The sequence below is a fragment of the Oryctolagus cuniculus genome, chromosome 7, assembly GCF_964237555.1.
Source record: "Oryctolagus cuniculus chromosome 7, mOryCun1.1, whole genome shotgun sequence".
Taxonomy (NCBI): domain Eukaryota; kingdom Metazoa; phylum Chordata; class Mammalia; order Lagomorpha; family Leporidae; genus Oryctolagus; species Oryctolagus cuniculus.
The window spans coordinates 38,471,681-38,541,608 of record NC_091438.1 but is presented as its reverse complement, the minus strand read 5'-3'; the positions used below and the strand labels follow the sequence as shown (position 1 = coordinate 38,541,608).

The window sequence follows — 69,928 nt, the reverse complement described above, 5'->3', positions numbered from 1 at the left end:
CCATCTTCTACTGCTTTTCCAGGCAATAGCAGAGAGCTGGATCAGAAGTGGAGCAGCCTGGTTTTGAACCGGTGCCCATATGGAACGCCAGCACTGCAGGCAGCGGCTTTACCCACTACACCAAAGTGCCAGCCCCAGTAAGTATATATTTAAAAAAAAAAGATCAGGGACATGCATATTATGAAAAAACTGTGTATGTATTTTACATTTTTTGCACCAAAATAAACTTATCTTTTAATTCCACTTTCCCACAAACTTCCTGAAGTACTCTCATACTTATTAGATGTTCATATTTCATCCGTGAATTGCTGTTTGTATCCTTGGCCTTTTCCATAGGCCATTGCTCAGTTTTTTTAAGAAAGATATATTTATTTATTTGGAAGGCAGAGCAACAGAGAGAAGAGAGCGAGAGCAAGAGAGAGAGAGAGAGAGACACCAGGGAGAAAGAGAAAGGGAGTGCTTCCATCTGCTGATTCACTCCCCAAATGGCCACAACAGCAAGGTCTGGGCCTGGCCAAAGCCAGGAGTCTGAAACTCCAATTTGGTCTCCCATGTGCCAGGCAGAGGCATCCGCTGCTTTCCCAGACATTTGCAGGAAGTTGGCTTGGAAGTGGAGCAGCTGAGACTGAAACTTCCATACAGGATGCTGGCATTGCAAGATTGCAAGGAGCAGTTTAACCCTCTGCATCACAATGTCCCCACTTAACTGTATGCAATTTTCTTGTTTTAAAAATATGATTTATTTATTTTTAAAATAATTTTTATTTATATAAGCTGAATAAATTTCATGTATTTCAGGTTTAGGAGCACAGTGATACTTCTTACCCCACCCTCCCTCCTCTTTCCTTTCTTATAATTTTTACAATGACATTCTTTCAATTTATTTTATAATAATAAGCTTAACCTTCCACTAAGTAAACAATTCAACAAACAGTAAGAAAGGAAAAAAAACCACTGTTCCTCAACAGTAGAGAGAAGAGCTGTAAACAATAATCAAATCTCAAAATGTCAATTTAGTTCAGATATATTTATTTTTTGAATTTATATTTATTTTCACTTTATTTGGAAGGCGGAGACCCACATACACATAGAAAGAGACAAAGAGGGCCGGCGCCGTGGCTCAGTAGGCTAATCCTCCACCTAGCGGCACCGGCACACCGGGTTCTAGTCCTGGTCGGGGCGCCGGATTCTGTCCCGGTTGCCCCTCTTCCAGGCCAGCTCTCTGCTGTGGCCCGGGAGTGCAGTGGAGGATGGCCCAAGTGCTTGGGCCCTGCACCCCATGGGAGACCAGGAAAAGCACCTGGCTCCTGCCTTCGGATCAGCGCGGTGCACCAGCCGCAGCGGCCATTGGAGGGTGAACCAACAGCAAAAGGAAGACCCTTCTCTCTGTCTCTCTCTCTCACTGTCCACTCTGCCTGTCAAAAAAAAAAAAAAAAAAAAAAGAGACAAAGAGAGATTTTTTTTTATTTGCTGGTTCACTCCCCAAATTTCCACAATAGCTGGGGTTGGGCTACGTTGAAGCCAGGAGGTTGGAAGAAAATCTCAGTCTTTTTTTTTTTTTTTCGACAGGCAGAGTGGACAGTGAGAGAGAGAGACAGAGAGAAAGGTCTTCCTTTTGCCATTGGTTCACCTTCCAATGGCCGCCGCGGCCTGCACGCTGCGGCCGGCGCACCGCGCTGATCTGATGGCAGGAGCCAGGTGCTTTTCCTGGTCTCCCATGGGGTGCAGGGCCCAAGCACCTGGGCCATCCTCCACTGCACTCCCTGGCCACAGCAGAGGGCTGGACTGGAAGAGGGGCAACCGGGACAGAATCCGGCGCCCCGACCGGGACTAGAACCCGGTGTGCTGGCGCCGCTAGGCAGAGGATTAGCCTAGTGAGCCGCGGTGCCGGCCGAAAATCTCAGTCTTTGACATGGGTGGCAAGGACCTCCCAGGTGCACATTAACAGGAAGCTTAATCAGAAGTGGAGATGTACTGCAATAGTAGATACAGGCATCCCAAGTGGCAAGTTAACCCCTGTGTCAAATGCTCACCCACAATTTATTTGAATTAAATTTAAAATATTTTTTGCCTTCACAAAGTTGAGCTGCTATATAATTGATTGCCTTAGTTTGTGGCAAACTAAATAATTGGCCGATTCCTTCCTTTCTATTTATTTATTTATTTTTTTGCCATCACCAATTTATTCTCCTTGCCAAAAGCATCTACTCATTCAATTGTGTGTCTTTTAAAAAATGTTTATTTACTTACTTTCAGGTACTTGAAAAGCAGAGAGAGAGAGAGAGGGAGAGAGAGAGATCTTTCATCTACTGACTCCCCCCCTCCCCCCCTGAATGGCTGCAACAGCAAGGGCTGAACCAGACGAAGCTCACAGCCTGGAACTCCATCTGGGTCTCCCACTGGGTGGCAGGGGCCCAGGCTCCTGAGCCATCGTCTGCTGCCTTCCAGGATGCATTAGCAGGAAGCTGGGCTGAAAGCCGAGGAACCAGAACTTGAACCAGCCTCTGATATGGGATGCAGTTGTCCCAAAGAGCGTCTTAACCCTTGCTGCAAAACACCTGTCCCTGTTTTGTGTGTCTTTGAATCTAACATTCCCACTTCTTTCTTAGCATATGTGTATCTGTGATCAATAAATTATATTATTTTTGCAAACATTATATTTCAGAACAATATTGTGTACAACTTTTCTTATTAAATGTTGTTATTTAAAATTCTATGTTTTAAAAGATTTTATTTTGGGGTCGGCGCTGTGGCACAGTGAGTTAACACCCTGGCCTTTGAAGCGCCGGCATCCCATATGGGTGCCGGTTCAAGACCTGGCTGCTCCACTTCTGATCCAGCTCTCTGCTATGGCCTGGGAAGGCAGTAGAAGATGGCCCAAGTCCTTGGGCCCCTGCACCTGTGTGGGAGACCTGGAAGAAGCTCCTGAATCCTGGCTGTGGATCGGCACAGCTCTGGTCGTTGCAGCCAATTAGGGAGTGAACCATCGGATGGAAGACCTCTCTCTCTCTCTCTCTCTCTGCTTCTCCTCTCTGTGTAACTCTGACTTTCAAATAAATAAATAAATCTTAAAAATAAAAGATTTTATTTTATTTATTTGAAAGAGTTACAGAGAGAGAGAGAGAGAGAGAAGTAGAGAGAGAGAGAGAGAGAGGTCTTCCATCCCCTGGTTCACTCCCCAAATGGCCACAACGGCTGAAGCTGGGCCAGACTGAAGCCAGGAGGCAGGAGCTTCTTCTAGTTCTCCTACATGGGTTCAGGGGCCCAAGCACTTGGGCTATCCTCTGTTGCTTTCACAGGCCTGTTAGCAGGGAGCTGGATCAGAAAGTGGAGTCGTGGGGATGCAAACCAGCACCTGCATGGGATGCTGGCACTGCAGGCCAGGGCTTTAACCTGCTGTACCACAGTGCCGGCCCTTTATTGGATTACTGGGGTTCTAGTGCTGGCTCCATTTTGATTGCAGCTTCCTGCCAATGTGCAGGCAGCAGGTGATGGCTCAGACACTTGAGTTCCTGCTACCCACCTGGGAGACCTGGACTGAGTGCAGGCTCCTGGCTTTGGTTTGACCAATATCAGACATTGTGGGCATTTGGGAACAGAAACAGCAGATGGAATATCTCTGTCTGCTTCTGTCTCTTTTTCAAATAAATAAGTAAACAATACATAAAAATTCTGTTCTGCTTTGATAAATGAGAGGGAATTTAATAATATTTGGTGATCTAGTTTATTCTCTTTAATTATATATACTGTATGCACATCCACAAATATTCATCATATAGAATTTTTATCATTTTTTCTGCAATGAATATCTTTGAGTATGTCATTTTATCTATCTTTTGCAGGATTATTTTTGTAATATATTCCTAAGAATGGCGCTGGATCATAGATTGTCCATGTAGTCAATTATACTAGGCATTTCTTTTTTTTATGATTTATTTATTTGTTTATTTAATTGATTTTTTTTGACAGGTAGAGTTAGACAGTGAGAGAGAGAAACAGAGAGAAAGGTCTTCCTTTTGCCGTTGGTTCACCCCCACAAGTGGCTGCTAAGGCCGGTGCGTTGCGGCTGGCATGCTGCGCCGATCCTAAGCCAGGAGCCAGGTGCTTCCTCCTGGTCTCCCATGCGGGTGCAGGGCCCAAGGACCTGAGCCATCCTCCACTGCACTCCCAGGCCACAGCAGAGAGCTGGCCTGGAAGAGGGGCAACCGGGACAGAATCCGGCGCCCCGACCGGGACTAGAACCCGATGTGCTGGTGCTGCAGGTGGAGGATTAGCCTAGTGAGCCACAGATTTATTTATTTATTTTAAAATCAGAGTTATGGAGGGAGGGAGTGGGAAGGATGAGAGAGAGAGAGAGAAAGAGAGAGAGAGAGATCTTTTATCTGTTGGTTCACTCCCCAAATGGAAACAACTGCCTCAGACTGAAGCCAGGAGCCAGGAGCTTCCTCCAGATCCCTGACGTGGGTGCAGGGGCCCAAGCACTTGAACCATCTTACACTGCTTTCCCAGGTGCATTAGCAGCATATTCAAAAGGTTTGTGGAAAATGGGATTAAAAGATAAGTTGAATTTGGTGCAAAAATTTTTGAAATCCAGGCACAGTTTTTTTATAATACACATTTTCTATGAATTTTTAAAGAATCCTTTTATTGGATAATTCACCTTTTCCCTTATTAAAAGAATAGCTTTCTCTCTTTTCAATATTTTAACACTCTCTCCTTTCCTTGAGTTATTTATATAATCTGTACACAAAAAAATTTTAAAAATATGTATTTATCTACTTGAAAAGCAGAATTGCAGAGAGAGAAGGAGAGACACAGAGAGTTATCTTCTACCCACTGGTTTACTCCTCAAATGGCTGCATTGGATGGGGCTGGGCCAATCTGAAGCCAGGAGCCCAGAGCTTCAGCCAGGTCTCCCATGTGGGTGCAGGACCCCAAGAACTTGGGTCATCTCCCACTGATGGGAAGTGCAGCATCTGGGATTCAAATTGGTGCCTATATGGGATGTTGGCACTGTAGTCAGCGGTTTAACCCACTGCTACAAATCCTTTATCAAAATGTGATTGTAGGGGACAGTGTTATGGTGGAGTAGGTAAAGCCACCGCTGCAATACCAGCAGCCCATAGAGGTGCTGGTTTGTGTTCTGGCTGTTCCACTTTCAATCCAGCTCCCTGCTGGTGGCCCAGAAAAGCAATGAAGATGGCCCAAGTGTCCGAGGCCCTGACACCCATCTGGGAGATCTGGATAAAGTTGCTGGCTCCTGGGTTAGTCCTGGGGAGTGAACCAGTGCATAGAAGATCTCTCTCTATCTCTCTTCTCTTCCTCTGTAACTCTGACTTTCAAATAAATCAATCTTCTTAAAAAAAAAACAACTGTGATTGCACATAATGTAATTTCCCTCAGTCTAACTTTTCTTTTCACCACAGTGTCATTTATTGAGAGAGAGCGAGAGAGAGAGCGCCAGTGCTCTCATCTGGTTGTTGGTTCACGCCCCAAAGGCCCACTGTCTGGGACCAGGCCAAAGCCAGGAGCTGGAAACACAAAGGTGGAAGGGACCCAGTTATTCGAGCTGTCATCTGTTGCATCTCAGGGTCTGTGCTGGTTCAAAACTGGAGTTAGGAGCCAGAGCCGGAAATAGAACTCCTCCTGGTGTCTTAACTGTGACACTAAATGTTCACTCTCATAAAAGTGTCTTTTGAAGGCATAAGTTTTTTATTTTGATAAAGTTCAATTTCAATTTATCATTTCACTTCTCATATGGACTGTGCTTTTGGTATATCTCAATAAATATTTGCCTAGACCAAGTTCCCAAAAATTTATCCTGGAAGATTTATAGTTTTAGGTTTTATATTGCATTTTATGAATAGTTCTAAGCTAATTTTTGTGTTTGATGCAAGGTATGTATTAAGCTCTTTGTTCTGTTTTGCACATGGAGAGCCAATTGTTCTTTATTGCATAGACCAGCTTCCTTCAGCTGCATTGATCTTTTTCCTTGGTGACAACTTGATCATCACATGTACGTGAGTCTGTTTATGAGTTCCTTAATCTACTCCATGGATCTATTTGTCTTTCTTTACACCTGTAGTATTCTCTCTCTCTCTCTCTCTTTTAAAGATTTATTTCATTTATTTGAAAGACAGTGGCCGGCGCCGCGGCTCACTAGGCTAATCCTCCACCTAGCGGCGCCGGCACACCGGGTTCTAGTCCCGGTCGGGGTGCCGGATTCTGTCGCGGTTGCCCCTCTTCCAGGCCAGCTCTCTGATGTGGCCTGGGAGTGCAGTGGAGGATGGCCCAAGTGCTTGGGCCCTGCACCCCATGGGAGACCAGGATAAGTACCTGGCTCCTGCCATCGGATCAGCGCGGTGCGCCGGCTGCGGCGGCCATTGGAGGGTGAACCAACAGCAAAGGAAGACCTTTCTCTCTGTCTCTCTCTCTCACTGTCTACTCTGCCTGTCAAAACAAACAAACAAACAAACAAACAAAAACAAAACAAAAAAACAGTTAAAGAGAGGTCTTCCATCTGCTGGTTCACTCCCCAGATGGCCACAACAGCCAGAGCTGAGCTGATCCGAAGCCAGGAACAGGAACTTCCTCCAGGTTTCCCATATGGGTACAGGGGCCCAAGGACTTGGGCCATCTTCTGCTGCTCCCCCAGGCCATAGCAGAGAGCTGGATGGGAAATGGAGCAGCCAGGACTTGAACCAGCGCCCATACGGGATGCTGATGCTGCAGGCTAGGGCTTTAACTTGCTAAGCCACAGTGCTGGCCCCAGTATACTCTCTTGATTACTTTACAATAAATCTTTTCAATTTATTTATTTGAAGGACAGAGTTATGCACAGGGAGAGAAAGATAGAGACATAGATCTTCCATCCACTGGTTCGCTCCCTAAATCGTTACAACAGCCAAAGCCAGATGCTGAAAACTCAGTCTGAGTCTTACATGTGGGTGGCAGGGACCCAAGTACTTGAGCGATCACCTGCTGCCTCCCAGGAACCATGTTAGCAGAAAGCTGGAATTGGAAGTGGAGGCAGGACACACTCAGCTGTGGGGTGCGGGCATCCCACGCAGTGTCAGCTGCTGTGCCAAATACTCCTCTCTAAAGTCAATTGTTAGTTTATGTAATAAAAGTCTTTCAATGTCATTCTTCATTTTCAAAGCTGCTTTGGCTGTTTAGGGTCTTTGCATTTCCATGTGACATTTAGAATCAGATTGCCAATTTTTAAAAAAATTTTAAAAACAGTTTTTTAAAAATTTATTTGAAAAGCAGAGTTACAGAGAGAGAGAGAGAGAGAGAGAGAGGTCTTCCATCTGCTGGTTTACTCCCTAAATGGCTGCAATGGCCAGGGCAGGGCCAGGCCCAAGCTGGGAGCCAGGAGTTTCATTTGGGTCTCCCATGTGGGAGCAGGGGCCCAAGCACTTGGGCCATCCTCTGCTGCTTCCTTAAGTGCATTAGCAGGGATCTGGATTAGAAGTGGGGCAGCCAGGACTTGAACCAGTGCCCATATGGGATGTCAATGCTGCAGGCCACGGCTTAAGCCATTGTGCCACAACTCTGACCCCTAGTTTTTTTTTTTTTTTTAAGATTTATTCATTTATTTGAAAGTCAGAGAGAGAGAGAGAGAGAGAGAGAGAGAGAGAATCTATCTTTTGATTCATTCCCCAGATGGCTACAAGGTCCAGGGATGGGCCAGGTCAAAGCCAGGAGCCAGAGCTTCATCTGGGTCACTCATGTGGGTGCAGGAGCCTAAGGATTTGGGCCATCTTCCACTGCTTTTCCCAGGCCATTAGCAAGGAGCTGGATTGGAAGTGGAATAGCTCGGAGTTGAACCAGTGCCCGTATTGGAAGTCAGCATCAGTGTGTTGGCTTTACCAAATATGCCACAAGACCGGTCCCAAATTGTCAATTTCTATGAAAAATGACTGCTGTTGGCGGGGGGTGGGGTGGGGGGGTGAGGCTATGGTGCAGTGATTAATCCTCCACCTGTGGCACCGGCATCTAAATTTATTTTTTTTAAAAGACTTATTTTATTTATTTGAAAGAGAGAGTTACACAGAGAGGTAGAGACAGACAGAGAGAGAGACAGAGACAGAGAGACAGAGAGACAAAGAGAGGTCTTCCATCTGCTGGTTCACTCCCCAGATAGCCGTAATGGCTGGAGCTGTGCCAGTCCGAAGCCAGGAGCCAGGATCCAGGAGCTTCTTCTGGATCTCCCACATGGGTGCAGGAGCCCAAGGATTTGGGCCATCTTCTACTGCTTTTCCCAGGCCATAGTAGAGAGCTGGATTGGAAGAGGAGCAGCCAGGACTAGAATCAGTGCCCATATGGGATGTCTACACTGCAGGTGGCAGCTTTACCTGCTACACCACAGAGCCAGCCCATCCAACTTTATTTTGATTAATGCTGTTTTGGCATAACTTTCCCATCCATTTATCTTTAACCTTTTATCTTTCTACTCAAAGGGGTTTCTTGTATGCAGTCTATAATTTGATTTAACTTTTGTAAGTAAACAACTATGACATCCTGCTTTTTAACTGGGGTATTTAGATAATTTACATGTGACATGATTATTAACTATTAACATACTTGGATTTAAATTTTCCACCTTATTATTTATTTGTACCATCTTCCTTTGTTCTTTTCCTTTTTTTCCAGCCTTTTTCTTGAAAATATAAATATCTGAAATTCAAAATAGAAAGTGTGGCAAGAGAAGTTCAGAGAAGAATTTAGGTTTTTAGAGAAGAGATTATATCAAACTGGTGCAGTCAGTAATGGTTTAATGGAGAAACTGTCATTTGGACTGCACTTTGAGACATTTTGGATGCACTTGATGGTGCAAGAAAGGCGCCCCACATAGAAGGAATAGGAGTGGGGTGGCGCAGTGGGTTAATCCTCTTCCTACGGCACTGGCATCCCATATGGGTGCCAGTTCTAGCCCCAGCTACTCCTCTCCTGATCCAGCTCCCTGCTATGGTCTGGGAGGGCAGTGGAGGACGGACCAGGTGCCTGGGCCCCTGCACCCATGTGGGAGACCTGGAGGAGGTTCCTGGCTCTTGGCTTTGGATCAGTGCAGCTCGGGCCATTGCAGCCATTTGGGGAGTGAACCAGTGGAAGAAAGACCTTTCTGTCTGTCTCTCCTTCTCACTGTCTATAACTCCATCTCTCAAATAAATAAAAATAAAATCTTTACACTTGATCTTAGCCAAAAGGCCGAGAAGCGATTAAAAATAAAATCTTAAAAAAAAAAAAAAAGAAGGAATAGGAGGGACAGAGGTTGGAGGCAGGGAAGCGTGTGCTCGGTTCAGGGACCAATAGAAGGTGCGGAGATCTGCAGGAAAGGGGCAGGATGGAGAAGGTGCTTATTTCCAGCTTCCTGTGGCTGTCCCCACCTTGATGGCTGCAGACACCCGAGACATCTGTCAAACTCAACATGTTATCTACCCTTCAAACCTCTTCTCTCCCAGTAGCCTCTAATTTGATGTGTGGCATCATCGTCTTTCTTAACATCCCTGCCCGAGGCCTCTGAGTCACCTTGTCATCTTAAATGCCTCCTTGTCTATCTCACCTTTTCTTTTCTTTTTCTTTTTTTAAAAGATTTATTTATTTGAAAGGCAGAGTTAGAGAGAGCCAGACAGACAGGGAGAGCCAGAGAGAAGGGAGAAGAGAGAGGGAAGAGAGAGAGAGAGAGAGAGAGAGAGAGAGAGAACCTTCCATCTGCTGGTTCACTCCCCAAATACCTGCAACACCCAGGGCTGAGCCAGGCTGGAGCCAGGGAGTCAGGAGCTTCTTCCAGGTCTCCCATGTGGGTGCAGGGATTCAAGGACTTGGGCAACCCACCACTGCTTTCCCAGGTTCATTAGCAGAGAGCTGGACTGGAAGTGGAGCAGCTGGGACTTGAACTGGTGACCATATGGGATGCCGGCGCCACAGTGCCGACCCCACGCTTTCTTTTCTCTCTCCATCTGTCCCCATGGTCATGAAGCCAGTGCTCGTGCTCTCTCTCTTTCTCCCTTTATCTGAACTACTGCATTAGCCTTCTTGTTGGAGTCTCCATTTCTATATTCTTCTTTCTTTGAACCACACCTCACACAGCCATTAGCTTCTTGTATTCTCTGAGAATCGATATAAAATTATGTGTGTGTGTTTGTGTGTATGCATAAGACACAAAGAGTCTTTAAAATGTTCATGAAAATGTGTATTATGAAAAAACTAAGCATGAATTTAGATATTTTGAACCAAATAAAGTTATAACAATAAATTTGTATTTTAACTACATTTTGAATGCACTTTTTAAAAAAGAGATTTATTTATTTGAAATGCAGAGATACAGAGAAAGGTAGAGACACACAGAAAGAGGTCTTCCATCCACTGGTTTATTCCCCAAACGGCCACAATGGTCAGCCTCTGCTGCCTTCCCAGGAGCATTAGCAGGAAGCTAGATCAGAAGTGAAGGAGCCGGGACTTGAACTGGTGCCCATATGAGATGGCAGTGCTGCAGGATGGGACTTTAACTCGCAGCGCCACAGTGCCAGTCTGTTCCTTGAACTTTTGAAAGTACCCTCATATATATTCTTCTGGGGAGAGTTTGTAGCTTTCATCAAAATTTCAAAGAGAGTGACAGTCCACAAAAGGCTAAGAGCTACTGCCCTATGTCTTTATTTCAAATTAAACAGTGCTCAGTTAATGTGGTGTAGTTGACAGACTACTGACCAAGAAGCTGGGAGACTTGTACTTCTAGTTCTAGTGCTGCCATTAATGAGCACACTGGAAGCTTTCAATTACCTGCGGTACACCTGTTTCCGCATCTGTAAAACAGAAAGATCTTTCCCAAACTCAAAATACCATCATTTTTACTATTTATAAGCAAATTTCTTTAACATCAGATACTCTACAGTTCAACTCTTTGTCTTGTCTCTTCTGCTGTGTTCCATTTCATTAGGCACATGTTTATTACTGTATGCCCTTCTGAGCTAATTTCTGTGGAAAGATAAATAAGGAGTGCCTCTTCAGAAGCTCACAGACCAGCTGGGCAGAAAGATATGTAAATGAGAAATTACCATACAGTGTCATAAACGCTCTGACAGAGGAGTGCAGAACTTGGGAGAGAGCAAAGAAGCCTCTGTGGGTGAAGGAGCATCTAATTTGGCTTGGGTGGGTGAGGAGGAGTCCCAGAGGAGGCCAGAGTTGAGCCTTGAAGCATGAACAGAACTTTCCAGGCAGAGAATGAGGGTGAAGGCATTTCAGGCACAGGAAACCCTGTGTGAAGGCAGGACGAATGGAGCCCCAGTTGGCAGAATGAGTAGATGGGTACAACTGCAATATACCTGTGTTGAATGTTTGGACTTGGAGCAACAGGAAATAAGCCTGGAGGGGGAGACTGAGTCAGGCCCTTAAATCAGTACCGCGGAATTTTGACTTCACATGTAGACAGTGTGCAGTCATTGGTTAGCTTTAGGCGAAGAAGGGACAGGCTGATTTCTCCTTCAGAAAAATCACATTGGCAACAGAGAGGAAGGGAATGAAATGAGTTTGGAGGTGATCAAATCTGAATAATCCAAGAGACTGAAGGTGGAGGGAAAATAATTTGTTCCTTATAAACCTATTGCATTCAAGGTATGCAAGGGATATCCAAATTAAAATGTGGGGTAGGAAGTTGGAAATAGATGTCTGATGCCCATAAGAGACCTGGATACAGGAGTGTTACCACGTGAGTACTGTCTGAAGCCACATAGGAGAGTTTCATGTTTTGGGAGAGAATGGAGACAGAGGGCTAGAGGGGCTAAGGACTGAATTCTGCGAAGTATAAATACTTGAAATCAGGAGGGGTGGATACATGGAGAGGATGGCAAGGTCACTGGGAGCTGAGGAGTGAAGGGAAGAATGATGATGATGAGTCTACTTTTTAAAGAAGGTTCAGTGGGGCCAGCATTGTGGCTTAACAGGTTAAGCCTGTGATGCCAGCATCCCCTGTGGGCACTGGTTTGAGTCCTGGATGCCCCACTTCTGATCCAGTTCCCTGCTAATGTGCCTGGGAAAGCAACAGAAGATGTTTCAAGTCTTTGGGCCCCTGCACCTACATGGGAGACCCAGATGAAGCTCCTGGCTCCTGGCTTCAGCTGGGGTTAGGTCAAGCCTTTGTAGCCATTTGGGGAGTGAACCAGCAGAGGGAAGATCTCTCTGTCTCTCCCTCTCTCTCTGTAACTCTGCCTTTCAAATAAATAAAGTAAATCTTGAAAAGAAAGTTTGGATGAGAAGGAAAAGAAAGGGAAGTGAAACAAGAGTAGGCTCAGAGGGGCTGGATTTGGTTTTCTTATGTCTGGCAGGTGGAGATGAGTGCAGGCCACAGATAGGTCCTGGAGATACTGGGGATGGGGGATGGAAGTGGAAAGGCTGCACACTTGCTTTCTTTTTTAAAGATTTATTTATTTATTTGAAAGTCAGAGTTACACACAGAGAGAAGGAGAGGCAGAGAGAGAGAGAGAGAGAGAGAGAGAGAGAGAGTGAGTCTTTCATCTCCTGGTTCACTCCTGAGTTGGCTGCAATTGGCCAGAGCTGCACTGATCTAAAGCTAGGAGCCAGGAGCTTCCTTTGGGTCTCCCACGTAGGTGCAGGGGCCCACGTATTTGGGCCATCCTCTACTGCTTTCCCAGGCCATAGCAGAGAGTTGATCAGAAGTGGAGCAGCCGGCACTTGGGCCAGTGTCCATATGGGATGCAGCGCTGGCCCCAAAGCTACCCACTTGGAGACTAGTTCTAATCAAGGAAGGGGGGGAGCGCTTATTCTTCCAAGAAAGGAGGATGGAATCAGAAAGACTTTAATTCAGTGGTTCTCACCTTAGAAGCGATGAGATAATTTTAGACAAATGCCGATAGAAGTATCTGGTTTAATTAGTCTGGTATGGTCCTGAGCAGGGGTATGTTTTCAAAGCCTCCCAGGTGATTAAAATCTGCACTCAAGGTTGAGAACCACTGGCTTAATTGTAGGTATCTTTTTAGATTGGTGATAATGGCATTGATTTAAGGAAACTTACACTTAAAGGTTGAATGAATTTGGAGTCATAAAAGTTTGGGAGGGGTGGGGTGGAGAAAGAAAAGGAAGTTAGAAGGAAGGGAACTAACACTAATTTAGTGACTTTATGCAAAAGAGAAATAGAAATGAATGAAGTTTAGTCCTTTTTGAAGAGATCAGGATCTTATGTGACAAGAAGGCACCTCACGAAAACCCCACAACATGGCAGAGGTCAGTTAAAGATTTTTTTTTTTACATCTTTCTTCACTATAAGAAAAAAATGTCCTAGCTATTTCACAATATAGACTGGAAATACTCTTTATTTTTAAAGATTTATTTATTTATTTGAAAGTCAGAGTTACACAGAGAGAGGAGAGGCAGAGAGAGAAAGGAAGAGAGAGGTCTTCCATCTGCTGGTTCACTCCCTAATTGTCCACAACGGCCGGAGCTTCGTGGATCTGAAGCTAGGAGCCAGGAGCTTCTTCAAAGTCTCCCACGCAGGTGCAGGGGCCCAAGAACTTAGGCCATATTCTACTGCTTTCCCAGGCCACAGTAGAGAGCCAGATCAGAAGTGGAGCAGCCGAGACTTGAACTAGTGTCCATATGGGATGCCAGCACTGCAGGCAGCGGCCTAACCCACTACACACAGCACTGGCCCTGCCATCTGTTTCACATCTGGTTCACTCCCCCAAATAACGGCAATGGCCAGACTGAAGCCAGGAACCAGGAGCTTTTTCTAGGTCTCCCATGTAAGTGTCTGGGATCCAAACACTTGGGCCATTTTCCGCTGCATTTCCAGGCACATTAGCAGGGAGCTGGATCAGAAGTGGAGCAGCTGGGACTTGAATCTGACATCTCAGTTGGTGAGTGGCTTTACCTGCTATACCACAGTGCTGGCCCCTGGAAATACTTTTTAAAAACAGCTGCGATTTATTTTTTATTTTTATCATTTTAAAAATATTTATTTATTTGAAGGCCGGCGCCGTGGCTCAATAGGCTAATCCTCCACCTTGCGGCGCCGGCACACCGGGTTCTAGTCCCGGTCGGGGCGCCGGATTCTGTCCCGGTTGCCCCTCTTCCAGGCCAGCTCTCTGCTATGGCCAGGGAGTGCAGTGGAGGATGGCCCAGGTGCTTGGGCCCTGCACCCCATGGGAGACCAGGAAAAGCACCTGGCTCCTGGCTCCTGCCATCGGATCAGCGCGGTGCGCCGGCTGCAGCGGCGGCCATTGGAGGGTGAACCAACGGCAAAGGAAGACCTTTCTCTCTCTGTCTCTCTCTCTCACTGTCCACTCTGCCTGTTAAAAATAAAAAAAAAAAATTTATTTATTTGAAAGACAGAACTTGAGAGGGACAGAGAATGAGTGAGCGAGTGATACAGGGCTCTTCCATACACTGCTTTACTCCCCAAATGGTTTTGTTAATTATTTATTTTAAAAGATTTATTTATTTATTTGAAATGCAGAGTTACAGAGAGGCAGAGGGAGGGAGGGAGGGAGGGGGGAGAGAGAGAGAAAGAGAGAGAGAGAGAGAGAGAGAGAGACTTCCATCTGCTGGTTCATAAAGGCTGGAGCTGCAACAGTCTGAAGCCAGGAGCCAGGAGCTTCCACCAGGTCTCCCACACAGGTGCAGAGACTCAAGGCCTTGAGACATCTTTCACTGCTTTCCCAGGCCACAGCAGATAGATTGATCAGAAGTGGAGCAGCCAGAACTCAAACCGGCACCCATAAGGGATGCCGGCACTGCAGATGATGGCTTTATCTGCTATGCCACAGCTCTGGCCAACCCCATTTATTTATTTTTTTTATTTGAAGGACAGAGTTACAGAGGGGTAGAGACAGAGAGAGCGGTCTTCCATCTGCTGGTTCACCTCCCAGATGGCAGCAATGGCCAGAGCTACACCGATCCGAAGCCAGGAGCCAGGAGCTTCTTCCAGGTCTCCCATGTGGGTGCAGGGGCCCAAGAACTTGGGCCATCTTCTACTGTTATCCCAGGTCATAGCAGAGAGCTGGATCAGAAGAGGAGCAGCCGGGACAAGAACCGGTGCCCATTTGGGATGCTGGCGCTTTGGGCCAGGGTTTTAACCCGCTGTGCCACAGCACCAGCCCCGTTTTTTTTTTTTTTTTTTTTTTTTTTTTTTAAGATTTTATTTGGCCGGCGCCGCGGCTCAATAGGCTAATCCTCCACCTAGCGGCGCCAGCACATGGGGTTCTAGTCCCGGTCTGGGCGCTGGATTCTGTCCCGGTTGCCGGTTGCCCCTCTTCCAGGCCAGCTCTCTGCTGTGGCCAGGGAAGGCAGTGGAGGATGGCCCAAGTGCTTGGGCCCTGCACCCCATGGGAGACTAGGAGAAGCACCTGGCTCCTGCCATCGGATCAGCGCGGTGCGCCGGCCGCAGCGTGCCAGCCGTGGTGGCCGTTGGAGGGTGAACCAACGGCAAATGGAAGACCTTTCTCTCTGTCTCTCTCTCTCACTATCCACTCTGCCTGTTAAAAAATAAAATAAAATAAAAGATTTTATTTATTATTTATTTGAGATGTAGATTGCAGACAGTGAGAGGGAGACAGAGAGAAAGGTCTTCCTTCTGCTGGTTCACTCCCCAAATGGCTGTAATGGCCAGAGCTGCACCGATCCGAAGCCAGGAGCCAGGAGCTTCTTCTGGGTCTCCCACGAGGGTGCAGGGGCCCAAGCACTTGGGCCATCCTCTGCTATTTTCCCAGGCCATAGCAAAGAGCTGAATTGGAAGTAGAACAGCCAGGACTAGAGAACTGGCACCCATGTGGGATGCTGGCACTGCAGGCTGAGGATTAACCTACTGCGCCACAGCGCTGGCCCCAGCCCCCAGATGGTTTTAACAAGAAGGTCTGAGCCAGACTGAAGCCAGGATCCCAGAACTCCATCTGGGTCTTCCCACATGGGTGGCAGGGGCCCAAGTACTTGAGACATCCTGTGTTGCCTTCCCAGACAAATTAGCAGGAAGTTGGATCAGAAGTGGAGCAGCCAGGACTTGAACTAGCGTTCCAATATGAGATACTGGCATCACTAGTGGTGAATTAACCCTCAAGGGGAGAGAGAGAGAGAGAGAGGAGAGAGAGAGTGCAAGAGAGCGAGAGAGAGCGAGTGCTCTTCAGCTCTTCTGGTCATTGGTTCACTCCCCAAATGTCTGCAACAGCCAGGGCTGGGCCAGGATGAAGCCGGGAGTCCAAAACTCAAAGTCTCCAACGTGGGTGGCACAGCCCTTGAGCCTATACCATCACCTGCTGCATCCCAGGATGCATTGTAGGCAGAAGCAGAGCCAGGGCTTGACTGCAGGCACTCAGCTACAGGTTGTGGGCATCCACAGCAACAAAGCACCTCTACTGCTCTACCAAAGGCTCACCTCCGGAAGTACTTTTGTAAGCACTGGGAGTAGCCTTTCTAGGAAGGTGGGTGTTGGAGGAAGAGCTCTAATTATTCTGGGAGATCAAACTGTCCGCAGGCTCAGCAGCAGGACTGGAAGAAGATAGTGAGTGGCTGTGGCCTGGCATGTGACTACAGTACTGTGGCCACCCACACCTGGGGGGTGGCTGACGTTGCTAATCACTCACTCATGTTGAAACACTGATGGCCATCCTGCTAGGGTGTGAACTTTCTTGTTTTTAAAGTTTTATCTATTTATTTTTATATATTTGAAAAAGGTTGGGGAAAGAGAAAGAGTTATGTCTACTAGCCAGATCATTTGCCAAATGTCCACAACCATCAGGGGTGGCCAGGCTGAAGCCAGGAGCCTAGAACCCAGTCTGGGTCTCTCATGTGGGTGGAAGGCACGCAAGTACTTGAACCTCACCTGCTGCCTCCCAGGGTGTAAATTAGCAGGAAGCTGGATTGGAAGAAAAAGACCTGGGATTTGAACCAGACACTCGATGGGATGGGAGTGCCCTAAATGGCATCTTAACTGCTGTGCTACAACACCTACCGCTAGGATGGGATGCTTCTGTTTAATTAGAGGTGCTAAGGATTCCCCTTTCTGACAGCAGTGCTGTAAAAAGCCCTACTTTTGAGGCCAGCACTGTGCCGTAGTAGGTAAAACCGCTGCCTGCAGCGCTGGCATCCCCTATGGGTGCTGATTCGAGCCCCGGCTGCTCCACTTCTGATCCAGCTCCTTGCTAATGCACCTGGGAAAGCAGCAGAAGCTGGTCCAAGTGCTTGGGCCCTTGCACCCACGTGGAGACCCGAAAGAAGCTCATAGCTTTGGTGTAGCCCAACCCTAGCCATTGCGGCCATTTGGGGAGAAAACCAATGGATTCTTTTTTATTTTTTGTATTTAAATTTTATTTAAGCTATACAAGTTTCATGTATTTCATATATACAGATTTAGGAACACAGTGATACTTCCCACTTTCCCTTCCCTCCAATACTTTTTCTTTCTCTGTCTCCCATTCTCACTCTTAATTTTTATAAAGATTTACTTTTTAATTAATTAATTATTTATTTTTTAACCTTTTATTTAAGGTATACAGACTTCATGCATTTCATAAACACAAATTTAGAAGCAGAGCTATTCTTCCAACCCCACCCTCTCTCTCCTATTCCCATTCTTATTTTTAACTAAGAAAATATCTACTTTTGGCTTCCTTAAGGATCATAAAGTTTTAACATAAAATAAATACATCTTCAAAAAAAAAAAGCCCTACTTTTCACCAGAGCGGAAGACCCAACCTTTGCCATGGGGGTCTGGGCCTGATCTCCGGGTCTGTGCACAAGGGAACGGGTGCTTCTATGTAGCCCAGGCATTCCCTTGCAGAGGAGGCAATGCAACCCTTTAAGCAGCCCCCTGCTTTTTTTTTTGCTTATCACAGTGAATTTTAATGTCTCCCCCTTGGGAGACTTTGGGAGAGGTTGCCTTTGAGGACACCCCAAAGATGCTGTGGCTCTTTGGAAAGGATTGGGTCCAATCTTATGCTGGCTTCATTATCGAAAGGCACATAAACTTGGGGTTCAATCTTCTCTGGGCAAAAGGGGAAGAGGTATGGGTGTGGGTCTGAGCTCCTGTTGACTGAGATGGTTGGTCCTGGGTGGCCTGGCCAGGGACAGCCTTGGGCCCTCAGGCTGGATGGATGCTGCTGTGGTGGTCACCGTCTACCCAGCTCACCAGCTCTGGGCCCCCTCTACGGAGTCACTGGCATGGATGACGTTCCTGCTGATGTGGACACTGAAGTAGCCCTGGATGGTCCCAGGGGCAGCCTCACAGGAGTCACTGTTTCCTATCAGAGCCCTAGAGGCACAGACCACGTTCTGGCCTTCCCAGACCTGGGTGGGGGTGCACCAGGGTTCATGAGCCGCATAAGAGCCGCAGGAGCACAGCACACCTGAAGAGGGCACCCATGGCACCCATCTGCGCCTGGTCGCCCCCCACCCCCGCCCTTAAAGTTTCATTTATTTATTTGAAAGAGTTACAGAGAGAGGTAGAGACAGAGAGAGAGAGAGAGGTATTCCATCCACTGGTTCACTCCCTAGATGGCTGCAATGGCCAGAGCTGCGCTGATCCGAAGCCAGGAGCTTCTTCTGGGTCTCCCACATGGGTGCAGGGGCCCAAGGACTTGGGTCATCTTCTAGTGCTTTCCCAGACCACAGCAGAGAGCTGGATCAGAAGTGAAGCAGCCAGGACTAGAACCGGCGCCCATTTGGGATGCCAGTGCTTCAGATCAGGGCTTTAACCCGCTGCGCCACAGTGCCAGCCCCCTGAAAAGTTTTCTATCCACTAATTCACTTTCCAAATGGCTGCAAAGGCTGGGGCTGGGCCAGGTGGAAGTCAGAGACCTATAACTTCATCTGGGTCTCCCACATGGGTGTAGGGACCCAAGCACGTGGGCCATCTTCCACTGCTTGCCCAGGCACATTAGCAGGCAGCTGGATTGGAAGTGGAATAGGCAGGACTCGAACTGGCGTCCATATGGTATGGCCAGTGCCCATATGGGATGCTAGCATTGGAAACAATGGCTTTACCCGCTAAACCTTAGCATCAGCCCCTCTTGGGGAAAATCTTGGTGGCATGTCACCACAGTGCTGTCCTTCCTAAAGAATTTGGCTAGGTGCTTAGGACCCTAGGGCTCATGAGCCTTCTCCTTGGGTCTGTTTCCTCACTCTGAACTGAGGCTGGGTGAAATCCGTCCAAGGGAGAAGATGGAGCTAGGTCAGAGCATTGCTGGATGGGGCACACCACACCAATTAGATTTAATGTGAGACTGCTCTACCGCCCAGTGCTTGCAGTGCAGAGATGCAACCAGAAGCCTCCAATCTCACACTACACGGAGAGGCCGATGCCTGCTATCTGGTAGTCCCAGAAGCCTCATCTGTTGCCATTCTTAGGTTTCAGGCTTCAGGTGGAGGTAGTCTACAGAATCATCCGCTAAACCTTTTCACAGTTCTTTGGGCCCTTCTGAGGTCTGTGAGACAGGCTAGCAGCAAATCTGCCGGAGTCAGACGGCGCCGTGGCAGCCCGACACCAGCAAATTACACATTTGCTGGCAGTGTGCTCCGGGCAGGGCCAGGAACGTACCTCCCACCTTTCCCCAGCTCTCCTGCCACTTGTCTTTCATACCTCTGGTTGTAGTCACTGCCAGGACCACCTGTACAGCCCAGGGCCCGGCCCACGATTGGCACAAGGTGAATGAGTGCATGCAGGCACTTGGGTACCTGAAATGATGACTCTGCATCTTTCGTGCAGTGCTGGTGCTGAGTCATTCACTGACCCACTATATGGGAAGAAGGGAAGAGGAGAGGCAAGGGTTTGGGTGAAGGACCAACACAGGGCAGACAAAGGCGTCCCTGTCCTCACCTTCCCTCAGATTAGCCCGGACAGCCAAAAGGGATGAGGTTAGGTCCCAGGCAAAAGTGTTCATCAGCGCTGAGCAAACTCTACAACAGGATAGGACAGAGGCTGACGTGGAGTCTCCTTCGCTGGGGTTTCTTAATCACAGGGTTGGAGGGCAGGTATGGGAAGTGGAGGCTGAGAGATGTTGACAGGGCCTTTCCCTGCTGGGGGAGAAGTGTGTGAAGACGCTTTTGAAGTGATACTCTTCCTGCTAAGTGGCGGGTAGCACAGCAATAATACTAATATAATATCATATAATACTACTCCTACTTTCACTCACTCACTCACTCACTCACTTCCTCCCTCCAAGGACGTCCCACAGCCCAGGCCTCTGTGGAGGGGGTGTCACTCTCGGCGGGTTCAAGAACCCACTTCAGAACCCTGCCTGGTTTCCTGGCCTGCCCTGCCCTGTGCCCCCTATTTTGTGACAGTTTGTAATCCTCGCGAAGCGCCTTCAACTCGAAAGTATCCGAAACTCCTGGGGCAGACAGCCCTGCCAGCCTCGGCTTAGGGACCTGACTGCCCCTGGCATTTTGACTCCGTAGGTCTCGAGGGGAAGCCCCCTCCCCTCCAAACTCCCTGCGCCCTGCTTCTTTCCAATTCCCCGGTCCCCGCGGGGCAGGGTTCCCTTTGTAATTAATCCCGACACTCAAACCAGGGGGAGGGAGCGTCTCAGACCGGCTGGGCGGGCGCTGTTCGCAGCGAGCACATCCAGTAATTGAATTTTTGGGGGGGTGGGGTGGGAGGGGGGTACGGTGGTGATTGTGTCAGGGAAATCCCCACACGCACCGAAGAGGATAGCGTCTCTCGCCACTAATTAAAATCAGGGATGAACCTCCCTTCTGCAGCCCTAGGGGGCAAAAAAAAAAAAAAAATCAATCTTCCCACGTCTCAGATTCCACCGGATTTCGTGTAGCCGAGTCTGTGGCCCCCAAGACGAGAACACGGCTACCCCCAAGGGGTCTGGGGGCTCTGTTTCCGACAAGGAGGTCGAGGAAGACAGCCCCAGAGGTGGCAGCAGGCTGGGCCAAGGCCCAGAATCGGAGTTCCCCCTGCTCACCGTCCCGGGCTGGGGTCGCAGCACGGCCGCCGATTCCCAGGACCGGGGAGGGCCGCTGGGCGCCTGGACGCACAGAGCTGGGGGAGCGCAGACTCCGGGAAGAGCGCGGCCGCAGACAATGGACGCGGCGGCGGGAGGGGCGGGGGCTGCGGGAACAGCCGGGAGGCGGCACCCGGGAGCGCGCGCTCCCCCGCCCCCTGCACCCCCCACTCTCGTCCCCTCCCCCTCTGCCCCTTCCCCCTCCGCCGCCGGCTCCCGATCTGATTCCTGATCCCTGATTCCTTGATCCTTGGTCCCGCCATGGGAGCCTGAGCGCCCCCGGTTCCCCCGGCCCCCTGCTCCTGGGGCCTTGAGGGGGAGAACGCAGTGGTCTGGGACGGAGCAAGGGGTGACCAGACTCAGGAGCCCCCCTCGACACCCCCTATCGCCCGCGCAGCCCGTCCGGGAGCGCGGAGTTCGGAGCGACCCGGGGCGCTGCGGATACAAAGGCGCCGGGCCGAGCGGGGCGCCCGCCGAGCCCACCGGCAGTTCGCAGCGGCGGGTGAGTGCCGGGCCGTGGGGGCGCGGGCAAAGTTTGAAAAAAAAAAAAAAGAAAGAAAGAAAGAGAAAAAAAAAAAAAGAAACAGAGAAGGAGGACAATCACGCAAGGGGCCAGGGGGTGATCGGCCCCAGAGCGAGCACGGGGTGGCTTATGGGGGAAGGGGGGCTCGGGGCAACCCCCCTTCCGGTCCGCTCTCCCACCGCACAGCGGAGTACCCCACCCCCCAACTTTGGGGAGGGGAAGGGGCGCGTGGGGAGGGGGCGGAGCCCGGGCCTGGCGAGCCGGGGACTTTCCTGGGCCCGGGGCCCGGGCGGGGGCCTTAATGATCCCCAGGGAGCCGGTTGCAGCCAAGGCTGGGAGCGTGTGTTGGAGGTGCGGACTGGAGTCTGGAGGTACTGGAAGCCGAGGGTGCCCGGGGGTGCGTCCACACCTCGGCAGTGTGGGAAGGGACGTGGGCAGGTATGCGTTGGGGTGTATAGTGGGGTCTGGGGAGCGGGCAGGGGAGCGGAGAGCGGGTGTGTGTGCAGCAGCAGGCGGATGGGGCTGGCGGTAGGAGACCCAGGCACTGTCCGTGGGGGCCCAGGGGACAGGCGCCGGCATCCCTCTCCTCTCTCCTCTCTCCTATTTCCTCATCGTAGGGGCTGTGGCCTCAGCATTAGTGAGTTTTAAAAGGTTGGTGGAGACCGGTGTGCATGATTCTTTGTGTTTTTTTTTTTTTTTTTCTTTATTTCTGTGTGCGTTTGCACGCCGTGATGTGCTGCATATTCCTGCAGGTGGGCCCCTGGGTTTGGATGGGTAGGTGTTTTTCCGTGCTTGAGTGTGTGTGCATCGGGGGAGTGGCTGACCATGCGTCTGCTGTGTGTTTGGGTCAGTGTTTATGTGTGTGCTTAGGAGAAGAGGTGTGTGTGTGTGTACATGTGTGGTCTGGGAGAGGGGCTTATGGGAAAGAGGTGTGTAGGTACTGAGGAAGGTGGGGGTGTGAGCAGAGAGGGGTACGGAGGTAGGTTGTGTGCACCTGTGTGCTGAGAAGGGTGTAAGTGGATCTGTGTTCTCTTGCGTAGCCTGTGTTGATAGGTAAGGAAGGGTGTGTGTGTGTGTGTGTGTGTGCACACGCGCGCGCGTGTTTCTGAGGTGCCTCTTGTCTCTGTGGGCAGGTTTTCCTGGCAGTATGTCCAAAGGGAAGGCAGTATGGAGGGTTCCGAGGCTTCTTGGATGGTGTCTCCCGGCTTCCTCGGTAGCACCTTAAATTTCTGAGGCCTGTGGGTGGGAGAGGGTGAGCTGTCTTCTGAGAGCCCTGCTCTGAGAGGGCTTTTGTTGAAGAGGTGTGTGTAGTGGGGAAGGGGGCAGAGGTTCTGGTTGTAGCCCTAGAGAAATTTGGGGGATTCTGCCAGTCCAAGAGAAGAGTGAGAGGAAGTTCCTCCCCCTGCATCAAAGATTGGGTTCCAGTGCTTGGTGAGGCCCCATTCTTGGAGACCCAGCCTTGTTCCAGCCCCCTCGGGCCACCGTTGTTTGGGAGGATCTTGGAGGTTGCAGCTTCCGTGCCCTGTGTGTCTGCCCTGCTGCATCGGATCCTGAGGTTCCTAAGGAACCTTGAGATTTTGGTGTGGGATGCATGCCTGCAGGGATGCGACCTGATAGGGAACAGTTGGGGTTCTCCGGCTTAGGGTTGAGAATGGCCTGGAGGTGCTTCCTGCGGAGTTTCTGCAGGTGTGTCACTGCATCTCCCTTTTCCCTGGTGAAAAGCATGGTTGGGATGGGTGGGGGGCCAGGACTGAGCCTGCAAGAAGGGAATCTCTGTGTGTTGGGAAGGGGTATGTATATACCTCATGGCAGCCCACGCTAAGGGCACCATCATGGTGGTGTGCCGAGCAGTCCGCCGCTGTCCCGCAAGTGGACGTCTCTGTCCCCAGAGGAGTGGCGGCTACCAGCTTTCCTCCCCTCTGTGCTGTCCTTTGTCTTTTGGGATCAAGGGAAGGGGCTGGCCATCTCCTATAGTCCTGTGCCTCCATCACAGGCTCTGAGCCCTTTTCTTCTTGCTGTCAGAGGTGAGGACCAAATACCCAGAGTTAAGAGCTGTGGCTGGGATTGTAGGAGCCCACTAGTCGAGTAGTTGGAAGTAGAGTGTTGGAGTCTCCAATGGACATGTGCAATTGGAAGGTTCCCTCTTTCAACCTCAGGTCTCCCTACCAAGGCCCAGGGATAAGAGTAGTTAGGGTAGAAAATGTTGGGAGTAGTGATGGGGCCCGAATAGGAAAAGACTGGATTCCCCCCGCCCCCGTTTTCTTAATGCACAATTCCCCCAAACCCAACACCTGTGAGATGGTTGGGATTCTCAGGGCTGGCAAGGCACTTGCATCTAAGACGCTCTGTCTACACTCACAAGATGCATGATCTATTTTACTAGTGGGGCTCTCTTCCAAGGAGGAGAGATTGGTCTGACAATAGGAAGCACCATTTCTGCAGGTACTTCCAGGTTGGGAACCAGTAGCCACCTCGGCCCCTCCTCCTGCGTTGTCTTGCTCCTGCCTTCTCTTCCTTCCATTCTTCTGGGGCAGCTTCTCTAGTGCATCTCCCCCTCCTGGGGCCTAGAGCAGGACAGACTGTGACTTATATATCTGATTTCCAATGGGAGGGAACACAGGCTTTGGGGGAGCAGGGAAGAGGTGTGGGACTCCCTTCATTCCCTCTGAATTTTAGGGACTCCAGTCTTCTGCTTTGCGTGTTCTCTCCATAGCTCCCCGCACTTTGAAGCCAAAGGGAGGAGTCAGTCAGAGTCGGTTGGTATTAATCCTTGGTAGTGGTGTGACCTTGGGCAAGTTATTAAACCCCATTCCTTGGCTTCTTAGATGTCCTAGGTGCCAGACTGCAAGGCCACCCTGACCCTTCCACAGGGAATCTCAGGTCTCCCTCGTGACCTTCTCCCTGGTTTCAGTTTGTTCTTAAATCCTGCCTCTGCCACTTCCTAATTGTGACCTCAGACAAACAGGTAACTTTGGAAGTCTCCCCTGTAAAATGGAGTTAATGATAAGCCCTGCCTCTTAACTGTATGAGGAGTAAATGAAATAATCCCAAGCGTGTGTTGTGCATGGCGCATAGGCAGCACTCACCCAATGTTGGCGGGCGTGGTTGGGATTCTGACCGAGGACAGGGGCAGGAGATGGAGGCTTTGCTCCTGAGCCTTTTCGGGCAGACCACATTAGAAGCTAGCCATCATCTGCCAGGCTCTGTGCGCAGCACCGGCGCTGGAGGGGCGGCCAGGACCGGCCTTTGTGGCGGAGACTGCGTTACCATGTGGATTCACGGTGTTTCACCTGCTGAGTGCGATATGGAGGTGTGTTCAGTAGGGGGCTTGAACCTGGGATGGGGCATCAGGGAAGGTTGCTGGAGGAAATGTGACCTTAGCTGGATTTTTAAAAATATTAAGATGAAGTTCACCTAATGTAAAGTTAAACATCTCTACGTGAATGTGGCATTCACGATGTTTCAGTAACTACCACATCTCTAGTTTCAAATCCTTTGCACCATCCCAAAAAGGATATGGGTGCCCATTAAGCCATTGATCTGAATCCGGTCCCTATCAGCCACCAATCTCCGTTGTCTCCGTGGATTTACCTATTCTGGATATTTCATATCCATACAATGTGTGACTTCCTTCACTTAGCATCATGTTTTCAAGATTCATCCACACTGTAGCATGTGGGATGTGTCGGTCCCTCATTCCTTTTTTTAAAAAAAATTCTCTTTTGCTTTATTATTATTGCTTTTTGGGAAAGATTCAGTTATTTATTTGAAAGGCACAGTTACAGAGAAGAAGCAGCAGAGAGATAGAGAGAGAGGTCTTCCATCTGCTGACTCACTCCTCATTGGCCACAATAGCTGGAGCTGGGCTGATCTGAAGCCAGGAGCCAGGAGCTTCTTCCAGGTCTCCCGTGCAGGTGCAGGGGCCCAAGGACTTGGGCCATCTTCTACTGCTTTCCCAGGCCATAGCAGGGAACTGGATCGGAAGTGGAGCAGTCGGCAATGCAGGTGGTGGCTTTGCCTGCTACGCCACAGCGCCGGCCCCAATTATTATTGTTTAAAGATTTATTTATTTATTTGAAAGTCAGAGTTACACAGAGAGAGGAAGAGACAGTGAGAGCCAGAGGGATCCTGGTTCACTTCCCAAATGGCTGTAATGGCCAGGGCTGGGCCAGGCAGAAGCCAGGAGCCAGGAGCTTCTTCCAAGTCTCCCATATGGGTGGCGGGGGCCCAGGCAGTTGGACCATCTTCTGTTGCTTTCCCAGGTGCTTTAGCAGGGATCTGGATCAGAAGTGGAGCAGCTGGGACTCGAATCAGCACCCATATGGGAGGCCGGTACTGCTACGCCTCAATGCCAGCACCCTTCATTCCTTTTTTTTTTTTTTTAAAGGTTTATTTATTTGAAAGCCAGAGTTACAGTGAGGCAGAGAGAGAGAGAGAGAGAGAGAGAGAGAGAGATGACTTCATCTGCTGTTCCACTCCCCAAATGGCCGGAATGGCCAGAGCTGAGCTGATCTGAAGCCAGGAGCCAGGAGCTTCTTCCAGGTCTTCCACATGGGTGCAGGGGCCCAAGGACTTGGGCCATATTCCATTGCTTTCCCAGGCCATAGCAGAGAGCTGATCGGAAGTGGAGCAGCCAGGACTCGAACCAGTGCCCACAGGGGATGCCGGCACTGTAGGCTGCGTCTCCACCTGATATGCCACAGTGCCGGCCCCAACCCTTCATTCCTTTTTGTGGCTGAGTCAGATTCCCTTGTGTGGCTGTTCCTTAGGTGGATTTTAAAGGAGGGGACTGAGGCAGGCACTACTGGCAGAAGCTGAGCGTGAGTGTTAGGCATCCCTGCATTTGAAATCTGAACTGGGCATTTGGCCTCAGTTTCCCTGCCTATAAAACAGAGTTAATCATCCCTTTTCTTCCTTGTCCTGTGGGAAGGAAGGGTGGGGGTGAGGTGTGAGGGGAGAGCAAGGGCTGGGATGTTACTGCTTTTTCTCAGGGTCTGGGTTGGGGATGGGACTTTTAAAAATTTGCTCTTTTCTCCTCTTTCCTGAGCGGCTCCCTCCTGCATGCATCTTCCCTTTTCCCTGCTTTACTTGGCATAAACTTCTTCCCCTCCTTCTGAGTTGATCTGAAATTTCAGATCAATTCAATCAAAAATCTGAAATGTACCCTCCACAGGTGGGTAACCCTGTGAGACGGTGAGAGAGAGGCCGCGGAGTGCAGGAAGGGCCTGGGAGAAAATCCTGCTAGCACTCTGTCCACTGCGGCCCTGTTCTTGTTCTGATTTATTTATTTATTTGAAAGGCAGAGAGAGAGAGAGAGAGAGAATATTTTCTATATGCTGGTTCATTCTCCAAATGCCCACAACAGCCAGGTCTGGGCTAGGCCAAAGACAGGAGCCTGAAACTCTACCCAGGCCTTCCATAAGGGTGGCAGGGGCCCGCATAGTTGGGCCGTCTTCCACTGCCTTCCAGGGTGCACTAGCAGGGAGCTGGATCCGAAGCAGAGCTACTGGGACTCGAACCGGTACTCTGAGATGGGATGCTGGCATCACAAGCAGTGGCTTAACCCACTGTGCCACAGCACCGGCCCCAGCACTGTCCTTGTTGGTGACCTGTCACCTTCTCTCTTGTGATCTGTGTGGAACGGCAGTGGGCAGAGAGACTATTTGCCTCCCTTTCCTTCACTCTGCTTGTGCTCAGGCCCTCTGTGGTGGGGCCCTTTGGAAATGAGGTGTTGCTGAGTTTGTCTGATGCCCCTGGCAAGGTTGGTAATTACAGACATGACAGCTGGGAACGGGTTTGGGAGAAGCAGGCTTGGAATCAGCAGAGCTGAGGCTATCCTGGTAATCAGGGTGGGGCACTGAGAGGGGAGAGTGGGCAGAAGCTGGGGGCTGGGGTGGGGCAGGAGGCTCGGGGCCCCCTTTTCTTACCATTGCACACACAGCTGGGCTTAGAGCCCAGAGGAGAGTGGGAGGCGGTTGGAGCCCGGGCCCGGCCTCACTGTAGGTGAGGAAGGAGGGAGGAGAGCTGAGAGGCTGAGGGTTCAGGAGGCCCTGGAGGAAGAAGCGGGTGCTGGAAAGAGGGCTTCGACTGCTCTCTTGGTACCTGCGTGTGAGCTAAGTCAGGGAGGGGCCGACACGGCACCCAGAGGTGATTCCAGCTGGTTCTGGGTGGAGTTTCACTTCTCACAATGGGCCTGTGGGAACAGGAAGTGGAGAGGATTGGCTGTGTACCCCCTAAAGGAGAAAGAGGTGGGAAACTAACATTTTATTGAGCGTCTCTTGTGTGCTGGACTCTGTGATCTTCTGTATGCGTTATTTCACTGAAAACTCCTTAGCCTTTTGCAATAGGTAGTACTGTCCCCATTTTACAGACAAGGAAACTGAGGTTTAGAGGAGGTGGATGACTCATTTGAGATGTAGTTCATGAACATTTGGTCTGGGTCTGTCTGACTTCCTTGCCTTTCCTTTCCCCTGAATGCTTCTTCCCCCTTTCCCTCCGTTCATTCCAGTTAAATCTGGTTGCTCTTTATCGCCTCCAGTCTTGAACTTGACCAGCTCCTCTGTCCATCTGAGAAGCAGAAGTGAATCCTACGTCAGCCCGAGGAGCAGAGAAGTCTCCCCCTGAGGTGGAAGTCAGGTGGGGTCTCAGGGAGGACCCTGCACTTCTCCAGGACGAGGTGCTTCTCAGATGTGGGCAGGGCGGCCGGAGCCCACGGGGACTCGTGACTGAGAGGGGCCTGGCCCTCATTGTCTGTGGTGTTTTCTCACAGCCCCCGGCTTTCCTTGGATTGTTCCCGGCCTCCCCAGCCTGGCTGTGTTTGTGGGATGGTCGGGGTGGGGTCAGGGAGCCGGCATTTAGGGTACGTGGAGGGGTAGACAGAAACAGGTGCTGAGCCTGAGGTGCAAATGTGGTGACTTAAAAAACAACTGAGTGTGAACAACAGAAGCACATATTTTGTCACCTGCTTTACTCCTGGAGTGGAGGTGGCAGATACAAGGGCTGGGGAGGAGCGGAGTGAGACACTCAGGGGGTGGTCAGGATGGGTGGGTGGGGGGAAGCTGGTGGGTACTTGGGCCCGTTTGTCAGAGCTGAGCAGGAGGAGGTTTTCAGGACGGGAAGCCCAGGTCTGCCACTCTCACCCTGAGCCACACTGCGACTCACACCCTGAGGCCCGCTCCGTTGCTTTTCCCATCCCATATGTTCCTCCCCCTCACTCCTTCCCACATCTCAGCTTTCCCCATCAGCATGTCAGCCTAAGGTGGCTACCAAGTGACTGGCACCTGGGGCAGGGGCTGGCTGAGCAGGCTTTGAAGGACTCTCAGGGCTGGGGACAGTTTTGGTGTCTACCCAGGAGAGCAGGCTGTGAGGAGAAGGAGGCGATTTTGTGGGGAGTGCATGGGGAGCTGACCCCTGGGTTAGCACAGCTTCGCCACCTCCCCCTGTCCACCTTGTCTCTGCCCCGAGGACACCTCCAGATGCCTGTTTGCCTTCTTGGTTCTTCTGCCTGCTCCCCAGTGGGCAGGTAGGGGCCAGTCCTCTGCCCTAGCTGGGGAGGAGGCAGCTCAAAGCCTGGGGGTGGGGACTGTGAGGCCTACTCCTTGGTGAGAATTCAGTGGAACATCCAGGCATCTAGAAGCCCTGGTTACCTGCCCACCGGCTGGATGTCCTGCCTCCCCTCTGGCCTCCACCTGGGACAGATGCCAAAGGAATTACTCACCCTGTCTCCTTGGGCAGCTCCCACTCCTCTCCCACCTCTCCACCCAGCGTTCCCTTCCAGGCTGACTGGGAATGGGCTGGGGAGGCTAGGGAATGGGATGCAGTTGAGTGTGTGCCTGTGTGTGCTGGGCTGGGGGGGCAGGGACTTTGTGAGAGCTGGGATGGGGGTGGGGGTGCCTGAGAGACGGCAGAGCAGGTCTCTACAGAACCTGCCTAGCCAGGGTAGGTGGAGCTGGGTGGGGCAGGCGGGAGCCATTCCAGCTTTCCGAGGGGGGAATACGAGTGTGGGTGTATGTGTGTGCAGTGTGCCTGGACTTGGAGGGCGCCAGCCTCACCCCTGCTACATACAAGGGCAATGAAGGAAGCAGGTGGAGAGGGGCCTGGCCCTGGCTTCCCCAGCTCCTTTTCAGTAGCAGGTGGGCTCAGGTATCCTGGCCAGGAGCCCAGGGGGTGGGCCCTCCTCCGGGAGCCCCCTACACTGGGGTCTGGTGGCCAGGCGCTGTTCTGGAAGTCTACATGCCTGGTGACCCAAGCACTGCCCCTCCCCTGCTGCTCGGCCCAGGGCAGAGAAGGATCCTGCCCCGGCCCTGGGGCTGCGGGGTGGTGAGCTCATGGCTGAGGCTGTCCTGGGAGAGTGCCTGGGTAACAGGGCGCGGGCGGGGCTCCCTGGTCCAGCTCCTTCCCACCCTTCAGCCTGCTGAGATCTCTGCCCAGTGAGAGTCGGTGCAGGTGCCCACGGGCACTGGGGCTTTCTCAGGGTGTGGGAACGAGCGTAGTGGCAAAATCTCCATCTGGTTTTAGGTCTTTGGCTTAGGGCTGGTCCTTTCCTGTTCTTTTTGTGATGGAGGAATTCTGGGATGGGTGTCTTGGGCTGGGTGGGGCTGGATGAAGGGACATCAGGGTTCTTAGGAGCAGTGGGTGTGTGGCGCAGAAGCCACCTCGTGTGAGGTAGGGGCTCTTTGGTCTCTGCTGCCTTGGCTTGCGCCTGTCTAGTCTCTGTTCCTTTGTCGCTGGTGAGAAGAGGGCATAGGGCAGGAGTGAGCAAATTCTCTTCCATCCTGGCCTTCTAAGGATTATGGCTCTTCAGAGGACCGGAGTGCAGGTGGAGACTCCCGGAGGAGCCTGGTCTCACTCCAAGGGGCGCATGCCCCAAGTCACAGGTCAGGGTGGTTTCTCCTGTAAGGGGAGGCAGAAAATGGACTGCCGCAAAAGTAGTGACGTGGGCTAGCTCCCGTCTTTCTCTGTTTGTAAAACTTGGGGTTGTACCTTTAAGGCCCAAGTTATGTTCCAAGTTGATCCACTGTTTCCTCCTGGAGGGGGTGAGGGGAATGATGTGGGCACAGCTGTGGTTCAGGAACCTCCTTCTCTGTGGAAACCACATTAGGTGTCTGCATTTGCAGTCCCCGGCCAATTTCTGGCTGGGCAGCCTGGACTGAGCACATCTGTGAGACTTGGGGTGGGGGTGGGGGAAATCCAAGCAAGGGCTACGAACTGCTGCTGTGCCTCATGCTGGCCACGTAGTTGCTGGGGATGTAGCCGGTCTGTCCCGTGCTGAGCGAGTGGGCCAGCCACCAGTCTCCTTCCGTGTTGTTGACGATCTGCAGCCGCTCCCCCTTCTTGAAGGACAGGTCAGTCTCCGTCCGGGACTCATAGTCGTAGAGGGCCACGAAGGTGGTCACCCCACCAGCCTGCGGCCTGGCCCTCTGCGGGGAGGTGACAGTGTCCGAAGAGTTGAAGCCCCCGAAGAGTTTGGGCTCAGCGGCGGCAGGGGCGAAGGCTGTCCTGGGGCTGCGGTGGCCGTCGGCGGAGGCCGGCTCGTTGGGGGTCTGCGTGCTGGGGAAGGCGCCGCCGGCCCTTCCGTGGGTGCTCTCGGCTGGCTCCAGGCTGCAGCGCCGTTGGCTCGCGTCCCTGGGCTTGCTCTTGCTGCAGCCCATGGTCCTGTCCCAGAGGCTCTGGGGTCTTGGCCTTGACCTGGCCGGGCGCTCTGTTCCCGGCACACATCTAGCTTTTGGAGGGCTAGGCTAGAAGGTTGGACCCCTGGCTTGGTTTTTCCTCCCCTTCCTTGCCCCCAGGAAGGTGAGCATCCAGCACTTTTGAGCGGAACTCACATTGATATCTTTGGACATTGGGGTTGGCCTTGGTGAAGATTGGGGAGCCACAGGGCTGGGGGTGCCCACATGTTCACACTGCCCATGGGCTGTAGTGGGGAAGGGAGTGCAAGGCCTGTGCACTAAGACCGGGTCTCTGGTGTAGGAGACCCTTAGTAGGCGAGGGTCCCCAGTGGGAGTCTGAGGAAGTCATGATGCCTGTGTCCCTGTGTCCAGGCTGGGCCACCCTCCCCTAGTCCCTGGTTGAGGAGAGAGAGAGAGGCCCTACCCGAGGCCTTCTCCTGTCGGAGGAGAACATCTGGCTTCTGGGCCTCTTTCTCCAAAGTCCTCTCTACAGTCATGCAGGTGCTTCCTGCTGCGCTTGGTGCCTCCAGCCCTGTCCTGGGTGCAGGTGAGGAACTACGGGGCCCCTTTAGGGGTGTGTGTGTGTGTGTGTGTCCTGTGCCCTCCCCACCTTTTCTTTGGCTCCCGCAGGGCTTTCTCCCCACCTGTCCTCGTCTCCACTCTGCCTTGTTCCCCTACCACAGCCCTGACCTAGCTGGGACCGGGCTGCAGCGAGGGCCAGGACTAGCATGGCAGCAGGAGGCGGTGACTACAGCCGCCTGCGTCTGGTCATCGGTCCCCAGCACGCGCCGCACATGGGGTCCCCGCGCTTGCTCAACGTCTTATCCACTTGAGCTGCCTCCTGGTCCACTCTGGCCTGTATTTTGGCCACCCCCCAACCTCACACACATACCCCAGGGCCTTGCTCCCTCAGCTTGTTGCCAGGTTCTGAGTGTATTTTTTCCAGAGGCCTCCAATTGTTTCCTGAAGAAACCCGATCCTGAAGCTCAGACAAAAGCTGGGGCCGCCAGAGGAGAAACCCCATTCTCTCCCCCTCTGCCCCTATCCCTCCACCTCCATAACCTCCTCGCTTTGGATGCTGGGTATGGGTTCCAGGACCCGGCTGCCATCACCTAGGCAACAGGGGGCTTTGGTTGCCATGGTGATCAATGTGGGAGAAGCTGGGCAGCCGGGACAAAAGCCCCCACGTTCCCCCCCAGCCCTCCCCCCAAGCCCCTTGGGATGATACTGAGACACATTCCATTAATTTTATTTCTGAAAGGCCTTCGGAGGGGAGAAGGGTCTCTTTTTTTGTGCCTGACGCTTGCCTTCCTCCTTCTGTCCTCTCTGGCCTCCTTTTAACCCCACACAATCCGTGGCTGGGTAGGGGACCAAGAACCGGTGTTGGTGTCGTGGGAGCGGGGGGCAAGGTGCAACGTGGCGGCACACACACCCTGCTTTGGCCTCCCCGCACCCAGCCCAGAGGAGCCCTTGCTGTGCACCAGGTCCAGGCTTTCTCTCTCTCCCGTCATCCCTCTGACATTTCCACTTGTTGATTGCAGCCAGTGATCCCCTCCCCCACTCTCTTCCCTGGGAACGCTGCCCACCCTGGAGACCCTCCAAAGCCCTGATTCCTGAGACTGATTAGCTGAGGGGAACTTCTGCCCCTCTCTTTGCTCACTCCCGTCCTCCCCCACCCCCAACCCCGCCCCTCGAGTGCTCCCTTTGGTTCCCTGGGCTCCTTGTGATGACAGCAGGCTAGGGGCTTAGCAGTTGCATTTGTGTTTGGTAGGGGGAGGGAGGAGCATGTTTGGGTGCTATTTGGGCACCCCGACTTGGGTCAGAAGGGCAGGGGAGGGGGTTCATGTTGGGTCCTCACGAAGTATCTGGGGAGGAAAGTAGGGAGATGTAGGCTGAGCAGCTGAGGACAAAGGGTTGGGAGAGGACTGGCACCCTTGTCTGGTCTGAAATTTATTTGCAGGGGAAACACAAAGGCATCAGCTTACCTCCTGGGTGTGTTTGAAGTGGTGGCTCTGGTCAGGATGTGTGTGTGTGTGTGGTGTGGCTTCTGTGGTTGTACAGTCGGCAGGATTTATTTATACCCCTCTTTCCCTGGTCTCCCAGGCAGTGTCTGTGATCAAAGTATAAGTGATCCTGGAGCTGACTGCTTGCTTAATTACTTTGGGGGGCAGTTCATAAAAGCATTTCTTTCACCTCCATGATCCTTATGGCAACCCCATGCTCTACGCATATTTATCTTCCCTATTTTTTTAAGGATTTATTATTTGAAAGAGTTACAGAGAAGGGGAGACAGAGGCAGAGAGAGAGAGAGAGAGAGAGAGAGAGAGAGATGTTCCATCTGCTGGTTCACTCTCCAAATAGTTGCAACGGCCAGGGCTGGACCAGGTTGAAGCCAGGATCCAGGAGCTTTATCCAGGTCTCTCTCCCACATGGGTGCAGGGACCCAAGAACTTGGGCCATCTTCCGTTGTTTTTCCTAGGCCATTAGCAGTGAACTGGATCTGGAAGTCTAGAGCAACTGGAACCCGAACTGGTGTCCATATGAGATGCTGACACTGCAGGCGGTGGCTTTACTCTATACCACGGTGCCGGCCCCTGTCTTCCCCATTTTATCAATAAACTTACCTGGGTACATCACAGAGAAGTTAGGTAACCTGCCTGTGGTCACATAGCTAGGCAGCACGAGGGTTAGGTTTTGAACCCAGATCTTCAGTACAAATCCAGGTTCTGTTTGCCATTGGCTGTGGCAGATATGGGTATTTGGGGTGAGGATGAGGATATGGGGTTCTTATCTGTGTCCAGGCTGTAATCACTGGCAGTCCTCCTTTACTTCTCCAGCCCCAGTCCTCTCTGGTTCACAGATACCAGTCCACTTGGTATCTGTGAATCTCCTGGCAAAATTCCATTTTTTTTTTAATTTTTTTTATTTTATTTTTTGACAGGCAGAGTGGACAGTGAGAGAGAGAGACAGAGAGAAAGGTCTTCCTTTGCCGTTGGTTCACCCTCCAATGGCCGCCGCGGCCAGCGCGCTGCGGCCGGCGCACCGCGCTTATCCGATGGCAGGAGCCAGGAGCCAGGTGCTTTTCCTGGTCTCCCATGGGGTGCAGGGCCCAAGCACCTGGGCCATCCTCCACTGCACTCCCTGGCCACAGCAGAGAGCTGGCCTGGAAGAGGGGCAACCGGGACAGAATCCGGCGCCCCAACCGGGACTAGAACCCGCCCCAACCGGGACTAGAACCCGGTGTGCCGGCGCCGCTAGGCGGAGGATTAGCCCAGTAAGCCGCGGCGCCGGCAAAATTCCATTTTTTTTAAGAGAAGTGACCAAGAAAGATAGACAGGAACCACATGAAGAGAGATACAGGTGAGATGTCTCCACTGGGTGGAGCAATAAACCAGTAGAATGGGTGCTCAGGAGAGGGGTAGAGGAGCCAGTCTGTCATTGGTAGACCAAGATGAACAAAGGCTCTGTGTGTGGCAAAGGTGTTTAGAAAGATTGAGGGCTGGGTTAAGGGTTATTGCTGTCTCTGTCCCCTAAGTGTATCCTGATCCTACACTGGCTTTGATGTGGGATATTGGCACACACCACCAGCCTGTGGGTTGCCTCCAGATAACTCACATTGAGGAGGAGAAGCGAATGGATTTTGAATGAATTTCATTTCCCTGCAGTCACAGTTTCTGTGTGGGTCGGAGAGGTGCGGTCATTCCCGCGTCAGCATCAGTTACTTGCTGTGTGCTCACGAGAGGGGAGCTGGATACAGACAGGTCTGTGTGGTGCTGCTCATTTGCAGGGTGCTGGTGGTTTGGAGTAGTCAGAGGAAATTTATACAGTTGCATCTGTTTTAGTTCTTTACATAAGCGGCCTCCCAGCAGTGTTTGACCTGGTTGAATTTATTCCACCCTGGAAGCACTCAGGTTCTTGTCTGGCTTCAGACCTTACTCTTCAGACCTCCTGCTGTTCTGGCCTCTGTGCGCCTTTTCCCTGGACACATGTGTGTGTTGCAGTTCTTGGAGTCCTTGTGTTGCCTCTCCCCTGGGTGATCCCATTCCTCCCTGTGGCTTTGCACCAGTGCCTGTAGTCTAGACGCACACGAGTGCAGCACCTCTGACACCCACAGCCATAAATGTAGCACACCGGAAACGGAACTCATCTCTCTCCCCAGACTTGCTTCCTCCCCAGCGCTCCCCACCTCAGCAGCGGCACTGCCATCTGCCCCCTCGCTCAGGCCAGGAGTTCTTGACACCCCCCTCCCCACCATGCCAGTCCTACCTTAGGTCCTGTTGATTGCACACCAACAGAAGTCTCAAAGGTGTTTCTTACCTCTCCTGCAGCTCTGCCCCAGCCACGGCTTCGGTACCGAATGGCCTCCTCACTCATCTCCCTGTTTTTACTTTCCCCTCTTTCCAATCTGTACCTGCACTGCTAAAATCCCTCCATGGCTGGCCTTGGAATAAATCCCAGCCTCCTCACCTGGCCCCTGGCTGTCTCTGCGGCACAGCTGCTGCACCTGCTCGTGCTCAGCTCTGGCTCCTCTGGCCTTTTATTGGTTCTTTAACCACATGGAGCTCCCTCGTGCCTTTGCCCTTCCCACGTGAGTTTCTGCGGCTCGGCAGCCTTTTCCCTCCACTCTGCCTGATTAACTCCTGCTTCTCCTTTAGGCCTCTGCTTAGGTGTCATTTCCTCGGAGACACCTGCCAGAACCACCCTGTTTAACGGCGGCCCCCAGAGTTCCCTCTCCCCGGTCTCTTTTCCTGCGGTCGGCCTTTGCTGTCTGCCTGCTTACTTGTTGAGTGTGCGTCTTCCTTGCTAGATTATAAACTCAAGTGCTGTTGTACTACTGCATGCCCAGGGCCTTGCAAAATGCATGGTTCACAGAAGGTTCCCTAAAAGGATTTGATGAGTCAGTGAGTGTGGATGTGCAGTCAGCTCAGGGCACAGAGAGGAGATGAAACAGGGTCAGGAGCAGAGGGGCGGTGACGCTGGTGGGAGAGCAGGTGGGGGCTCCTGTGGGGACCTGGGAGTTGGGGAAGGCGGGAGAAGGAGAGGTCCTTTTTGCCTGTGGAATTAGCCAGGGGCACAGATAAAAGATGCTGCCCCTCAGCCACATAAACTCATGCCCATGGCAGGACTTTAGGCTTTTTTTTTTAAGATTTATTTTATTTGAAAAGCAGAGTTACAAAGAGAGAGAGGGAGAGACAGAGAGGTCTCATCCACTAGTTCACCCCAACAAATGGCCACAACAGCTGGAGTTTTTAAAGACAGAACCCAGGAGCCAGGAGCTTCTTCCTTGTCTCCATGTGGGCACAGAGGCCCAAGCAGTTGGGCCATCCTCCACTGCTTTCTCAGGCACATTAGCAGGGAGCTGGACTGGATGTGGAGCAGCTGGGACTGCAGCTGGCACTCGTGGATGCTGGCATTGTAGTTGGCAGCTTAACCCGCAGTGCCACAATGCTGGCCCCTAGGTTTTTTTTTTTTTTAAGGATTTATTTATTTATTTGAAAGTCAGAGTTACAGAGAGAGAGAAATCTTTCATCTGCTGGTTTACTCCCCAGATGGCCACAATGGCCAGGGCTGAGCCAGGCTGAAGCCAGGGGCTAGGAGTTTCTTCTGGGTCTCTCACATGGGTGGCAGGGACCCAAGCACTTGGGCCATCTTCTTCTGCTTTTCCCAAGCCATTAGCAGGGAGCTGGATTGAAAGTGGAGCAGCCAGGATTCGAACCAGCACCCATATGAGATGCAGGCACCTTAGGTGGTAGCTTTACCTGCTATGCCACAGTGCCAGTCCTAGGACTTTAGGCTTTTGAAGAATGACTTCCACTTGTCATTTCCTCCCACCCTGCACACTGTATTATTTGTCACTTCCACCCATCATACCTCACAGAGCTCCTCAGTGTGCATACACACACACACACACACACACACACACACATATACACACAGCCCCTCAAGAAGAGCAGCCTGCCTGGCCTGGCCAGTAACTGGATGTGTTCAAAGTCGATGCTCCTTGGTTGCCGAGAGAAGCAGTGGCGGTTGGCAACCTGCTGGAGCACACTCAGAAATTAGCAGTGCGGAGAGGGGGTTGTGGGGGCCGGGAGAGCCCTGGCATGGCCTCTGGACAGAGGCCAGCTGCCTTCTGCTGTCCAAGGCCTCCCATGAACAAACTGTCATCATAGCCAGGGCCAACACTCCAAGCCTCAGTTTTCCTGGCTGAGAGTAGGGGAGAGCTCTGCCCCGATCCTGCCCGCTCCAGGAGGCTCACGCTTGGGTGATCCTGGGGGCGTTTTGCTGGTCATCTTTCCCATAGTCCCTGAGTGCTGGGGAGACGCTTGCCAGGAGGTCAGGCAGGAGGAGGCTCCTGGGACAGCGCAGGAGCTGGGGAGGAGGCAGTCTCAGGCCTGGTGGGCTCTGGGCTTCTGTGGTGGCCCTACAGGGTGCTCCTGCCCTCTACCCTGACCCTGTGGGGAGCTTGAGCTGCCTCTAGCCAGCTGCTCTCTTTCGGCAGGAGCGCCGCTTGATTTTCTCCGAGACAGGCCCACCCGTCCAGCAAAATAGAGTCCCTCAGGGCGACGGTTGACTTCCTGAAGGTGCCTCTTGGCCTGAAGAAGCCGGTGCTGAAGGAGGTGGCTGTGGGGCCCCCCAAGCGGCCCCAGCCTGCGGCCCTGGAGCGCTACAAGGCACGGCGTTCAGACGCCATGGACACCGAGTCCCAGTACTCGGGCTACTCCTACAAGTCGGGCCACTCCCGCAGCTCCCGAAAGCACAGGTGGGCACCCAGGTGTGGGCGACACAGCTGCTGGAGGGAGGTGGGCATGTGCAGGGCTGATGACCCTGGCCCTGCCTGTGACCTCCTGTGCCTGTTCCCCTGGCCTCCTGCTGCAGGGACCGCCGGGACCGACACCGCTCCAAGAGCCGAGATGGGAGCCGCGGGGACAAGTCGGTGACGATCCAGGCTCCGGGAGAGCCCCTGCTGGACAACGAGTCCACGCGAGGGGATGAGCGGGTGAGTGTCCGGGGGTGCGGTGGTCCAGGCCTGGCGCTTCGGGGTCACTGCTTGGAAGAGCTGGAGGCCCCATTGGGGAAGGGGAGGGCCTAGAAACCTGGACTCTTAGGACAGAGACCAAACGAGAGAGGGGATCTGTCCTGTGCTTCTCTGGGCTGAGCGTCCCGAGGTAGGGCCTCGCTTCAGAATGAAGGGAATTTCTGTAGAGGTCCGTTTGGAAGCAGTGGCCTCTCCCTTAACTTCAGAGAGGCGGAGGTGGCCTGCATTGGGTATTGGGTATCACCAGCTCCTCTGGTGGAGGCCAGCCAGGCAGGCTGCTTGGGGGTCTGCAGTAGGAGGGGCAGGAGGGGTGGAAGAGGGTTCTGACCTCCGTGGCCAAGGGCACTGGCGACTCCCCGCTCCTTATTCCTCTGAAGAAATCTTTGTAGCCAACGCTGGCTACTCCCGGATGTTGGGAGCAGATCAGTACCTGCCGGAGAGGTTCCTTCTACCCTTCTTCCTGGGAGCTGGTCTCCTGAGTTCTTGGAGTGAGCCCGCGACATGATCAGCTCGCCTCTTGCTGGGACAGCGTTCCCAAACCCTTGCTCCCTGGAGGGGTAGGCAGTGCGTCTGGGGTCGTGGGGTTAGGAGGAGCCGCCGTTCCTCGAGCTGAAAGCTGTTGGCACACTCCCTTTCTGTGTCTGTCAGACTCTCCCCACGTCCTCAGGTTGCTCGGCCCGCCTCGTCACTGGCCCTGCCAGCCTGTGGGCCAGCAGGGTGGACACTAGCCGGCCATGCATCGCATGCCACGCCTACCTTGTCTCAGTCCCACAGCCTGAATTCCCCCCAGTTGTCAGGATGTGACTCCAGATCCTCGGGCTGTTCCAGGAGTCAAGGCCAATAATGGGCTTGGGAGTCCTCTGCGGGGTGACCTCCAGCCCCTGCAGAGTAGCTTGAGCAGACCACATTCAGTGTGCCGGGGTGGGGGGACGCTCAGCCTGTCACCCCGTTGTCTGCAGGAACAGGCAGCCCTGTACTGTGGACACTTAGGTGACCCTGGTGGGCACTGTGGCACCCAGGCCATGCCGTCATTACTCTACCACCCCCACCCCGGCCCCTAGTGTCCCCTTCTTTCCTCCAGCTACTTTGTCAGGTCAGTCCCTTTGTCAGAAACCGCCAGCCTGGCATTGTGGTGTGGCTTGCGCGAGCCCCACCCGGCCCCTCTCAGCCTCACCTTCCTATCTCCACTCCCGTGATTCCCAGCTGGCGAAGTCCTCCGGGTGCCTTGGTTCCTGCCATCCCTGTCCTGAGAACTCCCTGCTGGCTTCTGCCGAAATCACCGATTGCTGCCAGAGCTGGCAGGAACTTAGGCTGGTACTTGTAGAATTTTAGTTCCAGTGCAGATCCTGGTGCAGTCGATGTAGGGTGGGCCTGAGGTTCTGCCTTTTCTAGCAGGCTCCTGGCTGATGTCCACCTGAGGGTCCACAGGCCACGTTTTGAGGAGCCAACACTTAGAGCCATTTAGATCAGTCTTGGATGAACAGGAGAGCCAACTGGGGAGCTTTTCATCCAAAGGTTGATGGGCAGATTGCACGTGACCCTTGGCATTATTTTCCAGCTTGTCCTGGTCATTCCGATGTATTCAGCTGGGACTGGGAACCACTAATCCTGTCCGGCTGCTGCAGGCCACCCACCCCTAAGGATTAGCTCAGGTCCTGCTGTTCCACGGAAGTCGGCCTCAGATCCTAGTCTCTGCCCGTGAGTCTGCTCCCAGATCCCGATCGCCGGCTGAGCTGCCCCTGCGGATTTGTCTTGTGCTTTGTGCTCTCAGGGCCATCACTGCGGGTGTAGATTTTTCCTGTCTCACTGAGCTGGCTCTTCTAGAAGCAGGGTCAGACTTTGCTATCTGCAGAGGCCAGACCTGGACACACAGGGCAGCCCAGCACATGCTCTGATGGTTGCCCAGTTGTTCATCACCCTCTCTGCTTTCTGCCTCCCCCTTTCCCCTGTGTTCTCGCTGCTTCCCTCCCCTCATCCCTCTGTGTCTCCCGCTCTGTGCTGCCCCCTTCCGCCCCCCTGCAGGATGACAACTGGGGAGAAACGACCACGGTGGTCACCGGCACCTCAGAGCACAGCATCTCCCATGATGACCTCACACGCATCGCCAAGGACATGGAGGACAGCGTCCCGCTGGACTGTTCCCGTCACCTGGGTGTGGCGGCAGGGGCCACCCTGGCGCTGCTGTCTTTCCTCACGCCGCTGGCTTTCCTGCTGCTGCCCCCGCTGCTGTGGCGGGAGGAGCTCGAGCCGTGCGGGACGGCCTGCGAGGGCCTCTTCATCTCCGTGGCCTTCAAGCTGCTCATCCTGCTGCTGGGCAGCTGGGCGCTGTTCTTCCGCCGGCCCAAGGCCTCGCTGCCGCGCGTCTTCGTGCTGCGCGCCCTGCTCATGGTGCTCGTCTTCCTGCTTGTGGTCTCCTACTGGCTCTTCTACGGCGTGCGCATCCTGGACGCCCGGGAGCGCAGCTACCAAGGCGTGGTGCAGTTCGCCGTGTCGCTGGTGGACGCCCTGCTCTTCGTGCACTACCTGGCTGTGGTCCTGCTGGAGCTGCGCCAGCTCCAGCCTCAGTTCACGCTCAAGGTTGTGCGCTCCACTGACGGGGCCAGTCGCTTCTACAACGTGGGCCATCTCAGGTATGGACGCGTGGGAAGAGGCGGCTCCTGCGCTGGGAGAAGGCTGGGGCTGGAAAAGGATGTTGGGGCGGCTGAGGGGACACCAAGGCAGAAGGTGCCCTGGGGTGCAGGTGGGGGCGCCGTGTGGGAAGGAACTGAGTACTCTGCCCGTAGTGTTGACTGCTTACTGGAACTGTCGCGTGCAGGGCTGTGGGTGAGATGTGCTGGGAGTTGAGTTAGGTGTAGACAGGCAGTTGGACATTGGGAATCTTAGAGGCGGGGTAGACCAAGACAGAGAGAGAGGTGTGGGGCACCAACAGGGGCTTTTGGGAATTCCTGTCTTGGAAACAGCCTTTTGTGAGAACCAGTGGGTGGCCCTTGAGATGAGCTTGCCCAAGCGGGGACCCTCAGAGTAAGGGATAGTAGGAGGGGGCTTCAGCTGCCGCTAGGAGACTCGTGGGCAGAGTAGCGGTGGCTTCTCCTGGGTCTTGTTGAGCAACTTGGAGAAATACTGGAGGGGGCAGAAGAGCCCCTTGGCTGGACCCCCGGCCCAAGGCCCTTCCTCCCATGGGCGTCAGCAGGGCAGGGAAAGAGTAGTGGGCCCGGCCCTGGGGAAGGCTGGGGAGCCTGGTAAGTAGAGCTCAGGCCTGAGCAGGCTTCCTGGAAGCGGCTTGTCCCTGGCGTGTGTCCTCTCCTGCCCTGCCGCCCTGCCCTGATGTGTCCCTCCCCCTGCGCCCCTTGTCTGTCCCTTCTCCCTCCCCCCCTGCCGTCTTCCCCCACAGCATCCAGCGCGTGGCCGTGTGGATCCTGGAGAAGTATTACCATGACTTCCCTGTCTACAACCCTGCCCTCCTCAACCTGCCCAAGTCCGTCCTGGCCAAGAAAGTGTCTGGCTTCAAGGTGTATTCCCTCGGAGAGGGTGAGCGGCCCTGCTCCTCCACCCCTCCTGGCCTCTGCCCGAGCAGGACTCCAAGTTGGCTCCTCTTCCTCTCTCCCCGTTCTCCCCTTGCTCTCTCCTTTCCCTGGCCTGTTTCCCAGCCCCTCTGTTCTGTCATTTCCCTTGGCTTCAGGTGGCTGGTCTAGGCTGCTGGCTCTACTTGCTGTCCCTCTCTGCTATGGTGCGTCCCCCCCAAACCCTGATCTGGCTCCTCTGTGTCTCATCCACTCTGGTCAGAGCCTTCTGTGCTAGGGAGCAGCGCGTGCGGGATCTTGCCTTTCCGGGGCCGTCCTCGCTGCTTTCCTGCGGCCTTGCCCAGCCAGCGGCCAGGCGGGTTGGGAACGGGAGGCACGGCTGGGTGGTGGGAACATGCCAGGCTTCGGCTTCCGGAGCTCCTGGGGTGGGAAGAGGCCACTCGCCCTCGTGACCGTGCCCTCTGTCCCGATCCTGTGCAGAAAACAGCACCAACAACTCCACAGGCCAGTCGCGGGCTGTGATTGCGGCGGCGGCCCGCAGGCGGGACAACAGCCACAACGAATACTACTACGAGGAGGCCGAGCACGAGCGGAGGGTGCGCAAGCGCAGGGCCAGGTGGGTCCCTGGGGGAGACCCCGAGGGGGCGCCTGTGGGTGAGCTGGGAGACTGCTGGAAACAAGGGCAGTGACGATTCGGGTGGGTTGTGTATGTGCCATCATTTTCCGTTGCTGTCATAACAGATGACCGTGAACTTGGGCTGGGAGGCAACACACATTAATTGTCTCCCACTTCCGTTGGTCAGGTGTGGGCTGGCTGGACGCTCCACCCAGGCCTCACAGATGGAAATCCTGACAGCTCTCGTCAGAGCTGGCGCTTCCCTTCTGAACTCACTGCTGACTTTTTTTTTTTTTAAATATTTATTTAGTTATTTGAAAGACTGAGTTACAGAGAGAGAGAGAGAGAGAGAGAGAGATTCTCCATCCACTGGCTTACTCCTCAAATGGCCACAGTGGCTGGAGCTGACCTATCCGTAGCCAGGAGTCTTCCATGTGGGTGTAGGAGCCCAAGCACCTGGGCCATCTTCCACTGTTTTCCCAGGCACATTAGCAGGGAGCTGGATTGGAAGTGGAGCAGCTGGAACCTTAACAAGTGCCCATATGGGATGCCAGTGCTGCAGGTGGAAGCTTTACCTGCTATGCCACAGTGGTGGCCCCTAAGACCCTGTCTTTTGGCAGAAGTCCCTGCCTTGTCACCTTGCCCCACAGGCCAGTTTTCGCGTGCTGGCTCACTTTTTCTGGCAGGAACAGGTCTCTCTCCCAGACTTCTGCTGTCATCTGGGGCAAGCTCTGCTTTTAGAGGGCGTGTGATTTAGCTTGGGCCGCCTGGGATCATCTTCTTGTGTTAGAAAGTCAAGTGGTTTGGCACTTGACCCTTGTCAAATGTGCAAAGGCTACTGAATGGAGAGGGAGTGGGAATCCAGCACAGGTAGGGGATGCCTTTGAATTCTGCTACTGCACTGGGGGTAGGGACCACCTTAGGGCTGTGAGCCTCAGCTGCAGCAGCAGGCCCGGAGGCTGGACGAGCCTTTCTCCTGGGAGATCCTGAAGGTTCTGGTGCCCACGTTTTGGTAAATTCTGCCATGCTGTCCTTACTCCTCCCTTCTCCCTGTTCATATTACCATGTACCATGTGAACTTAAATCATACCTGGACAGTTTTCCTGGGTGCTTCCTGCTGCCAGATCCTGCCTTGGTCTACAGGAATTTGCTTGCAGGGGTCCGGGGGAGGAGCAGAAAGCCTTGGGACTGGACCATTGGCCTCTCTCTTTCCCCCGCCCCCCACATTCTCCAGGCTTCAAGGAACGGAGATGGCCTTGGCTCTGTTCTGGACACACGAGCCTGGAGTCCCCTGCCATAGGACAAAGACCACCAACCCCGGCATGTCTCCAGTAGTCTCAGAAATGGCCCTCATGGGAGGGGAACCAATGCTGCTCCCTACCTCTCTACCTTCTGCTCTGATGAGGGTCTTTGGGTCCCCTGTACTGCTATGGTGGCACATAAGGGGCCCTTCCCCGCACCCCCCATCACTTTGCTTGTAATCGAGAGAAAGCTTTTTCTGTTGGTTCATCTAAAACTGAAGAATCTTTTAGAAAGAATTTACTGGAGCTGGCATTGTGGCTTAGTGGGTTAAGCTGCTGCCTGTAAAACACAAGCATCCCATATGAGCTCTGGTTTGAGTCCTGGCTGCTCCAGTTCTGATGCAGATCCCTGCAAATGTGCCTGGGAAAGTTGTAGAAGATGGCCCTGCCACTCACTTGGGAGACCTGGATGGAGTTTCTGGTTCCTGGCTTTGGCTTGGCCCAGCCCCAGCCATTGTAGCTATCTGGGAAGTGAACCAGCAGATGGAAAATCTCTCTCTCTCTCTCTCCTCTCTCTCTCTCTCATTCTCTGACTACCTTTCAAATAAATACATCTTTAAAAAGGAACTTTACTGAGACACTTAGGGGAAGCAGAAGAATAACCAAGACTGTAGGATACTCAGAAGCACACAGCTTCAGCCTGGGGTCCCAGCCTAGCTTCCCAGGATGCTGTGTTTCTGGGTACCAGCCTGCAGGCCTCACTGCTTTCCTCAGTCCCTTCCTGCCCATAAGCCAGGTGGCTGTATTTTGTATTTGGACTGCAAGTGCAGAGAATTGCGTGACTCACCCTTCTCAGCTTTTAACACATCATCATATGTGTCTTCCCAGTTCTTTATTCTAAATGTTTCCCTTTTCCTCTGGTCCCCACTCTTACTCCACTCCCACATTTTAGGCACCCACTCCTGTGGGCATAAATTCTTGTACAAATTTAGTGTCGTCTTAGTTTCTGTATGCTTTTAATATAAATGGACTTTTTCTGTTTCCCCCTTAATGAATGCTGTTTTTGAGATTTGTCCATGCTGTGAATGCATCCAGTTTTTTGCATCTTTTAAAAAATTTTTATTACACACTTTTATAAAAGGTTTATTTATTTATTTATTTGAAAGGCAAAGTTACAAAGAGAGAGGGAGAGAGAAAGATATCTTCCATCCACTGATTCACTCCCCATCATTCCCCAAATGGCTGCAATGGCTGAGGCTGGGCTAGGCTGAAGCCAGGAACCAGGAGCCCCATCCAGGTATCCCATGTAGGCCATCTTCTCCTGCTTTTCTCAGGCCATTAACAGGGAACTGGATCAGAAGTGGAGCAGCCAGGATGTGAACCGATGTTCATGTGGGATGCTGTCATCACAGGCAGTGGCTTTACCTGCTGCACCACAATGCTGGGTCCCTGTTTTTTCTTCTTACTGCATAGGAGTTCACAGAATACTCCCAGTGTCATTTCCAATATTGAGTTATGGTCGTCCTCTTACTTTGTCCATTTTAAAGGAGATGTAGCATCTTAATGTTTTAATTTGAATCTCTCAAATTACCAACCAGTAACCATTGCATCTACTTTTTAGCTTTCAGGCATCTCATGAATATTTGGTTCACATCTTTTGGCACATTTTGTTGAAGGGTTTTTGCCTTTTTCTTCTTGACTTGTAGTGAATTATTTGCATATTTTAGTTATTAATCATTTGATGATTTTAGATGCTGAATGTATAAGGGTAGTTCAAAAGATCCACGGAAAATGGAATTAAAAGATAACTTTAGGGGCCGGCGCTTGGCGCAGCAGGTTAATGCCCTGGCTTGAAGTGCCAGCATCCCATATGATGTTGGTTCGAGACCCGGCTGCTCCACTTCCTATCCAGCTCTCTGCTATGTCCTGGGAAAGCAGTAGAAGATGACCCAAGTGCTTGGGTCGTGTACCCATGTGGGAGACCCAGAGGAAGCTCCTGGCTCCTGGCTTTGGATCAGCACAGCTCCGGCTATTGTGGCCAATTGGGGAATGAACCATCGGATGGAAGACCTCTCTCTTTCTGCCTCTTCTCTCTCTGTGTAACTCTGACTTTCAAATACATAGATAAATAGATCTTAATAATAAATAAATAGATCTTAAAAAAGATAACTTTATTTGGTGAAAAAGTTTGAAATCATGCTTATGAGGGATCTGCAAAAAATTCATAGTGGGGCCAGTGCCATGGTGTAGTAGGCTAAGCCTCTGCCTGCGGCACTGGCATCCCATATAGGCACTGGTTCGTGTCCTGGCTGCTCCACTTCCAATCCAGCTCTCTGCGAATGGCCCGAGAAAGCAGTAGAAGATGGCCCAAGTTCGTGGGTCCCTGCAGGCACATGGGAGACCCAGAAGAAGCTCTTGTCTCCTGGCTTTGGATTGGCCTGGCTCCGGCCGTTGCAGCCATTTGGGTTGTGAACCAGTGGATGGAAGACCTTTCTCTCTGTGTCTCTCCTTCTCTCTGTCTGTAACTCTGCCTCTCAAATAAATAAACCAAATCTTTAAAAAAAGGTTCATAGAAAATTTGTGTTATGAATAGCTGTACGTGGATTTCACAATTAAAAAAAGATTTATTTATCTGAAAGGCTGAGTGACATAGGGAGGGAGAGACAGAAAGAGAGAGATCTTTCATCTGTTGGTTCACTCCCCAAATGACTACAGTGACCAGGAGTGGCCCATGATGTAGCCAGGAGCCCTGAACTCCATCCTGGTCTCCTACATGGGAGGCACATCCAGGTACTTGGGCCATCTTCCACTGCTTTCACAGGCACGTTAACGGGGATTTGGGTTGGAAGCAGAGCAGCTGGAATTTGAACTGGCACTCCAGTATGGAATGCTGGCATTGTAAGCCGCAGCTTAACTTACTGCATCACAAGGCCTGCCCAGATTTCTTTTTTTTTACACCAAAATAAACTTTTTTTTGTTCTATTTTTCCATTAACTTGTGAAGTACTCTTGTGTTTCCCTCGATGCTGCCCATGTAATTATGGCTGAATAGATCTGTCATTTTGATGAGATCATGTCTGCTAATTTTTGACCTGATGAAGTGCAATGTGAGGGTCTTTTTGGAGCCATCCCTGCAGCACAGTCCCTAGTTGTCTCTCTGGGCTTGACACTAGATTTGTCCTGAATTCCTGGGCTGTGGCTCAGTGAGCTCCATGGCTGTGTCCTGGCCCCAGCTGGGGAAAGATGTCCCCTCCCTCCCCCACCCTCAAGTCTTCCAGGAGTCCAGCCCTTGGTTCCAGATGGTTTGGGTGGCATTGGGGTGGGCGTGAAGACTTAGCCTCGCTCAGGCCCTGGAGGACTGGAGCTGGGGGGAGGGGGAGGGGGGCATCTGGTCCAGACCCCTCCCCACCTGTCCCGCAGGCTCGTGGTAGCTGTGGAGGAGGCCTTCACTCACATTAAGCGGCTGCAGGAAGAGGAGCAGAAGAACCCCAGGGAGGTGATGGACCCGCGGGAGGCAGCTCAGGCCATCTTTGCATCCATGGCCCGTGCCATGCAGAAGTACCTTCGGACCACCAAGCAGCAGCCTTACCACACCATGGAGAGCATCCTGCAGCACCTGGAGTTCTGCATCACACACGACATGACGCCCAAGGTAGGCCCGCTCTGCTCCCAGCCCCTGCTCTTTGCCCAGCTCCTGGTCCTCTTTTCCACCATCGTTTTCCCCAGCTCTCTTCCTTCTTTCTTCACCCCCACCCCTCTTCCTCTCTCACCTCCACCTCCTTCTTATCATCTCTTCTCTCCTTGGTACGCCATCCACCTGCTCTGCATGGGGTGAAGTTCTTGGGCGGACGAGGAGAACAGAGGCTTCAGGGCTCTTTGGGGGATGGCTGAGACCTGTAATGCACTGTAAAGCACTGGCATTTCCAGACCCAAAGTCTCACCTTTAACCCCAGGACCCTGCTACCTCTGCCAGATGGTCTCTGCCCTCTGCTCATGTTGAGCCATTGCTCACCCTGTGGCTATATTGCCAAACTCCTAGAATTGCTTTCCCTGAGCCACCCTTGGTGGACAGGCAGCTAAAGTGTTGCCCTTAACCTTGACCCCTCGGACTGCCTCTTGGTGCAGGCCTGCTTGGCACCAGTCGTGTGAGCTGTGTGGGAAGGAAGGCAGGATGAGGGAAGCTTGTGCAGGCCGCAGCCTGCTGCAGGGACAAGAGTGGGGGATGAGGTCGGGGGAGCCGAATTCCGGTCCTGACTGTGGAGCAACCTCATCTCCGTGAGCACTGGCTTCCTCAAAACAAAAGTCTGGGGCGGATACTCCCTGACCTCTTCTTGCCCCTTGTCTTGGGCAGCTGTGCCCTGGGGAAGAACAGTGGGTGGTGCAGGAGACGCCTATGCAGCCACTTCTCCCCCTCGCAGGCCTTCCTGGAGCGGTATTTGGCAGCTGGCCCCACCATTCAGTACCACAAGGAACGCTGGCTGGCCAAACAGTGGACACTGGTGAGCGAGGAGCCGGTGACCAACGGGCTCAAGGATGGCATCGTGTTCCTTTTAAAGCGCCAGGACTTCAGCCTGGTGGTCAGCACCAAGAAGGTGCCATTCTTCAAACTCTCCGAGGAATTTGTGGATCCCAAGTCGCACAAGTTTGTTATGAGGCTGCAGTCCGAGACCTCGGTGTGACTGTGCAGCAGCAGGGGCAGCGGGAGACTCTGGGGGTCCTGAGGGGTGGGGGGCTCGCTTCTTGGGCCCAGCCACATGCCTGCCACCCTTCTTCCTCTTGCTCTTGTTTTTTTTTTTTTTTTTTTTTGTTGTTGTTGTTTATTTTTTTTACTTGAATTAACTACCCCCCCCCCCCCCCCGCCCCGTCATCCTTGTCTTCCCCCACGTGGAGAAACCACCCTGCTGTCAGCAGCGGCTGGGACGGCCTCCTCCTCCCACTTCTGTGTCCCTCCAGGCCCTGCGGGAATCAGTGCCTCCCCTTCTTGCCCCAGCCACCCTCCCCCTTAGAGGTCTCCTTGTTCCGTCCCCTCCTGAGCTCCACCGCAAACCCAAGTGCTTGCAACGGGTTCTCTCCAGTGGCCCCCGACACAGATAGGACTCCAGAGAACCACAGTGCCAAACCCGCAGGGCGGCAGCTGCCCTCCTGCTGCCTCTCCCCCCAACTCGTAACAAACCCCCGGGGCGCTCAGGCAAGGACACCCCTGCCACGCAGTGCCAGAGTTGGGCGACTCCCTGCCAGCACTATTTGTTCTGGCTCTTAGAGCCCCCTTTCTGCCGTCTACATGTGTTTAGAGCGAGGGAGGCTCCCAGCTGTACCTGGAGAGCTCCCCTTCCCCTGACTTTATGGGGGAAGGTGGTTTCCTTCCAGTGTGGTTTTCCTGGCCAACTCCCGAGGGGAAGCACAAGATAGACCTTTGAGGTCTCGACAGGACCCTGGTCACTGACCTCTGCCCTCTGCCCTTCCCAGTGAAGGATGGTATGTAGACCCCTGCCCACACCTGGCAGCCTGCAGACCCTGACTCAACCCCTGTGGTCTTAGACAGTGTTTTTCTTTTCCTTCACCAGCCAGCCCAGCCCTGTGTCCTCTCGGCTCCCGGGACCTGCTGCCTCATCTCTTACGGGGGGAGCCAGAAGCTCCTCCCCATCCCCTGCCTTAAGTCCAGTTCTTTGCCTCAGGGCTCTCTTTTCCTCGGCCTTCCAGGGTCCCCTCCTGTCCTCCCTGCCTGGTTCTCTGGGCTCTGGTCTCCCTGGGTATTGGGGTGAGGGGCCAGGATGACTGCCTTTTGTGGGTACTTAGTCCCTCACCCCGTTTTAGCTTCCATGGTCCACACCAAATGTGAATCCTCAATAGTTTAGATCTCATTTTGAGCAAAATTTGCTGGCCCTCTAATACGTAGTTTCTGAGTGAATTTGAGCCTTTCGATCAGACACCTCTGAATTAAGTAGTTTTGCCAAGGGGAGTAGAACTAGGAAAAGCCCGGGTATCCCCATCCAGGATCCGGGTGAAGGGGCACACTGATGGAGGGGCGCAGCGCGCTCCTGGTGAATTATCTGAATAACGCACGACGGCCCCTGTCGGCCAGCCCTGCCTTCTGCTGGAGCACTCGCACCTCTCCCTCCGAGTGCAGGTGGGGCCGCGTCTCCACTGAGCGCTCAGCCGGATCTGCTTCCTCCCTGCGGGGGCGGCCCTGGGGATCGCAGCACCTGATGATTCGGGTTTTTCCTGTCCTTTCTGCAAAGGCCGTTTGTCTCCCACCCCTTACTAGAGAAGGGCTCATGGGTACCTTGTCCCCTTCCCCGGGGGCTGGGTGGGTGGGTTGCAGGGCTGACTTGGGCAGGGCTTGGAGATCGGCCTTGGACGGGCGGCTGGGGTCCCCTGGAGGGGCCTGTGGGAACTACATCCCGTGCTGGGCATCCTGGGCAGGTCTCCTTTCTTTTCTTCACAAATCTGGTTTCACAGGAGTTCCTTTTGGGTCCCATAAATACCTCACTATCCTGGGAAACAGGGCCTGGATGGTGATCGGGGTCACTGCCCTGTGGGCAAGAGTGGGGTGGTGTGGTTTGAGGAGTGGGTTGGGGTGGGCAGACGGAAAGTATTTGGGGTCTTAGTCGCTGCCCTGGGGGCGGGGGAATGTTTATTTTAAGAACCTGCCATGTTTTTAATCACTGTGATTTTTTTCATTCCTTTTTCCTGAAACAAAACAAAACAAAAAGTTTTCCCAACTCTCTCTAAGCACTAAGGGCTGCGACTGAGAATGGTAGCGTCTTGGTCCTTTACGTCAGAACTGTGGTATCTTTGTCTTCTTTGGTTATTATTATTATTATTATGTTTTAAGACGTCGGGATGAATTGTCAAGTGTGTGGCTGTGTGTCTGTCTTGTGCTTCTCCCGCGTGGGAAGCTGTCTTCATGCTGTGAACTGCTGTGGGGTGAGCCCCTGCCTCGGTCCTCCGCGCAGTCTCCCTGCCCTCCACCTGTCCTGCCACCCGCTGGATGGGGCGTGCCCACCGCCTGCACACACCCCTCCCCCATGTCACTGTGGGGGTGCCGTGGCTGGGCCCCTCCAGTGCACTGTTCCCAGGACTTGTTCACCCCCAACCCCCCCACCAGGCCTCCTTCTCCATCCCCTTGGGATGCTCGCCCTCCACACCAGGACACAGTGCCTCAGTCCTCCACCTACCTCGCCGCCCTGCCGCTGTCCCCACCGGCCCCTTCCTCCTAAGCTAGTCTCTGTGCTCTCTGCCTGCTTCCCTCTGGCCTCTCATTTTGCCTTCCTGTTCCCCTCCATTTCAGCCCTTAACTTTTCTGCCTCTTTGTCCACACCTCAGTGTTTCCATGGCAGACCCTGCTACAACACCATGATGAGACATGGGGACCTGGAAACTTCTCAGTGGAAACGTCTATTCCCCGGGGGTTCTAGTTCTCTGCTTTTCCATTGGACCCAGAGGGCTCCCTCGCCCTTCCATGGTGTCTGTCAGTCTGTCTGTCTCCTCTGTCCTCTGCCCTCCCCATGGGCAGGATCCACTGATGGATTCAGTCCTGGTGTGTGATTGTTGTGATTTGTTCTGTGCGCAAAAGGGAGGGATTCTCTGGGTCCTTCCAAGTGAGATTGTAAATGTAGAACTTTCCATTGTTGGATCTAGATTTTTTTTTCTTTTCATTTTGGGTTACAGAGCTGAGACATTGTGCATGCATGTAGAAAATTATAAAATGTAAATTTTTTTTAATATATAAAAAGCTTGTTTTTACAGTTTGCAGTGGATCTAAACATTATGGCAATTTTAGGGATTTTTTTCTTAAACATAGGAACTAAAACTGTACAAATTTTTTTTATATAAAATAAAGACATTTGACTTTTGCGGGGGCATTCTGTGGCTTTGTTTTTCTTTCTTTCTTTTTTTTTTTTTTTTACAGGAATGAATGCAAGCTTGTAGGTGGAGTGAGAGAGCGAGCAGGCCAGCAGGGGGCAGTGTGAGCTCGGCAGTGCTCTGCAGGCCTCTGGCGGTGGTAAGAGAGCAGTGGGGAGAGGAGAAGGCAATTGCTTGCCCTGGACCCTGATTCTGAGGAGAAACTGTTGAGTCCTCAGCCCTCCCTTGGGTGGGACTCAGGTTAAGGAGGAAGGAAAGGTTACTTTCTAGGTGCATCCTCTGGAACATGCTCATGTCCGCATGGCATCTAGGCGAGGGGCCGGAATGGGATTTCCTAAAACATTTTTCAAGATGCAGTAGGAATTTCAGAGAGTAGGTGATAATTTCAGTCCACAGCGACAGCTCATCACTTTTCCTTGAGAGGAATTCTTGAAGTGTATCTCTTACTACACAGACAAGCTGATCTATTTTTGTGGTTGTTGTTAAGCACAATGTAGCACTACTTTTATTTACCAAGGCAGACACAGCCATTGTCCTCTCTGTAACAGAGCTTTGCAACCAGCTCCCACCACTGTCATTGAGCACTGGCCCTGCAGGAGTAGCTTTTCACCTTGTCCTTAAGTCTTCCCAGGACTCCAGTAACTTAAACATTTCAAGAGAGTCACTGAGTTTCAGCATAGAATTTTTCCTAGCCTGAGGCTCACAGCCTAAACCTTTGTTGCAGGGAGCTCATCTCACTGAAGGGATGAAATAAGGTGACCTGAAACTGGGCCAGGGACCGACTTCCTGTAGATTGTGACTAGGCACCCCCGTTCTGGCCCAACTGCTCACGTGTACTGAAGCAGTACAAGGCCTGCCAGCTTCGCAGAGCTGATTCCAGAAGTTCACTGTTTGTGTGTGTCCCCAGCAGCCACTTTAAAGCCTGTCCCTAAATAGTACGAGTATTTCTAGTGGGTCTGACTGTGCAGGAGTCCCCAGTACGTGCATCTGTCTCCTCTTGAAGCCCTGCTCTGTGGAGTGACCCTAGATCCACATGCTGCTTCCCTGAGCCCTGCCTGCTGCTCCGTGATATCTGATTGCCTGGTCTAAAATTGAAATGTGCTGCATTAAGCTTAACAACATTACATACTCTTACTCTTTAACTTGAGAAGCTAAGACAGAGCACATTCATATAAGAAAGGCCACGCTCAACATCAAAGGCCCACACAAATCAAGTTATAGGTTTTGTCACTAGACCAAAGCAGAAGTTTTTAAGTTAACAGCTTACACAACTTTAAAAAAAATAGGAAAACAGTTACTCTGTAGGATGCATCAGGTATCATTCTTATAATTTTGGCCATCACTGAACTTCATCTTGACCTTTAAGTGCTTGTCAGAAGGATTTGTCATGAGGTGCTTGGCCAAATATGACAGCTGGCTTTATTTTTCACTTTGAAAACAACTTTTCCCTCTTTTAAATATTTATTTATTAATTTGAAAAGCAGAGTTTTTTTTTTTTTAATTTATTTGACTGATAGAGTTAGACAGTGAGAGAGAGAGACAGAGAGAAAGGTCTTCCTTCCGTTGGTTCACTCCCCAAATGGCTGCTACAGCCGGAGCTACACCGATCCGAAGCCAGGAGCCAGGTGCTTCCTCCTGGTCTCCCACGCGGGTGCAGGCACCCAAGCACTTGGGCCATCCTCCACTGCCTTCCCGGGCCACAGTAGAGAACTGGACTGGAAGAAGAACAGCCAGGACTAGAACCCGGTGCCCATATGGGATACCGGCGTTGCAGGCAGAGGATTAGCCCAGTGAGCCATGGTGCCGGCGCCGAAAAGCAGAGTTACATAGAGAGAGAAAGAGAGAGAGAGAGTGAGGGGGAGGGATCTTTCATCCACTGGTTCACTTCCCAAATGGCTGCAACAGACGGAGCTGGGCCTGTTCAAAGCCAGGAGCCAGGAGCTTCCTCCAGGTCTCCCATGTGGGTGCAGGGGCCCAAGGACTTGGGCCATCTTCTACTGCTTTCCCAGGCCATAAGCAGGATTGGAAGTGTAGCAGCTGGGACTCCAACTGCTGCCCGTATGGGGTGCCCAGTGGTAGATGGAGGCTTGACCTCTTGCACCTGTCCCATTGTCCCTCTTTTGTAGACAAAGCGAGGCTTTAGCTCCCACTAAGCTTATCCTTATCCTTCCAGCTTTTCTTTCCTCCTCCTCTTTCTTCTTCTTTTAAAAGATTTATTTATTTATCTGAGATGCAGAGTTACAGAGAGAGGGAGAGACAGAGAGAAATGGAAAGAGAGAGATCTTCCATCTGTTGGTTCACTCCCCAAATGGCCGCAAGGGCTGGAGCTGCGCCCATCCGAAACCAGGAGCCAAGAGCTTCTTTCGGGTCTCCCATGTAGGTGCAGGGGCCAAAGGACTTGGGCCATCTTCCTCTGTTTTCCCAGGCCATCGTAGAGAGCTGGATAGGAATTGGAACAGCCAGGGCCCGAACTGGTGCCCATACGGGTTCCAGCAGTCAGAGGCTTAGCCTACTATACCACAGCGCTGGCCCCCCCAGCTTAGTTTAGCTTAGCTTTTCCTTTTTTTTTTTTTTTAATACAGGCAGAGTGGACAGTGAGAGAGACAGAGAGAAAGGTCTTCCTTTGCTGTTGGTTCACCCTCCAATGGCCGCCGAGGCCGGCGCGCTGCAGCCGGCACACCGCGCTGATCTGAAGGCAGAAGCCAGGTGCTTCTCCTGGTCTCCCATGGGGTGCAGGGCCCAAGCACTTGGGCCATCCTCCACTGCACTCCCTGGCCACAGCAGAGAGCTGGCCTGGAAGGGGGGCAACTGGGACAGAATCCGGTGCCCTGACTGGGACTAGAACCCGGTGTGCCGACGCTGCTAGGTGGAGGATTAGCCTAGTGAGCCACGGCGCTGGCTGCTTTTCTTTTTCTTTTTCTTTTCCAAAACTCATACCTTCTCTTCAAGCCTGCTCCATAAGAGATCTTTGGCTTGTCTACTTGCTGTAGGTGTTTAAGGGCTGCTTTGGGCTTTGTTTTTGGGGTCGTCATTACAGTGCAGCTTTACATGAAGTCGAATTTCAAACTTCAACAGCCCTCACTAATTGGCCATCTGAAGAAAGGGTGTTGAACATGGACAACTCTTCTTGGCGAGTGTAGAAATCAAGTGGAACGCACACATCAACCACAGGACCATAGTGACCAGATTTTCACCGTCAGTATTCAGATCTGGTGTCATCCTCCATGTTCCGGACCAACAGAGATGTGTTCTGGGGGCACAGGCAGTGGGCCCCCGACGGTGGCGTGAGGCCAGCCGTGGGCACCATCCGGCTCCGCAAACCTGCCGCACCTCTCACAGACACCTGCACAGCCAGGGCGCTCGGCTGAGGGAATGGCTTCTTCTCGCGAGACTTCACTTCCGCCCAGTCCAACACCTGCTCAGTTTTCATAATATGCCCTGTACACGAACTTTTTAAAGGACCCTTGTATGTAAGCCTTGCTCAATTCTCCCTGAAGTGCTTGTGGTCAGCCCTGGGACCTCATCAGGCCATCGGCACCCTTCTCCAGGCTGGGTAACCGGAGCTGACCTTTTCTGAGATGCTGGGACACAGACAGACTTCTGAGGTTAAAAGCAGACATAGACTTGATCCATTTACTGGAGTTAGCCCTCCTCCCACCTGCCCCATGCTTGGCCTGGCTCTGAGATACAAAGACCACGAGACTCTCAAAGACCGATCTACAGGAGGGGAAAGACCAGACAACCTCCTGAATGGCTGTGTGGCATGTTCACTGGCAGAGCACAGACAAGCCCTGGCTGTATTCTAAGGAGCTTGGAGTGCTTTCTTGCAAGAAATTTGGGCAGTTGAAGATGCAACAGGAGGTAACGCAATCTCCTTGAAGTTAGGTTTTGTTCACCCAAGTCTTCCTAACATCTAGATTGTTTCCTCACATGTAGTTGGTGCTCAATAAAAATACCGTGGGGCATGTGTTTGGTCTACTTGTTAAGATACCACTTGGGATGTCTACATCCTGTATCTTAATGCCTGAGCTCAGCTCCGCTTCTGATTCCAACTCTGGCTAATGTGCACCCTGGGAGGCAGTAGGTGGTACCCCAAGTGCTTGGTTCTCTTCCATCCGGCGTGGGAGACCCAGATTGAGTTCTGAGCTCCTGGCTTCAATTTGGCCCAGCCCCAGCTCTTGTGGACCAATGGAAGGGAGCTTTCTCGTGTATTGCCCTCTCTGTGTCTATCTGTTTTTCTCTTTGCCTTTCAAATAAAAAATAAAACGTTAAAAAAATCTTGAATGGACAATGAATGAAATTAATAATGCAGTAAGCACATATAAAAGGGATCATACACTTGCTGTTTCTCCCTTTAAAATTGCACGCGAGTCTTTCTCAGTTCCTTTGAAGTTGCATCCCCTATACTCACAGCTCTGACCTTTGTGTAACGAGGCTTGTGGAAGAATAGTTTCTTTTTTTCTTGTCAGTTCACCTCAGGGTCCTCTTTTGATTTACTGTAGCTAGATTCTTACCTTAGCATGCATTTGAAATTATTTTTGAAATGCAATTAATGTCTTTTCGTTTAGTAAGTCTCTGTTCAGTTCCTCTGATGTTCCCAGTCCGTACTTAAGTGCCATGGCTGATGAAGATTCTGGATTTGGTCCTGCCTCTACTGAGCTAACCCAGATGGACCCTTGAGGAACCCATGCTTAATATCATGAAACTGCTCCCCAGTGTTGGCCCCAGGACTTCACAGAATGAAGGCCAGATATCAATATTTGATCAATGGGATCTTTTCTTTAGGGGTTTGTTGAAAGGAAAAGTAACAATCCCAACCGCTTGTCATGTGACAAAGGGTATTTTTAAGTTTTAGCTGATAGGATGTGTTTCGTGGAAGTACTTCACAGATCACTCAAGATAGGGACTCAGCTTGGTGATGGTCAGGGTTATGTCCAGGACATGTTGACACTGCTGCCCCTAAGTGACTCTCTGGATTTTGCCTTTGAAACACAGCCAAGAGAGGGAATTGAGGGCTAGGGCTCTGCATAAGGAGACATAAGGATCTTTAGACCCAGTTCCTGGTAACTCATTATTAGTTTTTTTTTTTTTTGCCCCGGGGAGGGGGGCCGGTTCAATGGCAGCTCAGGTGCTGAGATAGCCCCTGGCTTTTTCTATGTTTATTAGTTTAAGCATGTGATGGAAATGTTCTTCCAAATACTGGGAAGGCTGGGATGTGGGAAAGTCAGCCTTTATTTTTATTTTTAAAAAGATTTATTTATTTATTGGAAAGGCAGAGTTACAGTGAGGCAGAGGCAGAGAGAGAGAGAGAGAGAGAGAGAGAGAGAGATAGGTCTTTCATCTGCTGGTTCACTCTCCAGATGGCTGCAAAGGCCGGAGCTGTGCCAACCCTAAGCCAGGAACCAGGAGATCTCTCTAGGTTTCCCATGCAGGTGCAGGGGCCCAAGGACTTGGGCCATCTTCCACTGCTTTCCTAGACCATAGCAGAGAACTGGATCAGAAGTGGAGTAGCAGGGACTTGAACCGGTGCCACATGGGATGTCAGAACTACAGGCGGCGGCTTCACCAGCTATGCCACAGGACTGGCCCCTGTCAGCCTTAAATAACATTAATGCACAGTGTGGTCATAGAAGATTCCAGAGATTGTGGAAAGATCTCTGAGTACAGTCTTCCTTGCGCAGCTGCCCAGTTTCTCTAGACTGAGAGTAAGGTCCACCTCCCTTGTTACAAGGGGCAGGGAGATATGCTATCCTAGGAGCTCCTAACAGCAGGTGTCACACTCATCATGATGGTGTGGCACAGCGGGAGAAGGGACCAGCTTAGAGTTGGGAAACCTGGGCAGGAAGTTGGCTTCTCTCACTCACCTCGACAAGTTTTTGGGGGAAGCTTACTGTGTACTTGGCGTTGGGATACAAGAATACTTCAAGTGTTGCCCCTATCCTCTTGGAGCTGATGGGACTTTGCTAGTGAAATTGGGAAAGTTGACTTTGTTAGCTGGAGGCATCCCAAGGAGTTATATTGTTCCCTTAAGGTGATGAGTACCACCAGCAAGAGGCACTCTGAAGACAACACTGTGTGCGTGCGTTGAGGTCGATGCATAAGCTGTGTTGATGGCATTGTGCAGAAACAGCTCTCTGGATGCTCCCAGGTCCTGTAAAAGAACCATTTTGGGGGCCAGTGCTGTGGTTAATCCTCCACCTGCGGCGCTGGCATCTCATATGGGCGCTGGGTTCTAGTCCCGGCTGCTCCTCTTCCAGTCCAGCTCTCTGCTATGACCCAGGAGGGCAGTGGAGGATGGCCTAAGTGCTTGGACGCCTGCACCCGCATGGGAGACCAGGAGGAAAAACCTGGCTCCTGGCCTCGGATCAGCGCAGTGCGGGCCATGGCAGCCATTTGGGGGAGTGAACCAATGGAAGGAAGACCTTTCTGTCTCTCTCTCTCACTGTCTATGACTACCTGTCAAATAAAAAAAAATATATATATATATATATATATATATAAAGAACCACTTTGGTTGAAAAAAACATTAGGAATACGAGGACTTCCACTGTGTCTTTCCCTTCTTGTTTTTGGGCACAATCAGCTTATGCTGCTGCTGAATTCAGGGCAAATGTGAGTAAAAATGTGAACGTGCTGTTCGCATATATCAGAACATCAGATTGTACCCCAGAAATATGTACTTCTGTGGTGTCAGTTTAAAAAAAAGAGAAAAGGTGGATTTTTAGGTTTTTAGGGCAGTGAAACTACTCTGTACATTACTATAATGTTGGATCTATGTCTTCAGAAGTTTGCCCACACACTTAGAATGTGCAGCACTGAGACTAAACCCTGATGTAAATTAGGGACTTTGAATCACTCTAGTGGGTGTTGATAATGTGTGGTGGCAGAAGGTATAAGGAGAATCTACCTCCCACTCAAGTTTTCTGTGAACCCAAAACTACTCTAAGAAATGAAATATATAGGGGCTGGCATTGTGGCACGGGGGGTTAAAGCCACTGCCTGTAATGCTGGCATGCCATGTGGGTGCTAGTTCCAGTCCTAGCTCCTCTGCTTCTGATCCAGCTTCTTGCTAATTACCTTGGAAGGCAGCAGAAGATGGCCCAGCTGTTTGGTCCCCTGCAATCCATATAGGAGACCTGGATGGAGTTCCAGGGTCCTGGGTTTCCAAGACCTGGCCTTCAGGGCCATTTTGGGAGTGAACCAGTTGATAGAAGATCTGTCCCTCTTGGTCTGCCTCTCTCTCTGTCTCTTCCTGTCTCTCTCTCTATCTCTGTATTTTGAATAAATAAAACAATCTTAAAAATATATTGAAAAATAAACAAGCAAAACACCAAGCACAATCTCACTAAGTTCTAGACACAGACCTAGTAATAAAAGTAATAGTATAGGTACATATGATTTAGAAAATGAAGAAGTGAGAGTTGTGCTGTTTTCTCTGGATTTCTTAAACCATATCACCACTGAACTTGGGAATCTGGTAGACTGCTTAAGAGGAAGAGGAGGGTCTGTTGGTTCATCAATAGCATGACAGCTGAAAATTTGCATGAGGAGACTTAAATGTGTCAGGAGATATGTGGTTTAACCAAGTGGCAGTTTTTGCTCCTTTCAAGTTCCTGTTCATGTTTGTTGTCTTTGATATGTGAATATGTGACTTTAGGGTGGGGTTGTCTGGGACAGTTTGTACTGTCATAAAGGAGGCTTATTATGAAGCTCTGCTTTATATCCTCACATACTACACCTAGCCTCAAGGGTGGAATCCAGTTAAAAAGAAAGCAGAGAAAGCTGACCTTGTAGATTTCCTTTTCAAGGACTAGGATGAAACCTGGTGTTTCTGGTTTGGAGCATGGTGAAGCATTTGACGCCATGGATCTGCTTCCTGGAACTGGAAGGTTCCGATGCTTTTTTATTCTGACAAGTAGAGCGTTTCAGCTTTTACTGTGCATTTAGCAAATGTGCAGACCACTCGAGGATCTTGTAAACATCCAGCTTCTGATCTTCTTAGCATCTCTGTTCCTTAATGAACTCTTCCCAGAAAGTCCAAGTGCAGCTAGTATGTGAATGGGAGCGAAAGTTCGGTGGGAAACAGGTTGTCTTACTGCTCAGAGAATTCTGCCTGAGATAACTTGAAAAAGCCACGTGAGGGGTCAGTGCTGTGGCACAGCAGGTTAAGTAAGCCACCACCTGCAGCGCTGGCATCCCAAATGGGTACCAGTGCGAGACCCGGTTGCTCCACTTCCGATCTGGCTCTCTGCTAATGTGCCTGGGAAACCAGTGAAAGATGGCCCAGGTGCTTGGGCCCCTGCACCCAAGTGGGAGACCTGGAAGAAGCTCCTGGCTCCTGGTTTCTGTCTGGTACAGCTCCGGCCGGCCATTGAAGCCATTTAGGGGAGTGAACCAGCAGATGGAAGATCTCTCTTTCTGTCTCTCTCCCTCTCTGCAACTTTGCCTTTCAAATAAATTAATTTTTTTAAGAAGCCACATGAAAAATAAGCAAAGGTGCCTTTGGAGCTGCACTTTGAATGTTGTGTATGATGCCATCCTTGAGGACTGGGTCTTCCTGAATGAACCGTGTGTAGGAGAATCCACATGGCGTTGCCTGGCAGCCGGCTCATAAAGGTTCATCAGGAAAAGCGCAGCCGAATTACATGGAGCAGAAGGTGGAAACTTTCTCTGGTGTCTGTAAGAAGCTCGCAGGCAAGGATGTCAATTCTGAATTCCCAGAATTTCCGTTGTAAGCAAACATGAGCAAATAAAGTGCGGTTCATGGTAAAAGCAAAGAAACAAACAAGCAAACAAAAAAACCCAAGCTCAAACCCAGTACTTGCTCTTTCTTAGTAAGCAAGAGCCATGGTTTTTCCTGAGGGCATGACCTCTGCTTTGCCAAAACTCATCCACAGTTGTTGATGTAGCAAACTATTTGAGAAGCAATGTGAAAAAAGGGTTTATTTATTTTAAAAGTAGAATTACAGAGAGAGAGAGAGAGAGAGAGAGAGGGAGAGAGAGAGAGAGAGATCTTTTATCTGCTGTTTGAGTTTCCAAATATCTGCAATAGGACTGGGTCAGATTGAAGCCAGGAACCTGAAACTCCATCCTGGCCTCCCATGTGGGTGGTCGCGGCTCCAGTACTTGGACCACCTTGTGCTGCTTTCCAAGGCGCCTTAGCGGGGAGATGGAGTGAAGTGGACACCTGGGACTTGAACTGGTGCTCACACGGGATGCTGGCGGCACAGGTGGTGGCTTAATCCGCCACACTGAAATGGCAGCCCCTTGAGGAGCACTCTGAATTAAGCATTTTCAGCTCAGAATTCTAGTGTGATTCAGCTTTGCATTGAGCCACATGGAAGCTGTCCTTGCTAGAATTCCTTGTATGGCTCATAACCCAGCTCAGGAGATGCTCCTGAGGGCCTGCTGTGTGCTGCAGGTGGGGCCTCCCAGCGTGTGCCTGGGAAACCAGTGAAGGTCTTAGAAGGTCAGCTTGGGGATGGAATCAAACCAGTCAGACATACAAGAAAACACTTATAAATAAGAATGCTGATTTACAAATTTATAACAACTGGTGGATCTCGTTTGGGAATTGGTGTTGGTCATCGGCGCTGGCACATTCCTGATAAATTAGTACCGTGTCTGTGTGGAATTGGAAACTCAGGCTGTGGTGTTTCAGTTCGCACTGTCCCGGGGCACCGTGTCCGGGCCCATGGCTTTAGAGCCCATCTCTAGAGCAGGCGATGGCACACAGTGAATTCGTGTGGGCTCGGGGGCCAACCTGCCTGGGTTTCTCTTCTGGCTTTATTCCCAGGAGCTTGTTGGCTTGGGGGGAATCTTCTGTTTCCTTGTCTTTTAAAATGATAATACAGTGCCCGTCCCATAGGGATGTTGGGAGTAAGTGAGAAAATATTGTGCTTGGTGCCCCATCAGCGTTAGTTATGTACCAAGGACTCCCTGATTTCTCTTTCTTGCCCTGACTTCTCCCCAGAACTCCAGACTCATAAATCTGAGTGCTTGTTGGAGGGCTTCACAAACCCCCACACACTCACTACTGCCGAATAGAACTGACTTCCTGCTCAGATCTGCTTTGTCCCTGGTGGTCGTGATTCCCTAAACAGCACCAACCTCCAGCTCCCTGCTGAAGCTGAAAAACATGGACGTTGTCCTTGATGCCACCTTTCGTCATTCCCCACAGCCCTGTGTCCCTGGAACATGCCATGTTCATGCGTAATGCCAAGTCTTGCCAGGAGGGATGGTCTTTGCCGGAAGTACCCTTGCCATTCAGATAGCACCTTAATGTCACCTCCTCGTGGATAGACATTCTATAAGCAGCCAGTATAAAGCAGTCCAGCCTGTGGTAGCCTTGGGAGATAGAGACAGTGTCCTCCTGAGGACAGAGAGCAGAGATCTCACCAGTTCCTGCTGGAGTGTGGCTACGTGTCAGTAAGCAAACTTTACACTTCAGTTCACAGCTAAAGGTGGTGGGCCAGGCTTACGGGAAAATAAAAAAACAAAAACCACAACTCCTGTTCTTGTTCTACTCAAAGCCCTATGTGTGGGGCTGGTGCTGTACCGTAGCAGGCTAAGCCTCCACGTGTGGGGCTGGCATCCCAGATGGGATGAATATACTCTAGTACTTCATGTGGTTCTTTCCCAGATCTTTCCATTTTGGGTCCCAGTCCCGTGGCCAAGCTGTTAGATGCTTCCCAGGAGTCAATGCAGTTGTGTGCCTCAGGCAACAGCTGCTTTTTTTTTTTTTTTTTTGACAGGCAGAATGGACAGTGAGAGAGAGAGAGACAGAGAGAAAGGTCTTCCTTTGCCATTGGTTCACCCTCCAATGGCCGCTGCAGCCGGCGCACCGCGCTGATCCGATGGCAGGAGCCAGGTACTTCTCCTGGTCTCCCATGGGGTGCAGGGCACAAGCATTTGGGCCATCCTCCACTGCACTCCCTGGCCACAGCAGAGAGCTGGCCTGGAAGAGGGGCAACTGGACAGAATCCGGTGCCCCGACCGGGACTAGAACCCAGTGTGCCAGCGCTGCAAGGCGGAGGATTAGCCTAGTGAGCTGTGGCGCCGGCCTCAATAGCTTCTTGCAAACGAAGTGGACAATTAGAGATGCTGCTGGAAGTTCTGCCTCCTGGAGAGATTACCCCCAATCAGGCTGTAGTGGAGACGCCATTCTCTTCTCTCTGGAGGCTGGCATTGTGTATAGAGCCAGGCCCACGCAGTTCTTCCCCCATTAACTATTCATAGGAAGCTCCCCATGAGGCTGCAGGTGTGGGGTGAGGGAGAGGCGGGGAAGTGGTTGAAGGGGTTACACAGGCATGTGCTTTTGTAAATCACTTGTGTGCTCTGGACCTGTTCAGACCCTGTTTTGTATGTTCCTCTTCTGTTTTATAATGGGTGAGGCTAGGCACATTCCATTTTATATTTGATGGTTTAGACAGCTGTCCAGAGGGGGAATGTGTGCTGCACAGTACTTTGATATCCAGGACAGATATTCCATCACTACCGGATTCTAGAAGCAAGCAGGGAACTGTTTTTCAAATGGAGGTAGTTGTCATTTAAGACAGCACATCTCAGGGAGTATTTTTTTTTTATTTTTACTTATTTATTTATTTGAAGGTCAGAGTAGAAGAGAGTAGGAGAGAGAGAGAGAGAGAGAGAGAAAGATATCTTCCATCTGCTGGTTCACTCCCCAAGTGGCAGCAACAGCCAGGGCCTGGCCAGGCTGAAGCCAGGAGCCAGGAGTTTCTTCTGGTCTCACCCGTGGGTGGCAGGTGCCCAAGCACTTGGCCCATCCTCCACTCCTTTCCCAGGCACATTAGCAGGCAGCTGGATAGGAAGTGTAGCAACTGGGACTTGAACCGTTACCCATTGGGGATACCAGCATTGCAGGTGGTGGCTTTATCCACCATGCCACAGCACCAGCCCCTTTGGGGAATCTTAAAGGGTCTCAATGAAGAAAAACAATCTAAGTTTGATTACAAATAAATGCAAATGATTCCAGGACTAGATTTTTTTGTTTGGTAAAAAGGTAAAAATGATTAAAAATGATAGATTTATTAATCATTTTGTGAATTTGGGGATAAACTGTGTCTATTTCTTGTTCTTGTTTTTGCCCCAGCATGAAACTAAAATGTAAGTGAAGCATATTAACTAATTCAAAACTTTGCATTTATATAAGTAAATCTAGTTTATAAAAACTAGATTATATAAAGCTCTCTAGATTTCCTACACTTGTCTTATAGATCAAATAAGTAATTATTACCCTTTCCACTGTTTAAAAGTATACAAATGTTAACATAAATATTTGCAACTACATTGAGTCATAATTTAATAAGTGGTATAATGTTATAAATTGGTTCTATTATATAAACCTAAGATAATATTGCACATTATGAGCGCCTACTGAGTTAAACCATTTATATTATTTGTTGTGAAGTTTTAACGTGCTGGTGTTTTTCTGACAATTTCTTAATGTTAACAGTCATTGTATTGCATCTGAATATTGATCTAAGTATATTGTCTTAATTGACTTTGATATAATATTAATTTGTATTTGTCAACTTTTAAGGACATTAAAATCAAGAGAGATTAAAAAATACAGAACTGTGTCACCACACAATGCTCAGAGGTGTTTATAACCTCTGTATAGTTTTTATAAGATTTATTTATTTGTTTGAAAGTTAGAGTTACACAGAGAAAGAAGGAGAGGCAGAGAGAGAGAGAGAGAGAGAGAGAGGTCTTCGATCTGATGGTTCACTCCCCAACTGGCCACAGTGGCCAGAGCTATGCTGATCTGAAGCCAGGAGCCAGGAGCTTCTTCTGGGTCTCCCATGTGGGTGCAGGGCTCAAGGCCTTGGGCCATATTCTACTGCTTTCCCAGGCCATAGCAGAGAGCTGGATTAGAAGTAGAGCAGCCGGGACTCAAACTGGCACCCACATGGGATGCTGGCACTGCAGGCAGAGCTTTACCTGATATGCCATAGCGCCGGCCCCAAACCTCTCTATTCTTATATTTCTCCTGCAATCACTTACATTAAGATAAGATTATTGTATTATAAACTTTTCCTTATAAAATATGTGAAAATATTTTGTGTTATAAATGAGAATTTTAAAGGTCTAATTAAATATCTAAAATGCTGTTTTTGGGGTTGGTGCTGTGGTGCAGCGGGTTAAAGCCCTGACCTGCAGTGCTGGAATCCCATATGGGCACCAGTTCGAGTCCCGGCTGTTCTACTTCCAATCCAGCTCTCTGCTATGGCCTGGGAAAGCAGTAGAAGATGGCCCAAGTGCTTGGACCCTGCACCCACGTGGGAGACCCAGAAGAAGCTCCTGGTTCCTGGCTTTGGATCAGCACAGTTCAAACCATTGCAGCCAGTTGGGGAGTAAACCAGTAGATGGAAGACCTCTCTCTCTCTCTCTCTCTCTCTCTCTCTCTCTTGTTCTGGCTCTACCTCTCTCTATAACTCTTTCAAATAAATAAAATAAATCTTTTAAAAAAAGAAAATACAGAAACAAAAAGACTCTTTACAGTCTCACAGTAATATTGTAAAAACCTCATAACCAGAGGCAAATTTTCATTTCTCCTATCAGTCCTCTTACCTCAATTTTGCACAAAGTTTTAATTCAGTATATCTTCATATGAGATTCACATTGTTCAATAGTCAAAACAACCTTTATTTTTTTTTTTAAGATTTATTTTATTTATTTGAAAGAGTTACAGAGAGAGGTAGAACCAGAATGAGAGAGAGAGAGAGAGAGGGAAAGGTCTTTCATCTGCTGGTTTACTCCCCAAATGACCACAACAGCCAGAGCTGAGCTGATCCGAAGCCAGGAGCCAGGAGCTTCCCATGCAGGTCTCCCATATGAGTACAGGGGCCCAAGGCCTTGGGCCATCTTCTATTGCTTTCCCAGGCTATAGCAGAGAGCTAGATTGCAACTGGTTCCCATATGGGATGCTGGCACTGCAGGTGGCAGCAAGAATGAATACTTTTCAAGCTTTCTTTTCAGATTTATTTATTTACCAGAAAGGCAAAGCATTGGAGAGAGAGGGACACACACACACACACACACACACACACAGCACATATCTTTTATCCACTTGTTTGCTCTACTAATGACTGCAATGGCCAGGGCTGTTGCCAAGGCTGAAGCCAGAAACCAGAAACTCCAACCTGAGCCCTCTTACGTGCTGCAGAAGCCCAAGTACTTGGACCATCTTCTGCTGCCTTCTCGGGCACATTAGCAGGAAGCTGGATCAGAAGCAGGGTGATCTTGACACAAATGGGCATTCTGATGTGGGATCCCTGTATTGCAAGCAGTAGCTTAACTGGCTGTGCCACAAGATTGTTTTCTTGTCTTCTGTTATAATTGCTATGAAATGGTTGGTGCAACTTATAATAGCCAAGGCCATGGATTTTTTTTGTTCATAGGTATCTTTGTTCTGATCTTTATCAATTGACTGTGTTCCCCATGTGACTCTATCAAAAGTTTCAGTTTTCCAAAATCAGATCCCACATTGAGAATTTTTCAAGGTTATCTTTGGGGTGCCTTGGGTGGATGCTTGGCAGCACGAGGTTTGTGCTTTCTGTTCCAGGGCACACGTGACCAAAGAAAGGGCTCCAGGAATCAAGGGCCTGGCTGGTTGCTGCAGGTGCCCGGGTGTTCACTGGTGTTGCACAAGCTGGTCTGCTGTCAGGCTTCAAGGGGAAGCTGGCCGGCAGCTCGCACTCCCTTGTGTGGGCTCTGGTGAACGCCCAAGAGAAGTGCTGCTCACCTGCATATGCTCCAGGGCAACCGTGCAGGACGTTCACAGAGCAGGTTCACAAGCCAGGACTTAGGACCGGCTGTGGTCAGCAAATGATTCCCAGAAGATATCACTTCTCGCTCTGCAATATCCTTGGCTACTAGCAGTGATCAGGGCACACACCTTACAGGAAGGATTATAAAATCTGAAAATGGCAAAATTCATCCACGTTTTCACTGCCTTTCATTTCTTCCAGAATTAAAGGAGGGCAAAATCCATCAACGTAGAACTAAAAAAAAAAAAAAAGCCTTGGCTAGGAGTTTGTGGCAGTTTATTTATTCAAAGTCCATTGGCCAAAAGTTGTATCTATAAGTGTAGTGAACATGAGTGTTACATCAAATAGAAGGCTAGTACTCTTCCCAAATGAAATTCGGGTGAGTGGGCCCCTGAGTTACTAATGGGTCTGCGCTGCTGAGACATCCATGTAATGGGTACATTACATAATAATGTGATGTTGTGTTACATTATTATGGAGCACTAAGGGCACTTCATTCACAGGTTCAAGAAGCCCAGACTCAATGGATTCAAATCAAGTTTCAATCCCAGAAGACGTTGCTTGCACTTTACCGAGAGGTGCTTAAGGAGGTCAAGCTATTAGGAAGACCTCTGTTAGCTGCATCCTCTCACAATAGGGAAACATCACCAGCCATTTAAACACTTGTTTGCTATTAATCTGTTTGTCCTTAGGCATTGAGACCAACAACCATGCCACCTGCTTCTTGATTTTTAGGCCCATGGGGAGCATTCAGGAAGCTCCTAATGGTATCTTAAGACCACACACAGGACAGCTGTCAGGCTTCTCTCTAATGCTGCCTGTAAAATTCAACAACTTTCCAGATTGTTCCATTGTTTGTGCTGCCTTGCTCCCTGCAGTCCTGTTTGTCAGTACAGGGAGACCCTGTGAACCATGTGGCCTGATTCCAGGAACCAGTGCTTCCACCTGCATCTTGGTTCTCCTTTTCCTTTCCTATGGGCGTCTGTTCTGGCTAACACTGAACTCACAGCTGTCCATTTCCTTCCCCCACAGACTGGTGAAGGCTTTTCCTGCAGGAGAATCTTCACTCTTACCTGAAGATGTGAGGTTTTCCTTGGAACATCAACAGGTCAGTCAGCATGTGAAAGGTCAACATCATAAACTCTGCATAGGAGTACTGCTTCAAGGACAGAGGGCTGGAAGTTGGTGTTCTACTTAACAAATCAGTGAGTAAAAATATAAACTATCATTATGGCCCTCATTCACTGAAAACTGGTAACAGTGCAGATGGCTACTGGGGCCCTGAAGTGGACAGATGGCGGATAGAGTCATTAAGATATGCCAGATTTTCAGGGCAGGAGTTTGGCCAAGTAGTCCCAATGACGTTTGGGATGCTTGCATCCCATATTGGAAGGCCTGGATCCGAGTCCCAGCTATGCTCCCAATTCCAGCTTCCTGTAGTAGGTGATAGCTCAAGTAGTAGAGTCTCTATCAACTATGTGGTAAACCTGGACTAAGTTCCTGCTCCTGGCTTCCATGTGACCCAGCCTTAGCCGTTTTGGGCATTTGGGGGAGTGAACCAGTAGATGGGAGTTTGTCTCTGTATCTCTTACTAAACAAACAAACAAACAAATAAAAAAAAAAGAATTGGCTGGTTTCCTATTACTTGCAACAAGTCACTCCAAGTTCAGCAATTAGATACAACTATTGGGTTGATAGCTCCATTTTAGTTTCATGATTACTACCAAAGTTTGGAAAAAGGACTCAGTAGACAAATAACATTCTTCCTACACTGCTATGCTGTAGCTGGATCATAATCTTCCCTCTGTTTCAAATGCTGGAGTTGGTCTCTGTGAGTAACAGTGGAACTGGACCACAGGGAATTTTGGCCAGCACTGTGAAGCAGCTAAGGGCCTTTTTCTTTTCTTTTCCTTTTTTTTTTATTGAATGCTATTGTCTTTTTTAAAATTTATTTATTTGAAAGGCAGAGATGCAGAGAGAGAAGAGGAGAGAAGAGGGGAGAGAGAGATCTTCGATTTGCTGATGCAACAGCCGGAAAAGGGCTGATCTGAAGCCAGGAGCCAGGAGCTTCTTCTGGGTCTCCCACATGGGTGCAGGGGCCCAAGTAATTGGCCTGTCTTCTGCTTCTTTCCCAGTCGCGTTAGCAGGGAGTTGGATTGGAAGTGGAACAGCCAGGACTCGAACTGGTGCCCATATGGGATGCTGACACTGCAGGCAGAGGCATAGCCTTCTACACCACAGTGCCAGCTCTGGGCCATTTTCATACTCAGCATTGGCTAGAGAAGAATCCATACAATATTTCCAAATGGATCTCCTTAGCACGTGGTCTTCATAAGGTAACTCAACAGTAGCAATGCTATTGACAGCTTTCTATTTCTGGGCCACACTTCCTGGGGTTCCCCACCATCACTATATGAAGTAAGTTGTCATCTGTGGGGCTGATGCCATGGCGCAGCGTGTTAATGCCCTGGCCTGAAGCGCCTGCATCCCATATGGGCACAGGTTTGAGTTCCAGCTGCTCCACTTCCCATCCAGCTCTCTGCTGTGGCCTGGGAAAGCAGTAGAAGATGGCCCAAGTCCTTGGGCCCCTGCAGCTGCGTGGGAGACCCAGAAGAAGCTCCTGGCTCCTGGCTTCAGATTGGTGCATCTCCAGCCATTGCAGCCAGTTGGGGAGTGAACCATCAGATGGAAGACCTCTCTTTCTTTCTGCCTCTCCTCTCTCTGTATAACTCTGACTTTCAAATAAATAAATAAAAAAAGTTGTCATCTGTGACTTGTCTAGCCACTATAAATAGAGTCACACTTACTCATGCGGACATTGTCTTAAGGGCATCCTCTGGGTAAGAGATAAAGTTAAGTAAGAGAAGAGTAAGGAATATGATCAACTTTAGAATTTTTTAAAAAAACTTTTATCCTTTGAATTAGTGTTTGATTTCTTTTGAGTTTCTGGAGTAGTACTGTACCATAATTTGAGGTGGGAGTTACCAAGAGAAGATTTTATGCTAATAAAAGGTTAACTCAATGAAATAGTGGCCCAGAGACCAGACCCATACATCTAAGGCACTATGGCTGAGGGAATCTCATGAACTTCTTGGATTCTTGGCTATTAATATTTTTTAAGATTTTATTTATTTATTTGCAAGTCAGAGTTACACAGAGAGGAGAGGGAGAGAGAGAGAGAGAGAGAGGTCTTCCATCCATCTTCTATTGCTTTCCCAGGTCTTGGCTATGAATTTTAGGAGGCCTTTTGTCATTCTTTCGTTGTTGTTGTTGTTGTAATTCTTCAATATTTATTTTAAAGGCATTTATTAATATATTAGATTCTTAAAGTTGCATTCTTTAAGTTCACCAAACAGTGATAACCAAATTGTAATATAAAACCTGATGTTCTCACCTGAAATATTAATGAAAGGGTTGTGTTATATTTAAGCTTCCACATGACTTGCCAACTTTCCCATGCTTGGGTTTTTTTCTTTTTCAGTTTTTAAACTAAGCTGGGTAAGACCGGATACAAGAATGGTCAGGGATTTTACATTTTGTTCCCAGATTTAAATGGAGCTGCTAGCCTTTGGGGCCTCTTGCTAATGTGAGTGGGGTTGGTAGACTTTTGAGGGTGGGGTAAAGACTGTTGACACAGTCCATCCTGTTTCCACAGCAGAGACCCCCCATTTCCCATTTATTTTTAAGTATTCTATATAGAAATAGTTTGAAC

At 50.9% G+C, this 69,928-nt stretch overlaps 1 protein-coding gene across 4 annotated transcripts; it reads left to right on the top strand.

Moving 5' to 3' along the window:
• Positions 1-21,115: 21,115 nt before the first annotated feature.
• Positions 21,116-51,423, top strand: VANGL2 (VANGL planar cell polarity protein 2). 4 transcript variants are annotated; one of them, XM_051858468.2, is made up of 8 exons: positions 21,116-21,456; positions 37,645-37,905; positions 38,022-38,142; positions 40,204-40,811; positions 41,573-41,709; positions 42,183-42,318; positions 46,979-47,210; positions 47,977-51,423. In XM_051858468.2, exons 2-8 carry the CDS (start codon positions 37,835-37,837, stop codon positions 48,235-48,237), a joined length of 1,566 nt encoding a protein of 521 aa, XP_051714428.1. In that variant the 5' UTR covers positions 21,116-21,456; positions 37,645-37,834; the 3' UTR covers positions 48,238-51,423. The 4 variants fall into 4 exon arrangements, with proteins under 4 accessions (XP_051714428.1, XP_008262441.1, XP_051714429.1 ...); XM_008264219.4 differs by lacking the exon at positions 21,116-21,456 and adding an exon at positions 21,725-21,848; XM_051858469.2 differs by lacking the exon at positions 21,116-21,456 and adding an exon at positions 21,892-21,915.
• The last annotated feature ends 18,505 nt before the right edge of the window (positions 51,424-69,928 follow it).

Coding starts and splice junctions, on each gene's coding strand:
- VANGL2 (XM_051858468.2), top strand. CDS start 37,835: ATGGACACCGAGTCCCAGTACTCGGGCTACTCCTACAAGTCGGGCCAC. Junction 40,812..41,572: donor TACAACGTGGGCCATCTCAG/GTATGGACGCGT, acceptor CTTCCCCCACAG/CATCCAGCGCGTGGCCGTGT. Junction 42,319..46,978: donor GTGCGCAAGCGCAGGGCCAG/GTGGGTCCCTGG, acceptor CCTGTCCCGCAG/GCTCGTGGTAGCTGTGGAGG.